The sequence below is a fragment of the Coregonus clupeaformis genome, chromosome 1 (genome assembly GCF_020615455.1).
Source record: "Coregonus clupeaformis isolate EN_2021a chromosome 1, ASM2061545v1, whole genome shotgun sequence".
In the NCBI taxonomy this organism is placed as follows: domain Eukaryota; kingdom Metazoa; phylum Chordata; class Actinopteri; order Salmoniformes; family Salmonidae; genus Coregonus; species Coregonus clupeaformis.
This window is the reverse complement of record NC_059192.1, coordinates 54,459,480-54,520,427: the sequence shown is the minus strand read 5'-3', so window position 1 is coordinate 54,520,427 and position 60,948 is coordinate 54,459,480. Positions and strand designations below refer to the sequence as shown.

The 60,948-nt window shown below is 41.4% G+C and overlaps 2 protein-coding genes across 7 annotated transcripts in view; both read left to right on the top strand.

Moving 5' to 3' along the window:
* Positions 1-2,962: 2,962 nt before the first annotated feature.
* Positions 2,963-44,176, top strand: LOC121570684 (zinc finger protein 771). Of its 5 annotated transcripts, XM_041882167.2 has the most exons (5): positions 2,963-3,505; positions 17,565-18,371; positions 34,000-34,078; positions 38,420-38,538; positions 43,849-44,176. In XM_041882167.2, the coding sequence occupies exons 1-4, from the start codon at positions 3,223-3,225 to the stop codon at positions 38,511-38,513; spliced, it is 1,263 nt and encodes a 420-aa protein (XP_041738101.2). In that variant the 5' UTR covers positions 2,963-3,222; the 3' UTR covers positions 38,514-38,538; positions 43,849-44,176. The 5 variants fall into 5 exon arrangements, 3 of the variants coding, with proteins under 3 accessions (XP_041738101.2, XP_041738093.2, XP_045077820.1); XM_041882159.2 differs by lacking the exon at positions 34,000-34,078; XR_006001513.2 differs by lacking the exons at positions 2,963-3,505; positions 17,565-18,371 and adding an exon at positions 27,257-27,327.
* Positions 44,177-55,128: 10,952 nt separating this feature from the next.
* The window catches only part of LOC121533100 (zinc finger and SCAN domain-containing protein 2-like), a 6,716-nt gene continuing 896 nt past the window's right edge, over positions 55,129-60,948 (top strand). Inside the window, exons 1-2 of one of the 2 annotated variants that reach the window (XM_041839235.2) lie at positions 55,129-55,699; positions 58,969-59,913. In XM_041839235.2, the coding sequence (XP_041695169.2) occupies positions 55,330-55,699; positions 58,969-59,831 (1,233 nt within the window). In that variant the 5' untranslated portion in view covers positions 55,129-55,329 and the 3' untranslated portion in view covers positions 59,832-59,913. Of the gene's footprint in view, positions 55,700-58,968; positions 59,914-60,948 lie in introns of those variants that run through there. The other variant, XM_045221879.1, reaches the window with a different exon arrangement.

Below are 60,948 nucleotides of genomic sequence, written 5' to 3'. Positions count from 1 at the left end.
GCCGCCCGGCCAAACTGAGCAATCAGGGGAGAAGGGCCTTGGTCAGGGAGGTGACCAAGAACCTGATGGTCACTCTGACAGAGCTCAATCAGACCTTTATGGTAGAGTGGCCAGACGGATGCCACTTCTCAGTAAAAGGTACATAACAGCCCGCTTGGAGTTTGCCAAAAGGCACCTAAAGGACTCAGACCATGAGAAACAAGATTCTCTTTTCTGATGAAACTAAGTTTGAACTCTTTGGCCTGAATGCCAAGCGTCACGTCTGGAGGAAACCTGGCACCATACCTACGGTGAAGCATGGTGGTGGAGCATCATGCTGTGGGGATATTTTTCAGCGTCTGGGAGACTAGTCAGGATCGAGGGAAAGATGGACGGAACAAAGTACAGAGAGATCCTTGATGAAAACCTGCTCCAGAGCGCTCAGCACCTCAGACTGGGGGCGAGGTTCACGTTCCAACAGGACAACGACCCTAAGCACACAGCCATGACAACGCAGGAGTGGCTTCAGGACAAGTCTCAATATCCTTGAGTGGCCCAGCCAGAACTGAAAATAGCTGTGCAGCGACGCTCCCCATCCAACCTGACAGAGCTTGAGAGGATCTGCAGAGAAGAATGGGAGAAGCTCCCCAAATACAGGTGTGCCAAGCTTGTAGCGTTATACCCAAGAAGACTCAAGGCTGTAATCGCTGCCAAAGGTGCTTCACCAAAGTACTGAGTAAAGGGTCTAAATACTTATGTAAATGTGATATTTCAGTTTTTTTTATTTTGAAAACCTGTTTTTGCTTTGTCATTATGGGGTATTGTGTGTAGATTGATGAGGGGAAAAAAACTATTTAATCAATTTTAGAATAAGGCTGTAACGTAATAAAATGTGGAAAAGGGGTCTGAATACTTTCCAAATGCACTGTATATGGCCAATACACCACGACTAAGGGCTGTTCTTATACACAACGCAACGCGGAGTGCCTGGACACAGCCCTTAGCGTGGTATATTGGCCATAGACCACAAACCCCTGAGGTGCCTTATTGCTATTATAAAGTGGTTACCAACGTAATTAGAGCAGTAAAAATAAATGTTTTGTCATACCAATGGAATACAGTCTGATATACCACGGCTGTCTGCCAATCAGTATTCAGGGCTTACAATTATAAACCTGGTTTGAGCCCTGAATGCTGATTGGCTGAAAGCCGTGGTATATCAGGCTAACAGCTGTGTCCAGGCACTCCGCGTTGCATCATGCTTAAGAACAGCGCTTAGCCATGGTATATTGGCCATATACCATACCCCCTTGTGCCTTATTGCCTAATCATAGCAGTCAAACGAGTTAAATCAACATCCGTTGATGGAAAATGATCTGGTGGGTTTAATAAGGGCAAATTATATTTTCTCTTGTGACATATAAAAATTAATTTTATGTCATAGCTCGCAATAATTATTATTTTGAGGAAAACAGAATTTTGCTTCTAACGTTGTAACAAGTTACAACGATATTCCTTCTTAATTGGCTCGATAACGTAATGGGAAAAGGGTTTATTGTATAAATATGGCAACTCTTCTCCGCCTTATTATAATAATAAATTGGGCTAGTTTTCAGGCCTCTTGGGCTGGTTTTGAGTGGTCATGGGTTTAGAAATGTTTGTTTAACCTGGCAACTCGACACTGAGGGAAAAGATGGCTGAAGTGGATTCTGAATCCAATGGCGGGAGAATCAAGGAGAATTGGAGTATTGTCCAAAAGAATGGAAAACGGAGCAAAGTAGTGTACAGTGATGAGACTGTCCCTTTGTATCTAGTAGGAGTACGGTTTGTTAATGAGGAGCAGTTGAGCAGATTACCAATCTTGAAGAAACTATTTGAGATATCCAGACTGGTGGAGAGAGTGCTGGGTAAAGTGAAGGCTGTGAGGATCACAAGAGGCGTGCTTGTTTTGATTTTTTGTGCTTCTGCGGATCAGAAGGAATGTGCGTTGCATCTCACCCGATTTGATAAGTTTGAAGTGTTGTGTGTGACTATTCGGAAAAGGGTACCCCTTAAGGGGGTTATATCTGGCATCTCGTGGGAAGTTGATTGTGAAGAGATTCAAAACATTCCTGGATTGATTGATGCACATCGGATGAATCGTGTGGTGAATAGTGAAAAAGTTATATGGAGTCTCTCCCTACTCAAGTGCAGTTGGGGTATATAAACTACAGAGAGAGCATTTATCCCAAGACCAATGCAGTGTGATCATTGTAAAGCTTTTGGTCATGTTTCAAGTGTTTGCAGAAGGGAGAAGCCGAGATGTCCAAGTTGTGGAAAAGATCATATCATGTGTTTTAAAAGTGAGGAAAATGTGACATGTTGCAATTGTGGTGGGAACCATGAAGCTACATCTTTCGATTGCCCGACAAGGGTGAAAGAGAATGAGGTGGCCAAAGTCAGGGCTGTCCAGAGCATTTCATATGCAGCAGCTGTTACAAGGGTTGAAGGTTTGAATGGTGCTCCTGAAGAGTCCATGGTGGTGGAAAGGCCTTCACTGCAGGCTGCAGGAGTTGCCTTTCACCAGCAGGACCCTGACATTTTCAAGGTTAAGAAGGTGGACTTTGTGGCCTTTATAGCTATGGTGATTAATGGCACTGCCAAGGTGGAGAGAAGGTCCAGGAAGATAGATATCATTGTGGATGCGGCAGAGTGGTTCCTGGGACTGAAAGAGTTACATGGAGTATTGGCACAAGCCGTACCAACCTCTCAGGCCCTAGAGCCTGAGAAGGGAGATATTGAGATTTGAAAGAAGGAAGAAGTGGGAGTTTTGTTTTGTTTTTGTCAATGTACTATTTTTATTTGGGTGGATTAAGTTCGTTTCCCTGTCACATGGATTTTCTTTTTACCTTGTTTTGGTTTTCAACCCGTCCAGTTGGTGGCGGCAATACACTTATTGGGGTTGTAGTCCACCATAAAACCCACAGAAGAAGAAGAGGAAGAACCTGGCAACCCTGGTCACGAGACGCTTCTTCAACAACAAAGCTACTCGTTCAGCTGTATCGATAGCTTGCAAGCCATCATGAAATCGAAACATTTACGCTTCTTTTTTTGACCATTTTTGTGTAGCGACATGAATCAGTGTTTTTTTAAGTATCTAGCTTACTAGTTGATTCAAACGTAATTAGCTTGTTACATTTGCTATTTTGTTAAGAATGATAGTGAGCGTAACAATAGGCTAATTGCTAATGCTAATCCCTGACGATGAGCTCACAAAGTTTATCCCCCCCTGCTAAAGAAGAGGAGGTCTGCTGGACAGAGAAAGAGGCTTTGTTGCTGAACATTGTCGTAAAAGAGGAGGAGGAAGAAGCTTTCAGAATTAAAAAGGAGAAAGAGGACGCTATCACATTGAAAGAAGAAGAAGATAATGTTATAGTGAAAGAAGAGGAAAAACCTTTTAGAGTGAAAGAGGAAGAGGAGCCTATCTCAATAAAAGAGAAAGACGTTTTGGGAGTGGAGGAGGAGACTGAAGATCTGATAAACACAAGTGAGTACTGTCTTAAAAACAGCAATTCTACTGGAGTTCTACACTAAGCTAAATATGTTTTATGGGGTTCAGTACGAGAGAACTGTGTTCAAAGTTTAATTAAACGGAAACAGCACAGAATGACAAATATACATTTTGCGATTTCGAACACATGTATAATAAGAACTGGAGACTGCGTCAAAGATGTCCGCCCGTTGTTTTCAAAATAATCTACTCACGTTCGCATAGACCCACTTTGTTTACTAACATTGCCGCAGGAGGGCGATGCGCGCGCTTCATGGTGTCATAAACACCTCCCTGCTCATACGGAACCCGCTAGTTACGGATACAATAAATCTGCTTGGAGCTCAAATAGTGAGCAAAAGTTTTAGTTTTCCACAATATTTTCCGAATATTACCGTACATTAAACTCACATTATGCAATGGGCTCAGGTTGCCAGACCCATATGCACTGGCGCCCTGTCAATGGCTGGACGACCCTACAAAATGGCCTAACTTTCAGTGGCCAGACATCTTTACATATCTAATTGAAACGCCCAGTGTTTATACGAAGGAAAAACTGAACGCCTATATCGTATCTGAAGATTATGCCTTTGTTAAATGTTTTGGAGGAACAAAGAATGTTGTTTTATGATCTTAGTTCAAATGTAGCGTTGGGAGGGTGATGCCCCAGGGGAGACTGGTGATTGGCCAGAAGAGGGGAGTCACTCCTCTTTTTGCATTGTTTATAAATAGGGGGTAAACGATGAGACGGCAGAACGGCCATGGCAATCTGAGGAGCCGTTCTCCGGACACCGCGGGTCTGTACCTATGCTGTAAATCTCGTGATTTTAATAAAAGCTTTGAACACGATGCAGCATAGCGGACTCTTTGTTGACGGCAATAATTGCCACCATTCATCATATACGACATAATGGCGCCCAACGTGGGGCTGGGTTTGCGTCTCTTCTGTGTTTCAGTCAATCGCCGGGCTGACTCACTCTGAAGCGTGGGAAAAAACAAAACAAAAATGGTGAGTGTTTTCTTACCGCTTCGGAGTTTGTTAGATTGGATATGACTTGTGTACACTGGAGGGATGTTCCATTTCGACCTGGCCTCGGTGGCGTTATTGCGGTCGACTGGAGTCTGCTAAAATGTTATTTCATTGGTAACAATAGACAATGATAATTTAGAGCATTAAGATAGATTTCATTGGTAACGAGTGACAATGATACTTTAGAGCATTAAGATAGATTTCATTGGTAACGAGTGACAATGATAATTTAGAGCATTAAGATGGTCCATTGGTAACGGGTGACAATGGGAAATTCAGATATGTATACATTTTAGAGCATTGCAGGTTTAGATAAGCCCTCGTGACGAGGCGACCGCATGGTGGGCCAAAATCCTGGAAGGGCGTTAGGACTTTTCAGGTCAGTCTTGGACTGGGGTTTGGTTGAAAATTTATTGGGGATGGCTTGCTCAACTTCTGTTCGACGGGATAGTTGCATTGGGGGGGATCGCTCACTTAAATAGCCTTACCCACGGCAGAATAAATTTAGGGCAAACGAAACAGTACTCAATTAAAGGAACGCAATGCTGGGTTTTGTTACATGTTGTAGGCCGCAGTTAGCGAAAGGCTAATGCTAAAGGCTAATTGTGTTGCGTGCTACATGATAATCTCAACCTTAGAGGTCCACTGTGATGGATTCAAGCCTCTTAAACTTGTTTGTATGTGGTGGAACTGAAAGTTCTACGCAAATGTGAGCTCTGTTATGTGTAATTGTGTGAGTATAACGTATAAAATAGTGACGCTGTAGCGTAATGCTATCGGTCTATTGTGTGGTAAGCATGGGCTTAAGGGGATGTGCGCATGCGTGTGATTTTCACGGGGCTAAAACTACAACATGTGTTTATGTGCTAAGCCTACAAAGCACGGCATTATGGGTAAGGGTCATAGGTCCCATGTGGGGGGTCGGAAGGGACAATAGTCACAGAATAGAGAGATTTTGGAAAAAATCTCCTAGGTGTTAAACGGCTGTTGTTTGAATGTGAAACTATTTGGCGAGATGTAGTACATTTATAGATCAAATATATGTTGACGGAGTATAATTAATTAAATTAAGACGATTAAAATTAAATGAAAAGTTTTGGAGCGATCTATTTAATAAATGTATGGGCATGCGTTTAATTTTGCGACACTACACTACAGAAAGGGGGAGTTTATGGCACGAGATTAGGGAACGTTTTGTTGTACGGCACCACGATGGGATGCTGAAACTCAAGCATGAGCTTAAAATGATATTTGCGCATGTGTGGAATTCTGTAAAACAACACATTGGTTAAACTGCAGGGGGAGACAGAGGAACACAGACGATGGAACAAATGCGCATAAAGAGATTTTAACACGAATCTTATAAGTTTAAACGGCGGTGGGTTAAGATGAAACTTGTTTTAGGACCTATTGAATTTATAAATTAAATATATGATAACGGATTATAATAGATTGAATTAAATAATTAAATGACGGATTAAAATCAAAATGTTTGTGAGCGATCTATTTAGTTCTGAGTTTAGTCTTAGAGTGAATAATGTAGAACGAATGAATATTGAATGGTTGGAAATACTCAGTGATTGCATTAACTGCTGAAATCGTGTGTGTTTCTATGTTTTTGTGAAATATGAGAGGAACATGGAACGAGAGGAGAGAGAGAGAAGGGGCTGACGTGTGCGTCACGAACAAGGTGTGACGAGGCAGACGAGAGGATCGGATCAGGCTAGTACACAAAATCATCCTAACAGAATATGTGATGTTATGACAATTTTACATAGGCTTGGCAAATACTATTTCATTAAAAATTGTATTTTGGTGGCTCTGTGTATCACTGGGGTTTGATTACAGATGTGTTGGGAATCAAGGATGGATTGAGGATTGTTCTGTAAATTTAAGATAATTAGAGCTAATAGAGCAAGGGGTTATGGGAATTGGAGTATTGAAGGGTTGTAAGGTTAGAAGGCTTTGTTTATGGGTATTTTAGTCTGAAGATGACTAACTTGCATTTACTTGCAGTTGATGGGTTGTGGTAAGATAGCTAACACTAATTGATATTGGTGACATAGGAATAGGAATTGGGGTTAATTATTCAGGATTGTTAATGGATTTGTTTAGGTTATATTAAGAATTACAGGGGGGAAGCCTATATAACTTATATAGTCTAAAATAGGATAGTTCACAATAAAGGAATAGAAAGGCTTGTTACAATGGGGAAAAAGATATCAGGACTATGAAGGTCATTACACGGGTTGAAATAGTGGTAATCCTTTAATTAAAGTGTTGCTAGGGTATCCGGCAAGTGAAACAAAAGTTGCCCTTCATTCTCAAACAGAAATTGATAAAATATGTCAGTGATAAGATAGGTTTAAAAAGTAGAGCTTAGGGATGTTTATTCTCAGCTTACAATGATCATCTAGGAGTGATTATTGCATCAGAAATTAAGATGAACAAATAATAGATAGGGTATCAGCAGAAACAACGATGAAGATGAATCCAGAAGACGGAAGAAAATGAGAGGTCTGGAACGTGAAGGAGAAGAGGATGATGAAGATGAGAGTGATTGAGAGAGGTCATGGGTGGATATGACTCTGTGATCAGAAGGAAGTTGGCAAGAGAGAAACGAAGAAGGGTACACGAGATTTGATCTCTGATGGAAGTTGAAGATGAAGAAAGCGATGAAGATTTGGAGATTAAAGGTGCTTTATTTTCAAGAGGAGTTTGTCCTACAAGGACTGGCACAGAAGAAAAGTAAGAAGATGATGGAAGATGATATTTCGAGGACAGAACTTAGAACTAAGGTTGAAGAATACTGATATGTCAACGACGAGAAGGAACAGGACTAAGAAAACTGCTGAGAGGATTCCAAGAATTGGAGAAGAAGAAACTCTGAAAACTCAATCATACAACGGGTGGAGAAGATAAGTTTTGGTTATGAAGAATCAGAGTGAACCAAATCAACAATCACTGTTACAGCTTCAACTGAACAATATTGATAATGCAATTGTACCAGCCAAGGGGGTACCAGTTGATTCATATCCAAAGCCAGTTTCTGGACAGACACATAATGGCACCTGTTAGTGTCTAGAAGATCCGAAAGGGGGGTGCATTGCTGAGAGCCTCGATTAGAGGAGAAGAGAAAATAGCTAACAGTTGAAACAACCGGCCATTAGAAGTGATAGTGAATAGGGGAAAAACTTATTTGGGTTTAGGCCTAAAGAGGTTAAACATCTCACTATGTAAAATTAATTAGGGTAGGATAGGGGTTTGATGTAGTAAAACAGTTTAATTACTCTTAGGGAATCAATTGAGCTCTGCTATAAAAGTCAAAGAGGAAGTAAAAGAGACATACTAATATTAGGACAATATACCTATGGCATTGTTGGGAAAGAGATGCATGGTGTAAATTGAAGCGTACAATAAGATGTACACTAGACGACTGACTGTCTGGTAGAATATTTTAAAAAGTAGGGTTTTTGGGAATCATTTGCTTAAAAAGATAATATCATAGGAAGGATGATAATCTATTAGATTGCCTATTAGACAATCTGTCTGGGAAAATAAACTTAATAGGGTGACTGTTATTCTGGGTTACATTCTTACATTAAGGGATTTCAGGCTAGGCTAAAAGGTGGTTAGTCGTTTTGCCAAGTCTGTGTGTAATGAGTCAGAAGCAGGTGGGGAACTTTCCCAATCACATAGTCTAAACATTTGGTGGTAGGGGATTTTGTGAAAATCAGGGGAAAAGGTTTTAAATGTTATGAGAGAAAAGCTTAGATTAAAATAAGTTAGGAGTAGATTAGGGTTGAAGGAACTCTGAGACAGTAAGCTAAGTTTTAACGTTAGTAGTAAGAGAGAGAGAGAACAGTAATGAATGAAACTTTAGAATAGGAAGATCAAGGTAATTGTGGGTACCTTTTGTTATAATCAGAAGGTTTAAAGTTTAGAGGTAGAACTGAAAGGGGGAAAAAGTGACACTAGTGGTGATGGATGGAAGTACAAGTAAAGAGTTCAGAGCTTTGGGAAAACTAGGTTGTTTATAGGGGTTCAGCATCAATTATAGGGGGAAAATACTGTTATTAGGGTTAGGAGAATAATAATTATAATATGCCATTTAGGATGATGACGTTTCTTTCACAGAGAGAGAGAGAGAGATAATTAGGGAGAATATGTGTACTTATCTAGTGAAAGCATTAAAATTTGTTTTGGTTAAGAATTATTGGTTAAAGGGCTATGTAATTTGTAAGGTGACGCTTATAATGGAAGATTTGAAGTCTGTAGAAGTTTCCACAGTCACAGAGGGAGTTAAGGATAAGTTTATTACAGTAGTCACTCCAACAGTGAATAATACACATGGGATATGGGTAGCTTTTCCACTAGAAGGAATTAAGGGTTTTAATTCATCAACTAAATCAACGACGGTAATGGTAACTTTGGAAAGAAATTAATGACTCAGGAGTTTATGTTACGGATGGAGAGGGCTGTCAATGATAGTACGAATAGGATTAAAATAGGAGAGCAGATAGAAACAATATAGATTAATCTGAAATGGAGAATATAGATTCATCATGGAAGCTGCAGGATGGGGTCTTTTGATTTTGATGACAGAGGGGGGGGGTATCTGATCAGTACTGCTCGTTCCTCTGTTGTGGAAATTAGAGATAGATTAACTCATTCTGTAAGGTCAGTGAGGAATCTTGAGGGTTGATGTCTGTTGGGGATGCCAGCCCAAGACGTGTTAGACGGTCGCGCGGCCTCTATCAGGTGTGGGTAAGTCTTATGCTTTGTCATGACTGTGGTATCGGCAACAGTCATTGACAGATAAAATAATGTAGTTGTCAGAACAGTAGGGTTTAAGTGTTCTTGGGTAAATGGATTACCCTATGAGAATTGTTAGATGGAAAGTAAAGTCAGGTAACAGTGGAAACCTGAAGTATTCAGGTGAACCAGTGAGGATAAAAGTTGTTGTTGTTCTAATAAAACATATGAGGTAAGGGGTATGTTTATGGGAATATCAGAGTGTGATGAGTATAGGATAACCTTGGATAAGTAATGACAAATAATAGGTTACTTTTTATATATCAGGTAGTAAGAAGAGCAGGACTTTGATGGTTAAAAGATTAGCTTTTGACTGACAATGTGACTATGGGAATTTTAGAGATATTTGGTGGGTTTGTGATGATAGAGTATATTCTTACCCTATGGGGGATAGGATGTTGTTACAGGTCAACGTTTAAGCTTCCATATGAGGTTTTTACCATTAAAAGAGGAGTGGTACCAACACAGAAATCTGAAGCTAGGGTTGAAAATGGGGTGAAAAGAGACATGGCTACATGTCATAGTCTTCAAGCCTATCATTGAAGGGTAAGTCTAAGGGAGAAGGGGGGGACTTCATTCATGGTATGGTGTAACATTTGGGAAGATAATATTGATAAATATTAGTTATACTTTGAGTCCAGATAGTTCAGATAATATCACTGGGGTTATAGATGCATTATAAGGGATGTGTTTGGGAGATCTGAGAGGATGCAAGATCAATTAGGCCAGTAGGGGCAGTGATGGGTCAGATTTTAGTTTCAGCTTTGATAACACTGTGATGTTTGTAATTTGTTACTGACCTTGGAGAGAGCTATGAGATTGAGATAGGTTGGAGAGTGATGCCTGGAGACAACACTCAGATGCCGGTGTTGACTGTTCCTGATCTGGATAAAGATGGACAAGTGGAACTGATGGATAAATATCATTTTGGATTATTTGATGATTTTTCAAAGTGTTTTTTCAATATTAGTATGATTTTTAGTATGATTTATGAATCAAAGGGGGGAATGGATAATGTGATTCATGCATCATTTATGTATCATTTTTTAAATTCTTAGGTGAAATTGAGGTTTAATTTGAAAGTGGTTGTTTTGCAAAGGATACTGTTTGGTCGTTTCTTTTCTTTTCATTCCAGAAGCATTTGGGGGAACATGTGACTCAAAGACAATATGAAGGGACAATATGACTGGAGGAGATGAAACAAGGAGGGTGTGGCTGATTCCATCATTAACAAGTCCATTGGAAGTCGAGACTACGGAGGAGATGAAGTGTAGTGGACTACATTCCAGTGTCTGCAATGAAATATAGACATATTTGATGTGTAATACATAATTGTGTCATATTCTTAGGTATTGATTTTGGTAGAATGATGTTTGATGTTATTGACTACATGTAAGGATCTTAGATGTTTTTGTTTATTTCGGTGAATGTTTAGGGACAGAGAGGCTAGGAAGGGAGAGTTTCATTGTCCGGTCCTATGGGTTGACCAGCCGTACAATGGATGTTTATGGATAGGATTTTGTTTGCAGGGCCTTACATGTGTATTTAGTTGCATCATAGTTTCAAAATGCATTTACATGGTTTATGAGGTTATCTGGAGTACCGACGGTGGTTGCCTGGGGCAGAGGGACCGTGAGAGAATTTTACTGTCTTGATTGATATGGATGGATGGCTGCCAGACAGTTTTTCGCTCTTACACTCCATAGAGATTTCTTCATATTTCATAGTAATGTATTCACACTTCATATTTCATAGTAATGTATTCACACTTCATATGTCATAGTAATGTATTCACACTTCATAAACAGGTATTTCATAGAAAGGTATTTACACTCTAGAGGAGAATGTGTTTGGTTTAATGTTAAAGATACTCAATAAGATAAATGGTTAATAGTCAATCTTATTCTGTTTGTTTTCGAGATGTTTATTTCGTCTCGAAAGGGGGGAATATCGTATCTGAAGATTATGCCTTTGTTAAATGTTTTGGAGGAACAAAGAATGTTGTTTTATGATCTTAGTTCAAATGTAGCGTTGGGAGGGTGATGCCCCAGGGGAGACTGGTGATTGGCCAGAAGAGGGGAGTCACTCCTCTTTTTGCATTGTTTATAAATAGGGGGTAAACGATGAGACGGCAGAACGGCCATGGCAATCTGAGGAGCCGTTCTCCGGACACCGCGGGTCTGTACCTATGCTGTAAATCTCGTGATTTTAATAAAAGCTTTGAACACGATGCAGCATAGCGGACTCTTTGTTGACGGCAATAATTGCCACCATTCATCATATACGACACCTACAAATCCCTTGATGCATATAATTGTGTGTTGTGTAGGATATTACGTTTCATGATTTTCAAGTGGACAATATTTGTCGAATGAAAACCGAGATGCTGCCTAGCCAACGACAAGGGCAGAAGAGAGCTTTACAAGACCTGGGCTGTATCCTGACAGTATCCTGAATGGCTGGGTATGTACCACTAATGTTAGGCTACCTTCCTAAAATAATTACCTCAATGCAGTGAGTCATTTTAGCTGTCCATTTAATCTAATAACAACTACATTTCATATTATGATAGTCCTTCAGTGATGTAGCATAGGGTAAATTCAGTTTTTCCAAATTTTGCCGCTGTTTAAACCTATAGGGTTTACTTAACTAGTGTTTTTACCATACATCCCTAATTGACTTGCTGGGTGGCCATGTAGTAGCACAATTTAATTAAATGCAGATGTAGTCATATCTAATAACTGCAAGTTAGGGTATGCTGCAGCCATGCAGATGCACTACTGTTAAAAGTTGAACTGTATGTCAGGATTTGAAGAACAGAGAAGGCTTGTACTTCAGGAGCATTTACGTGGAACACCTCCAGGAGAGAGGTGAACCCAGCCCCACTGAGGCAGATCAGCTTGAGAAAGCCTAAGAGGACATGCCGCCAACTCCAGGCAGCCACAGAAAAACGTACAAAGCCCAATGTCTGAGGCATGTAATAGCACACTTGGAAATCATTACACTCACTAAGACAGTACTCTATGAAAGTGAATTACATCATAATTGCAAAATGTAAACCATCACAGTTACCATAAACACACGTGATAGTTACATTGTGCCATGGAACCAGTTGATAAGACGTGGAACCAGTTTTGTTTACAATTTTCAATTCATAGAGTATTAACAAAATGAGTTGTCTAACTTATCTTTTTATTGTTATGTTATCAGAGCTGACAGATGAAGACATAGCAGAGCTGAAAGCCCTGGAACCCAAAGCAGCTGTGCTCACCAACATGGACCGGGGAACTTGTAGCTCTGTATGATGCCAATCTAAGAGCCCTCTCACCACATGAAATACAGGAGAGGAGTGAATAGACTTTCCACAAACTGAGGCGAAAACTAACTCATGAGCAGTGTGTCAACTTTGAGCTTACCTCTAAAGAACAGGCAAAATGCCAGGCTTGCCACACACACAGAATCGGACGAATAACAAGCACCACCTTCCATCGTGTATGCACAGTAGAAAAAGAGACAGCGATTAAAAACTTAATCAAACAGGTAATACACTACAATGACAAATACTTGAATGTCCCAGCAGTGCTTTGGGGAAGAGAGATGAAGGACACAGACAGAAAAAAACTACACTGAAGAATTTACAAAAGGTCATGAAAACTTCAATGTGAAACTCTGGTCTTGTTGTGCAGCACGACAGACCACATCTTGGGGCATCGTCGGATGGAATGGTAAACGGTTCCTGTTGTGGGAAAGGAACTCTTGAGATTAAGTGTCCGTACAAATACAATGAGTACATACAATACAATAAATATGTACATCTTGTATTTGAAATGTTCATACAGTATTTGACATGTATGTTGCCGTTTGAGTTATTTGTTTGTAATACACATTCATTTGATCTTCTAGGGACAACACTTCTACATAGGTTTGTTTATGCTCTACACACCATCACCATATAATTCAATCGGTCAACCTGGGAGTGTTATGATTTAACTGGATAAGAACCCAAATGCAGACAAGTACACGAAGCCATAGAAGTTTTAACAGGTTTATTTACAATGTTCAAAGTCCAGGTTCCCAAATATATGGGAAGAGCAAGTCCAGGTTACAGGGAGGGTAACAGATCCAGATCAGGGCAGGTGTGGTACCGTAATGTCCTAGTGTCCGTGATGAGTCCAAAAGAGAGGTCCGGTATTGGAGAGCAGGATGGTGGTGGCAGGAGTGAAGCGGAGGCAGGAGTCAGGTTCCAAATATCTGTGGCACAGGAGAAAAAGTAAATAGAACAGACCAAAAACACAAAGAGCAAAAATAACCAGGTTGAGTCGGCAGCGAGACTAACATGGTCGTCTTGACTATGATCTGACGATGAGTGGTAAGTTTGACCGGGTCTTAAAGGCTGAGGTGATTATGGTGAATGAGCTGCAGCTGGAACCCTGACTCCCGCACACCAGACTTCACTCCTGCAATCAAGGACAGACAGAGGGGAGGGAGAGAGCAGAGAGAGCTACCTAGCAGCAGTAGGCCTAACAGGGAGATTGGAAGAACAGTTGTTAACCTTGAAATTCTTTCATCTACTTAGACTCTTTCATTATGTATTCTCACAATTGACAGATGTCTTGATGTGTTCACTTCTTGGGCAGAAAGCTGCTTTCTTACTTTTGTGAAATAAGGGATTCGAAGGGTGGTATGGTATGCTGCAAGTTCATCTCTGATTGTCCGCGATCAGCTAGTATCTCATCTATCAGTTGTAAAAATACAGATTCTGCTGTTATCTGCTTATCTGAAACACACCCACCCCAGCCTTGGGACAGAAAGGAAATGGCTCCTGCAGGTGACATTCCAACCAAATACTTGACAGTTATGGTGTTTATAATTAGATGATGTCTGGGATCAAGAGATGAGAGTCATAGGTCTGTCAATGAAAATCTCTGTGTAGTCAGTAATGCACCTGCACCGTTTTGAATTTCGGTTTGAAATATTTAGGCATGTTCTTTAAAACTGCATTCTTGCTCGGCCACATGATGAGCGGTTTCAATTTACATTTAAGCTCTTATCCAGAGCGACTTACAGTTAGTGAATACATATTTTTTTTATACTGGCCCCCCGTGGGAAAAGAACCCACAACCCTGGCGTTGCAAACGCCATGCTCTATCAACTGAGCTACATCCCTGCCGGCCATTCCCTCCCCTACCCTGGACGACGCTGGGCCAATTGTGCGCCGCCCATGAGTCTCCCGGTCGCGGCCGGCTGCGACAGAGCCTGGATTCGAACCAGGATCTCTAGTGGCACAGTTAGCGCTGCGATGCAGTGCCTTAGACCACTGCGCCACTCAGGAGTCATTCAATGCCTGTGACATCACAGGGAGCCAATTTCTCAACATTTTTGAGAGTACGCATTCAGTTATATTACACCTGAATGCAATTTCCCCGTTGCTGAGACCTAGTCTGAGTTTCATTAGGACAACCAATAAATGATTCTCCATGCTCATACAGCCATGCACAAACTCCACAAGTTTTTGGACCACTAAAAAATGAAAGCGGTTAGACCGGTGAAAAATAGAAACTACAGTGCTTTTTGTTTGATATAGAGCTAGAGGAACAGTGGGTATTTTTGAGTGTTTCTTTTAGTTGCTCATTCTCGACTTTGAGTGCGCTGATGTCTGTGCGTAAGTTGAGACACACTGTAGAAAGTTGGTCATACTTGAGTTTGAGATCATCATAGATGACCTTTGGGACCGTGGCTTCTGAAAGAGAGAGAAGTGTAGTTTCGACTACTATAATGAAAATCACAAATGTTCTGTTCACACTACAGTGCCAACCCCAACCACACTAAACCCTTTTCACACTACACAACCAAGCTGAGCCAAGCTGTAATTGGATGGCCTGGTTACGCATTCAACACAGTTGCTTGAATAATGCTGGAACAATGTAGTACAGGTCAGCTCAGTTTAGTTGGCCTAGTAGTGACTATCCTACTGAAGACAGCAAGTGATCAGTACAACAGTCATTTTGCTCAGCTGACGACAGAACCAAACATGATCATTTCCCTGTGATATACTAAATCAAGTGACGTGACCATATGTTTATATTTCCTCTGAAGTTTTGCATGGGGTGTTTGGGTTTCACAAAGGTGATGACTAAAGTGTCTTTATATAGACATTTGTGACCGACTGCCTCGATTCGGTCTTATGTAGAACATTTTAAAATTGTGTTTTTTTACATTGGATAAAAGTAGAGACTCAGAGCTACAAAATTGTATATCATACACTGCAGTTGAGGAACAATGGGAAAGTAATTCTGCTTTGAAAGTTGATAAACTTCTAAACCCACTTTTGAAAAAATGGCCCTTGAATGTTTTGGTTCACCTTCAGGAGAGCTCTTCTTTGTCTACACCTATTCAGCATCGTTCACATCCTCTTAAGCCCTACCCAGCTCTTTAAGGATTCACATGTGAGGCCATATGCTAAACAGAGTGAGTAAGGTAGTGTAGTAAACAACCAAAGATATTAAGACTAAAAGTGGTGAAAGTAGTAGCCTACAATAAGGAAAAACTCCATGTAAAAATACACTTCTAGTCCTTGGCCTATATCCTAAAATTACTGTGGTGCAGGTCATGTTGTTCTTCACATTACCATCTCTGGTAAACACACACTATATCAAATAAAATCAACGTTTATTTGTCACATGCACAGGATACAGAATGTGTAAATGGTACAGTGAAATGGCTACTATTTGCATAATAGCAATATCAAAAATAGTGTCCAGATAAAAATAATTTATAAATATTTTATAATTATTAGATGATGCTTACCCAGATGGGTCATGTGAAATAAATGCTATAAACACCCCCCAGCCGCATCTAGCTAAGTGGATGGGTCACTATTGTCTAGACATGTACCCATGCTTGTGAAACACAATATATAGCTGTAATCACCCCCAGACACACCTGGCTAACTTGATGGGTCATGTAATCCCAATCCATATCTACAGTACAAATGGATTGTCATAGCTAGCCACCATGCATGAAATGCTGTAGTATGAATCTGTAGGTAGGTAAAGCTAACCAACTAGGTTCAATGTTAGCTAGCTAGCTGGCCCCGTGTAGCTCAGTTGGTAGAGCATGGCGCTTGCAACGCCAGGGTTGTGGGTTCGATTCCCACGGGGGGCCAGTATGAAAAAAACACACACAAAAAAACATGTATGCACTCACTGTAAGTCGCTCTGGATAAGAGTGTCTGCTAAATGACTAAAACATTTAAAAAATAAATAAATAATTTAGCTAACATTAGTCTATAACAAGCAATGCAAATAGATTTCTGAGATACAAATAATATTACTACACAGATCATACACGTAACGTTAGCTAGCGAGCCAGCAAGTTAACGTTCGCTAGGTAGCTAACAGTATGCTTTAACTTGCAATGAAAATGACTTTCTGACAAAATTAGAAATGTATAATATCTGAAAAATAAAACTCTTACCCGTATACATCGATGTGGCGTTACATTAAATATAGTTTAGAATAAAGACTGACGTTTTCTTTTTGATGCACCCGTAGCAAAGATTTGTATAACTAGTTCCTTGTTCTATCTGTGGTCATAATGTACAGCAGCTGCCATTACTGCAGCAGCAAAAAAAGTAGTTCCCAGAAAGTCCCCATGCAATTAAATTAATTATATAGATGCCTAGCCATTAATTCTTGCAGAATACCCTATCAGAACCCAAAATATAAGCTTGTTTGTAAACAAGGTAAAATTGACTTATAGACTCATTTTTCAAAACTATTGTTTTGATCTCATTCATGGTTGGTCCTTGCATCCATAGATCTGTCTGTGAATTTGACCGTGGTTACATTTCTCCAACCACATCCCTCAGCTTTATACCAAAACAGTGGCAGGGTCCCACTTTGTTGTTGTTTGAACTGCAGATTGTCCCTTTAAGTCTAGTAGCCTACAGTACCAAGCAATAATGTACACTTAAAATGCATCCTATCCTGACTAGGCTATTTATCCATTAGGTTTATTAAATGCATAACAACAGTCATGTTCAATATAGTTTTTATTAGCCTCCAAAACACACAGCCACTCTGTGATGACACACTGTGCTCTGTTATTGAGGGATCTAGTCTAGATAAAACTTTATAGAAAGAGTTTTATCTTGTGGGTGTTTCATTCAGGTTTCTCTTTTTAACCAAATACTCTGTTTGCCTTTGGCAGGAGAGAGACCAGACTCAGAAGAACCAGCGCAAGAGACATCCAAACATGCAAGACCACACCAATGCTCTCAGTGTGGAAAGAGACATCTGAAAAAGTTAGGACATCTGAAAAAACATGAGAGGACACACACACGAGACAATTCTGACAACTGCTCTAAATGTGGAAAGAGATTTAGCCGGTTATGGAGCCTGAAAGAACATAAAAGAGTACACATGGTGGGAAAGCCTTACCCGTGCTCCCAGTGTGAAAAGGGTTTTGGACAGTTAGGGCAACTAAAAGTGCATGAAAGAACACACACTGGAGAGAAACCCTACCAGTGCTTCCAGTGTGAAAAGAGATTTACCCAGTTAGGGAATCTGAAATGGCATGAGACAACACACAGAGGAGAAAAAACATTTCAATGCATTTTAGAGCCTGTGGTATCTGTTGTTGGCCAAAATAGGAAACTTTCTAAACAAGCTCATCAAAGGGAGAGAGCCAAGATCCAGCGCCACTCAGGTGAAGGGAAAAAACCTAATATCAGCTGCAGACATACGGAGGCCGTAAACAGCGGCCTGTGTCACTCCGACAAACTCACGCCTGCAGACATTGCACTAAACTACCAAAAAGTGTACTCCAATCCCTACAAAGTGAAACAAGACGAGTTTATTCTGCGTCAGATGACCATTAACAAGACGAAGAGGAAAAGAGTATCGGGAGCAGATAGGAAGAAGGCTCGTGATACTACCATAAAGTACAGCCTCCTCTCCGGTGATGCCCCTTATCGAAGTGTCCCAGTCTGCAAAGCGACATTTATCAACATCTTGGGTGAGTCAATGTTTCCATCCTTGATCATTTTACTGTCCGTATGGTAGGCTACTGCAACATTAAAAGGGACATTTTACAGCTGCTTTATTTCACTATGAAACAGTGCATTCGGAAAGTATTCAGACCCCTTGACTTTTTCCACATTTTGTTACATTACAGCCTTATTCTAAAATGGATTAATTTGTTATTTTTCCTCATCAATCTACACACAATACCCCATAATGACAAAGTAAAAAACAGTTTAGAAATGTTTGTAAATGTATAAAAATCAAAAACGAATCACATTTACACAAGTATTCAGACCCTTTACACAGTACTTTGTTGAAGCACCTTTGGCAGCGATTACAGCCTCGAGTCTTATTGGGTATGACGCTACAAGCTTGGCACACCTGTATTTGGGGAGTTTCTCCCATTCCTCTCTGCAGATCCTCTCAAGCTCTGTCAGGTTGGATGGGGAGCGTTGCAGCACAGCTATTTTCAGTTCTCTCCAGAGATGTTCGATCAGGTTCAAGTCCGGGCTCTGACTGGGCGACTCTAGGACATTGAGACTTGTCCCGAAACCACTCCTGCGTTTTACTGGCTGTGTGCTTAGGGTCGTTGTCCTGTTGGAATGTGAACCTTCGCCCCAGTCTGAGGTCCTTAGAGCTCTGGAGCAGGTTTTCATCAAGGATCTCTCTGTACTTTGCTCTGTTCATCTTTGTCTCAATCCTGACTAGTCTCCCAGTCCCTGCCGCTGAAAAACATCCCAACAGAATGTTGCTGCCACCACGCTTCACCGTAGGGATGGTGCCAGGTTTGGTGGAGTGCTGCAGAGATTGTCCTGGGAGGTTCTCCCATCTCCACAGAGGAACTCTGGAGCTCTGTCAGAGTGACCATCGGGTTCTTGGTCACCTGCCTGACCAAGGCCCTTCTCCTTCGATTGCTCAGTTTGTCTGGGCGGCCAGCTCTAGGAAGAGTGTTGGTGGTTCCAAACTTCTTCCATTTAATAATGATGGGGCCACTGTGTTCTTGGGGACCTTCAATTCTGCAGAAATGTTTTGGTACCCTTCCCCAGATCCCCCAATCGATGTAATTTACCACAGGTGGACTCCAATCATGTTGTAGAAACATCTCAAGGATGATCAATGGAAACAGGATGCACCTGAGCTCAATTTCGAGTCTCATAGCAAAGGGTCTGAATACTTATGTAAATAAGGTATCTGTTTTTTATTTGCAAACATTTCGCTTCGTCATTATGAGGTATTGTGTGTAGATGAGGAAAAATATTAATTTAATACATTTTAGAATAAGGGTGTAACATAACAAAATGTGGAAAAAGTCAAGGGGTCTGAAAACTTTCCAAATACACTGTATGTAATGGTGTTTTATATAATATTTTATACAAGTGTACTGGAAAGTGACTAAATGATCCCAGCTGCATCAGAAACCAATACAATATTGACTTCAACTTCTGGATCAATTCATTGTGATATTCATTAAATGCATTTGGATAAACTAGCTTCAATCTTACTGCTAAAACAAATGATGGAGGGAGTTGGTGTATCATTTAAACTTTAATTTGTTGGTTAGTCTGTCAATATAGCAAATAAGTAGACATAGCTTGTATTCAAGACAAAGTGTATATGCTCTGGAGACCGAGGTGAGTTTACAAAGCAGTATGCAGGAACAGTTATGTTAATGTATGACATATATACAGTAAAATAAAAATATACAACTAATACTACAGTTCTACTGCATATGGTGTGTTTGGGTGGTGCAGTGTGGTGTTCGGAGTCACTTTGATACAAGGGGAGATTGTTGTTTTGGGACCTTTCACATTTCCTCGAGTCATCAACTTCTTTGTATCCAAGCGGTATTGTCAGTGAGAGAAAGACAAAGGCTATTAGACATTCATGAGCAATCGTTGTGTCTGTATTCCTACTGTAGCAGAATGGTGTAGAATATGAGACATCCCACAGACACACATTTTACATTTTAGTCATTTAGCAGACGCTCTTATCCAGAGCAATTAGGGTTAAGTGCCTTGCTCAAGGGCACATCGACAGATGTTTCAAGGGCACATCGACATCGATGTTTCACCTAGTCGGCTCGGGGATTAGAACCAGCGACCTTTCGGTTACTGGCACAACGCTCTTAACCACTAAGCTACCTGCCGCCCCACACACGTTAGCTAGCTAGAACACAGTCATAGTTACTCCAAGACATATGAGTCATAATGCCAAAGTCATTCCTTTACTCTATGCCATCAGCATCAACATTTCTCCAGTTTTGATCCTAATGAGAGGCACTGAGGCTAGTTAGCTAACAAGCTATAATGTTAGACTACAGTACATTTTATGCATAGCAAACACAGCTAGCTAAACTTGGCTAATAATGGTACTAGCAAGCCCTGTTAAGGCCGAATAAATCACCAAATTGTACTGCACTGAACAACACTGCCTCATGTAAAAAGAGAGGTTATATTGCTAGCCAGCTACCGACAGCAAAACGACTTACTCGTTTGTCATTTGCCCTCCTGAGTCCTGGTCCAGCTGGTCTAGGCTGCCGCCTCTGCTTACTGGTCTTGCATATATCCTTTTCTCGCAGTCTCAACTCCATTTCAGTGTATTCCAGTTTAAATAAATAGGGCTGTATGTTCCTATGTAAAAGAACATTTAAAAAAATGTCGTCCAGTTCTTCTTTGAAAGAGGAATTGTCAGAAGCAGGCATTGTAGCAAATTATTTAACAATCTTAGATAGACAGTGCACAGTAACATAGCTCCAGTGAACCTGTAAAGCAGTACCGCCCCGGTTTTGAAAAGCCTGCCTTCGATGGTGGGAACAAGGAAATTTGGCTCCCGCCAGGCTGTAGTCTTTACAAAGCCAGGGAAAATGAGTCAACCAAGTATAACCCTCCCGTTGTCCTAGGGTCAAAATGACCCGCCACTGTGTTGAACCAACTTTATTTAATTGTTATATTTTTGGGATCATTTGTGAGAAGGAGGCAGTGAGACTTTAAAGAAAGTATCACTGCCTCCTTCTCACAAATGATCCCAAAAATATAACAATTAAATAAAGTTGGTTCAACACAGTGGCGGGTCATTTTGACCCTAGGACAACAGGAGGGTTAATGTTTTTTTGTCTTATTTCTTGTTTATTTCACACCCAAAAAATATTTTGCATCTTCAAAGTAGTAGGCATGTTGTGTAAATCAAATGAAACAACCCCCCCAAAAATCCATTTTAATTCCAGGTTGTAAGGCAACAAAATAGGAAAAATGCCAAGGTGGGTGAAGTCAATGATGCTATTCCCAGCGCTAATCCACAAGGAGCGAGACAAACAAAGGGTCTTCTTAGGATCAAATGTATTGATTTCAATTTTAAATAACATAGATAATCCTTAATCCTCGGCTGCCTAAATCTAGTTTGTTTCGTTAATTTAAATGACGTTGTTTTTTCCTGATTCTCCATTAATCTCTTACCTATTCCACGGGGCACACAGGCCCCCTTCATGGGATAGTTGGAGATTTTGGCAATGAAGCACTTTATCTACTTCCCCAAAGTCAAGTGAACTCATGGATACCATTTTTATGTTGTTTTGCAAGCCAACTAGCATGCATCTGATTAAGTGAGTAACTCTGTGTGTATGTGTGTCAGGGTTTCCATTAGGAAAATGTGGCGCCGGACAACGTGACCGTGAAGATTTTAATTTACCGGTCATTTGAGAAATCTACCGGAACCATATGCATTGGGTGCATAATCATTAGGGTGTCCCACCCACGGTGCTCAGAATGACAGAAATCACATTTAGATTATGGTAATGCATCTTAACAGAACATGCAACTCATGTAATGAAGCAGCCAATAAAATGTCATTTTCAAACATTTGTCAAAATGTAAGTTGTGGGAAAACATCATTCTAAACAGTGCATCTGGGAAAACACCATTGTACACAGCGCACCTGATAGTGGTTCCATGTGTGACAGAGATGAAAATCTCTGTTAGAAACTTAGAAAGAGGGGGAATCTAAAGATGCAACAACTAGGATGGTTTGCTAATATGTCTAGGGTTGTGCCTTTGGCTTCTGGACAACGAACGAAAGTTGATATGAAAACCAATAGCACAGGAGATAAATGGCATAGCGGTGGGTCCAATAGGGAAGTAAATGGAAATAAATGTGGCAAAATTATATAATTACTCCTGTCTATACAGAAATAAATAAATAATTCAAAATACTTCACCAGAATGCATGACTAAGCCACAGAGGAATCGATGATCATTAGCTTCTTAAAAAAAATAGCTGTGGATTGTTTCAAATCACAAGCTCGTAGGTCTATGCCTATTTGGGAAGCTCACAATTTGGACAGCGCGCGTGGCAATAGGCCTAGCTGATTATTGAGTTGCGGCTGTCATTGAAAAAAGCATCAAAAATATGTGTGAAGAAAATATGTCTTGAGTATAATTTAAAATGTTGAGACAAGAAGAAGGGGAGGGGTGTGTGGCGAAGATATAGGCGAGTTTCTCGCCACAATGGCTCAGCTATCTCCCGCCAATTCCTGCACATTCATTGTTTAATTGTGTGAATTCTTTGCCTTTGATTTTTTGTATTATTCTCCATTACATCTGTCATCAGTAGTAAATGTACTTTGGTTACATTATTTTCTGTTAAGACCCATGGGGCGGCGCACAATTGGCCCAGCGTCGTCCAGGGTAGGGGAGGGAATGGCTGGCAGGGATGTAGCTCAGTTGGTAGAGCATGGCGTTTGCAACGCCAGGGTTGTGGGTTCATTTCCCACGGGGGGCCAGTATGAATTTTTTTTATAATAATAATAATGTATGTACTCACTAACTGTAAGTCGCTCTGGATAAGAGCGTCTGCTAAATGACGTAAATGTAATGTATTCATTACAGTCATTTACCGTTCTCATTATCAGAGTGGAAACGTTGTTTGCAGAGTTCACAACCTGCTACAGTTGTGAGAAACAAGTTTTGGTTTATTTCATAATCATAATTTACGAGATTTGTCAAATTTGTTATTGTCTTTTGTTTGGAGTGCTCCATGTGAGCAATGAGCATGTCTGGTTTCTCTGTCCTGATAATGTTGAGGGAGCGCGCACGTCCCTGAGCACGCAAACAAGTACCTGGCCTGCTGAGCGGAAATGTAGGAAAGTGTTTTTTTTTTACATCCATTGCGAATGATAATATATTTAAACTATAGTTCCTCACAGTAAGCTATTTGAAAAATATTTTCAACAATCTCCCCCTCGATAATCACCAATCCTCGGTGTGAAAGAGCAATGGAAGTTATAGGCCTACTGCTGCATTGGCCTATAGGCTGTGAAGTCAGTATAAAATAATTCCCTCCACGTTTCCATGGTTGGATTTTGTCTATAGGCTACTTTTTAAGCAATGTAAGACATGCCTAATAATATGAAGAAGAAAAAAACACATTCGGGTTTCAAAATGCTTACTGCCTCCAGCTCACATTTTAAAGTGTTGGGTGACGTGCTGATAGCCTATTGCCTGCACTTGAATGATGAATGGGAGGCGCGCTTCAATTACCAGTTGAGAAATAAAAATAGTTGCTCTTTTTAATCATGCACCAAAACAGTTTTTAACACACAATTGCATTTAGAATTGTTGCGCAATGAATGAGTTTATAAAAGCACATGTTTTAATCCAGCAGCAACCAGCTGAGGACCTGCAGGAGAAATCCTGCTCAAAATAGGCTCTGTATGCTGTGCGCTTTTGATTGTTGTGTTGGATAAATAAGATACATGATGACTAATGAAAATACACACAGGCCAATTTAATTCCACGAAATTATGCAAATTAACCTATAGACCGATAAACATGATGGTCAAATGTATTTCCATCAATGAATTAAAAGCATTATTTTGCAATGGGACTTTTTTCTCCAGGTCATTTTGGCAACAGTTTTATTTATCCGTTTTTCTTTTATCGGCCAAAATACAGCAATTGCCAGCTAAGGGAAACCCTGGTGTGTGTGTGGTGAAGTAATATTAATCATATATTATATACAGTACCAGTCAAAAGTTTGGACACACCTACTCATTCAAGGGTTTTTCTTTATTTTTACTATTTTCTACATTGTAGAATAATAGTGAAGACATCAAAACTATGAAATAACACATATGGAATCATTTAGTAACCAAAAAAGTGTTAAACAAATCAAAATATATGTAATCTTTTATATTCTTCAAAGTAGCCACCCTTTGCCTTGATGACAGCGTTGCACGCTCTTGGCATTCTCTCAACCAGCTTCATGAGGAATGCTTTTCCAACAGTTTTAAAGGAGTTCCCACATATGCTGAGCACTTGTTAGCTGCTTTTCCTTCACTCCGCGGTCCAACTCATCCCAAACCATCTCAGTTGGGTTGAGGTCGGGTGATTGTGGAGGCCAGGTCATCTGATGCAGCACTCCATCACTCTCCTTGGTCAAATAGCCCTTACACAGCCTGGAGATGTGTTTTGGGTCATTGTTCTGTTGAAAAACAAATGATAGTCCCACTAAGGGCAAACCAGATGAGATGGCGTATCGCTGCAGAATGCTGTGGTAGCCATGCTGGTTAAGTGTGCCTTTAAGTCTAAATAAATCACAGACAGTGTCACCAGCAAAGCACCATCACACCTCCTCCTCCATGCTTCACGGTGGGAACCACACATGCAGAGATTATCCGTTCACCTACTCTGCGTCTCACAAAGACACAGCGGTTGGAACCAAAAATCTCAAATCTGGACTCATCAGACCAAAGGACAGATTTCCACCGGTCTAATGTCCATTGCCCCTGTTTCTTGGCCCAAGCAAGTCTCTTATTATTATTTGTGTCCTTTAGTAGTGGTTTCTTTGCAGTAATTCGACCATGAAGGCCTGATTCACGCAGTCTCCTCTGTACAGTTGATGTTGAGATGTGTCTGTTACTTGAACTCTGTGAAGCATTTATTTGGGCTGCAATCTGAGGCTGGTAACTCTAATGAATTGATCCTCTGCAGCAGAGGTAGCTCTAGGTCTCTTTCCAGTGGCGGTCCTCATGAGAGCCAGTTTCATCATAGCGCTTGATGATTTTTACGACTGCACTTGAAGAAACGTTCAAAGTTCTTGAAATTTTCAGGATTGACTGACCTTCATGTCTTAAAGTAATGATGGACTGTCGTTTCTCTTTGCTTATTTGAACTGTTCTTGCCATAATATGGACTTGATCTTTTACCAAATAGGACTATCTTCTGGATACCACCCCTACCTTGTCACAACACAACTGATTAGCTCAAATTCACTTTTAAGAAGGCACACCTGTTAATTGAAATTCATTCCAGGTGACTACCTCATGAAGCTGGTTGAGAGAATGCCAAGATTGTGCAACGCTGTCATCAAGGCAAAGGGTGGCTACTTTGAAGAATATAAAATATATTTTGATTTGTTTAACACTTTTTTGGTTACTACATGATTCCATATGTGCTATTTCATATGTTGATGTCTTCACTATTGTTCTACAATGTAGAAAATAGTAAAAATAAAGAAAAACCCTGGAATGAGTAGGTGTGTCCAAACATTTGACTGGTACTGTACCTCACATGCGACCTGTGATAAGACAATGTAATGAATATGACAAAGTCATATGTTTATCTGACTCCATGAAGATGATTTAGCAATATGCAAGAAACTATAGTTGAGTTACAGTAACAGAAACGTCAAGAAAGGTATGAGAGTTGTCTATCAAAGGCAAATAGATTTAATTACATTGTAAAATGAACGATACATTATACAAGGCATAAACCTTAAGTTACAAGACAATACAGACATTAAAGAAAACATTAAATGCCCACACCAGCAAAAATCCACTTTTTTTTAGCTGGAAGACAATGCCCAGAGCTTACCCATGATGTTGCACAACAATTTAAGTCAATAAATTATCGTTTTAGTGAAGGTATGATATATTGGGTCTTGAAGTGTGTCGTAGTAAATATTAAAATGTTATAGCTTGGTCTGACTAAAATCTTGTGCATGACCCATTTTAATGTTAGGAGCTTGTTTTCAATCAATGCTGTTCCTATGCAAGAACAATGGACAGAGCCAATATCTTCTCAAGGACAACTCCCACGCCACAGGCCACAATCTGGTTGCTCCCCACGAGACTTTCCTTTGAGAACATACACACATTCACACACACATCTCCATGCATACGCACACTCATCCTCATGCCTCACGAGTTACGCACACACACACACTGCACTTCCTTCTACTGGTCAGAATGGGGCTTCTACTCTGGACAGAGCAGACCCGCCTCCTACGCATCGGGAACCAATCAAGGGACTAGAAGAAGGACCCCTTCCTTTGTGTTGCATTGTATAAAGTAATGCTGAAAACTCTGTTTTTGATCCCTTTCAACTGTCTCGATAAGAGGCAACTGAATGGGTCCATGCATGTAGCTTGAGCAGTACCAGCTATCTCTGTTGTTTAATAAACTGCCTTTTGCTTAAACATATTCCTCTCCGTCTAGCGTCGTTGGTTCTGTACTTCCTCTCCTGTAGGCCTATGGTTTCACCAACAAGTGGGAAATCCAAAGTGGGAAATTTGTGGAAATCCCTGTCATTGATGTGTAATTTCTTTCTGACTTATGTGTCAGTTATAGGGTTGGCTTGAGTTAACTTGGAACCACCTATCTACAAACATGTTAGCGCTAACACGTGTGGGCTCCTAACTTCCATTTCACAGCCTGTTGTTACTGGGGAGTATTCATTACGAAAACCGTTTACCGTTTAAGAACTAAATGGAAGCAAACAGAGCAAAACGAGAGTTTCTATTGGACAAATTCAGGTAGGTCCCCCCAGTTCCGTTTGCTTCTACTTAAGAAAAGCTTTGCAAGAGAATTGGCGTAATGAATACGCCCCAGGCTTACTGCGGTCTGCAATGCACTTTGACTGTTGGGAGATGTTGGATGGGCTGACGCGGGAGAAATGGTGAGTAAGAAAAAAGCTATATTATTCTGATGAGTGGATAAGTTAAATGTCAACACAGCTGGGACACGTCGTAGTTTCTGGAGATATGTGCATGATGGTGCTACACCAAGAGCGTAGCTAGCTAAGTAGCAGTAACTATACCGTTACAAGTTTGGCTGGCTAGCATAGCTAACTGTGCGGTGAAGTCCCTTACGAAAAAAGATTGCAGTCAGAGTGCAGTTTAACTGCAATCACTGTGTCCAAAATACCACAGTTGACTGCAGTTACTGCACTTTTACTGCAGTTTCAAAAATGCAATCTTTTTTGTAAGGGGTAAATCCATATGAAGTAAATTAGTATATATTGCTCTGTGAGTAAATCACTACTTTACCAGTATTAACACTATCGCATCGCCTTAGTTATGTTACCAAACTGCAAGGTGTCTCTAAAGTAATAAACCTAGCTGTTAAAGGGGATGTGCATGCTGACCAATGTGATACAAAATGCAGCAAAGTAATATCACAACGTGCAAATTAAAATTCAGGGGAAGTTGTAAGGACAAAACATTATGATGTTTTAATTCGCTAGCTAGCTTGCTTTCAAGGTTGAGAGATTGGGTGTTTGTAACTAGTGAAATTGGTTCATCCCTCAATTTTGCACTTTTGTGTTTAGCAGAGTAACTAGGGATATGCATCTTTCCCTTTCAAGATGATTGAATATGTCTCTAGATACATGGGCTCCAATACGATACAGAAACGATACGTTTTAGTTTGAAACGATTCGGTACGATTTGGTTTGATTAGGGGGGAGGCAGGCTAGAGGCGGCTCTAGATGCACTAACATATGTTGCATAAACAAATTCATTTTCCATTGTAAATTAAAATCTGCTGTGATAGAGCTCATGAGCTGGGCCTCTCTGAGCTGGATCTGTCTGAGCTGACCTGTGTGTGTGTAAATTATGTACAGTGGGGAAATAAAGTATTTAGTCAGCCACCAATTGTGCAAGTTCTCCCCCATAAAAAGATGAGAGAGGCCTGTAATTTTCATCATAGGTACACGTCAACTATGACAGACAAATTGAGAAAAAAAATCCAGAAAATCACATTGTAGGATTTTTTATGAATTTATTTGCAAATTATGGTGGAAAATAAGTATTTGGTCACCTACAAACAAGCAAGATTTCTGGCTCTCACAGACCTGTAACTTCTTCTCTAAGAGGCTCCTCTGTCCTCCACTCGTAACCTGTATTAATGGCACCTGTTTGAACTTGTTATCAGTATAAAAGACACCTGTCCACAACCTCAAACAGTCACACTCCAAACTCCACTATGGCCAAGACCAAAGAGCTGTCAAAGGACACCAGAAACAAAATTGTAGACCTGCACCAGGCTGGGAAGACTGAATCTGCAATAGGTAAGCAGCTTGGTTTGAAGAAATCAACTGTGGGAGCAATTATTAGGAAATGGAAGACATACAAGACCACTGATAATCTCCCTCGATCTGGGGCTCCACGCAAGATCTCACCCCGTGGGGTCAAAATGATCACAAGAATGGTGAGCAAAAATCCCAGAAACACACGGGGGGACCTAGTGAATGACCTGCAGAGAGCTGGGACCAAAGTAACAAAGCCTACCATCAGTAACACACTACGCCGCCAGGGACTCAAATCCTGCAGTGCAAGACGTGTGCCCCTGCTTAAGCCAGTACATGTCCAGGCCCGTCTGAAGTTTGCTAGAGTGCATTTGGATGATCCAGAAGAGGATTGGGAGAATGGCATATGGTCAGATGAAACCAAAATAGAACTTTTTGGTAAAAACTCAACTCGTCGTGTTTGGAGGACAAAGAATGCTGAGTTGCATCCAAAGAACACCATACCTACTGTGAAGCATGGGGGTGGAAACATCATGCTTTGGGGCTGTTTTTCTGCAAAGGGACCAGGACGACTGATCCGTGTAAAGGAAAGAATGAATGGCGCCATGTATTGTGAGATTTTGAGTGAAAACCTCCTTCCATCAGCAAGGGCATTGAAGATGAAACGTGGATGGGTCTTTCAGCATGACAATGATCCCAAACACACCGCCCGGGCAACGAAGGGGGGGGGGGCAGTGTAGTGTAGCCTATGTTTTTTGTCCCCCCACTTTGGTTCTGAAATCACCATCACCCACTAATTGGTTAGATGATAGGCTTTCTTTTAACAAAACATGGTACTGAATTGGGAAAAAAGCTCAAATTCAAGATAGGGTTCCTTTACAGAAACAGGGCTTGTCTGTCCTCCATAAATAGAAAACAATTTGTGCAGGTTACTTTTATGTCAGTTTTAGATTATGGTGATATTATCTATATGCATGCATCGGCAAACACATTAAAACCACTGGATGCTATTTACCATTGTGCTCTCAGGTTTATCACGGGTGATAGTTACAAAACTCATCACTGTATCCTATATCAACATGTGGGTTGGGCCACTCTATCTGTGAGGCGAGAGCAACATGCTCTCTTGTTTATTTATAAAGCACTTCTTTTAAAACTACCTCCATATATACAGTGAGGGAAAAAAGTATTTGATCCCCTGCTGATTTTGTACGTTTGCCCACTGACAAAGACATGATCAGTCTATAATTGTAATGGTAGGTTTATTTGAACAGTGAGAGACAGAATAACAACAAAAAAATCAAAATAAACGCATGTCAAAAATGTTATAAATTGATTTGCATTTTAATGAGGGAAATAAGTATTTGACCCCTCTGCAAAACATGACTTAGTACTTGGTGGCAAAACCCTTGTTGGCAATCACAGAGGTCAGACGTTTCTTGTAGTTGGCCACCAGGTTTGCACACATCTCAGGAGGGATTTTGTTCCACTCCTCTTTGCAGATCTTCTCCAAGTCATTAACGTTTCGAGGCTGACGTTTGGCAACTCGAACCTTCAGCTCCCTCCACAGATTTTCTATGGGATTAAGGTCTGGAGACGGGCTAGGCCACTCCAGGACCTTAATGTGCTTCTTCTTGAGCCACTCCTTTGTTGCCTTGGCCGTGTGTTTTGGGTCATTGTCATGCTGGAATACCCATCCACGACCCATTTTCAATGCCCTGGCTGAGGGAAGGAGGTTCTCACCCAAGATTTGACGGCACATGGCCCCGTCCATCGTCCCTTTGATGCGGTGAAGATGTCCTGTCCCCTTAGCAGAAAAACACCCCCAAAGCATAATGTTTCCACCTCCATGTTTGACGGTGGGGATGGTGTTCTTGGTGTCATAGGCAGCATTCCTCCTCCTCCAAACACGGTGAGTTGAGTTGATGCCAAAGAGCTCGATTTCGGTCTCATCTGACCACAACACTTTCACCCAGTTATCCTCTGAATCATTCAGATGTTCATTGGCAAACTTCAGACGGGCCTGTATATGTGCTTTCTTGAGCAGGGGGACCTTGCGGGCGCTGCAGGATTTCAGTCCTTCGCGGCGTAGTGTGTTACCAATTGTTTTTTTGGTGACTATGGTCCCAGCTGCCTTGAGATCATTGACAAGATCCTCCCGTGTAGTTCTGGGCTGATTCCTCACCGTTCTCATGATCATTGCAACTCCATGAGGTGAGATCTTGCATGGAGCCCCAGGCTGAGGGAGATTGACAGTTCTTTTGTGATTCTTCCATTTGCGAATAATCGCACCAACTGTTGTCACCTTCTCACCAAGCTGCTTGGCGATGGTCTTGTAGCCCAATCCAGCCTTGTGTAGGTCTACAATCTTGTCCCTGACATCCTTGGAGAGCTCTTTGGTCTTGGCCATGGTGGAGAGTTTGGAATCTGATTGCTTAATTGCTTCTGTGGACAGGTTTCTTTTATACAGGTAACAAGCTGAGATTAGGAGCACTCCCTTTAAGAGTGTGCTCCTAATCTCAGCTCGTTACCTGTATAAAAGACACCTGGGAGCCGGAAATCTTTCTGATTGAGAGGGGGTCAAATACTTATTTCCCTCATTAAAATGGAAATCAATTTATAACATTTTTGACATGCGTTTTTCTGGATTATTTTGTTGATATTCTGTCTCTCACTGTTCAAATAAACTTACCATTAAAATTATAGACTGATCATTTCTTTGTCAGTGGGCAAACGTACAAAATCAGCAGGGGATCAAATACTTTTTCCCCTCACTGTATCATCATTCATTTCCACTAGATATACTAATTTTAAAACCAGTTCACAGATGTGGATTACATTAGAGACTTCTGTGGTCTCCACAGAGTTGGGTAGGACTGCCTTCAGTTCCTTTGCACCTTATTTATGGAACAAACTGCAGATCCAACTTAAGTTAGACACTCTGGTGTCCCTTGCCCATTTTAAACATGTTATGGAGGATCAATATGATGTTGTCTGTGATTGTTTCTGTTGAATTGTGTTTTTTGTTTTGTATGTTTGAAATGTCTAAAACTGTACATGTCAACATGTTTACACAGGGCACAGCCGTAAAAGAGATCCAGGTCTCAGTCTGTTTTTCCCTGTTAAAATAAAGATGTAAAAAAAAAAAAAATAATTAACTTGTCATTTTTGCAGATTAAGTGTTTGAGCTAGTTAATGTATCAATATTTATCATTTTCAAATTAGCTATGACATAGCCAATGAATATATAGCAGAACTATGGATTCCACCCCACATCTCAAAATTGAATGGTTTTGACCATTTGGAAGTTTTTATGGAGTGATCTTCTCTTCTCCTCATGCTTCGGCCATGCAGTGCGCCTCGCAGAAGTAATTGCTGTCCTCGTTTGAAATTATCAACTTTACCCTGTATATCTAAAAATGACCATATACACTGACTGTTTAAAGCAAACTACCAAACTATTGCTGATGTTGAACCCTAAAATCTATTGTAAGCCCTGTTCAGCAGTTATAGCCAGATGAGTTGTGTCTCCGGTAGCTTACTTTTATTCCGGTAACACAATTTTCAACAGCGCATAGATAACAATAACCTAGGAAATTACATAAGTTGTCACTCACCTAATAAAGCCTAATATCATGCAAGCCATTTTAGCATTTGAATGCTGAAGGTGCTGGGCAGTTGTGCAAGATCAGGAACAGGCCGCCTACCTCCTGTTGGTCAGTACGTGAAGCTGGGCACAGTGCACAGTTTGACTAGGCTACTGATATTGCCTGGGGTTGTTCAGGATGCAAAATGACTTGTAGATCAATGGCTTGTATCTTAAAGGGATACTTCTGGATTTTGTCAATGAGGCCCTTTATCGACTTCCCCAGAGTAAGATGAACTTGTGGATACCATTTTTGTGTGTCTGCCTGCAGTTTGAAGGAAGTTGCTAACTAGCACCAGCGCAATTGCTGACTTCCAGTCATTGTGCTAACACTAGTTAGCATTGGCTTGAGAAACTACCTCTAACTTCCTTCATACTGGACACTGAGACATAAAAATGGTATCCACGACTTCATCTGACTCCGGGGAAGTAGATAAAGGGCCTCAATGCCAAAATCCTGAAGTATCCCTTTAAACATTTTAATCGGGACCGATTGCGTGTCGTTGAATCGTTACATCCCTAAGAGTTACATTCTGTCCTATTCAACAGGCACCAAATATGAGAACTAATATTGTAGTTGCCTATATGCCATTTTATCTTAGGCTAACCATCCCAGCCCCCCTCTGCTCTGCATGGCCACATAAGTGAAACCAGAAGTGACATATTTCCTTCCACAAAGAATGTTTGAGGGCCTACCGAGTGGCGCAGCGGTCTAAGGCACTGCATTGCAGTGTTGTGGCGTCACTACAGCCTGGGGTTCGATCCCAGGTTGTGTCATTACTGACCGGGAGTCCCATAGGGCAGCGCACAATTGGCCCAGCATCGTCCGGGTTAGGGGAGGGTTTGGCCAGGGGGGCTTTACTTGGCTCATCGCGCTAATGACTCCTTGTGGTGGCCCGGGCGCCTGCAGGCTGACTTCGGTTGAACAGTGTTTCCTCTGACACATTGGTGCAGCTGGCTTCTGGGTTAAGCGGGCAGGTGTTAAGAAGTGTGGTTTGGCAGGTCATGTTTCGGAGGACGCATGACTCCACCTTCACCTCTCCCGAGCCCGTTGCAGTGATGAGACAAGATTGTAGTCATGAAAAAGGGGGGTAAAAATAAAAATTAATAATCTTTGAGTATTTCATTGTATGTGACTCATTGTCAAGTTCATAGAATTTAGGCTACACATTTATCCATGACAGACAGAGCATGTGACTATTCACTAACCTTTGTGTCTGTGTTTCTGGAGTCAACAGATAACAACAATTCAGCCTCACTGAAGTTTGTCCAGAAATATGCAGTGTACACATTCATTTGAGTAGCTTATTGTGAAGGTAGGCCTATGTCACTGTACATAACATCATAACTCTCACACGCCCAGAAAACTAAGAAAGAGAGGATTCTCTCTCTCCCCCAAAAATGCAAATCAAGTCACCGTCCATGATTGTCCAACCCTGCTAAAATCCCTACACCACTTAGGTGAAGTAGAGTTAAGTCAGGACTACAAGAAGGCTGGACAATCATGGGTGGCTTGACCCGGGTGTTGATGTACACAGTGGGTAGGATAATCTCTGCCTGATTCTCAGTTCTCTAGGCTAAACTGAGAACAGCAAAATGGGAATGTATGGACCGGATCCATGACAGACCAAAAAAAAAATTCAACAACCTACCTATGTGTTTCATGTGTCTTACAGGACTGAGGACTCACAGGCTCTGTGATGCAGACCAAGGACAAAGGCTGAGCAAGCAGCACTATTGTATGACAATATTAAAGTGAGGATGTGGATGATTATTTTTATTTTATTTTTTATCACAGAATGGGTCAATTTTTTGTTCTGTTTATCATTCAATGCCTGTTCTGATAATGTTTACATAACCAACTACAATTACAAGCTGAGCAAACAGTGGAATGGAATGGAAAATCCATTATTGCCATGTACAGAAAGCCCAGATGTTCAATATATTCTACTCCTGCGCTCATTGACTACTGAGGGTTCCCGATGTTGCAATATGTTTGAGGGGGGCCACATTTCAATTGTTATGGGGGTCCTCATGGGCACCACTGAAATTAGAACCATGTCTGTGCTCTAACAAGCCACCACTTCCTCCTCTCTTGGCTATAACCTATATTACAGTATACACATTCTGTTACAGGAACATTGGCAGACCTGCCAACCTGCATGCACATTTTGCATACCATGCTTGCAATTTGAGGTCGAAATATGCTGGAACCAAAAACTAGCCTAAAACAAAAACGCGAAAATAGGCTTCTAGTTGGCACATTGTGGTTTTGACTCAACCTTCTGCAGTTGAAGCTGGGCAAATCAGAGTACTTGGGTGAGGAGAAAAAATCTCTAGCTCACCGCTCTTTTCCTTCTTCGAGCTGGATGGCAGCTCTCCACTTGGACCATTGATACCACTGATGTGAGAGGAAAAAGGGTCGGGAAAATTGATAGCTTTCCAAAATGTTATGTGTTAGTCAAGCACATAACCACTATTATTTCCTAGGTAGCTCCTTAGCGAAGGCGTCATGCCTATAGCTGCATGTCAAAAATAGGCTGCTAATGATGTGATAATAGTTATTTCAGCAATGACAACAAGGTATGTTGAATGAATGGTAGCCTAGTAGTTAGACCTAACTTGTTTGATTAGAGAGTAATAGTCACATGTACACGGTTGCAGATGTAATTACAGGGTACAGTGAAATTATTGAGCTCCGAGCGCCAACAATGCAGGGCAAAATTAATTAAAACAATACAAATATAATAAAAATACATAAATATAATATTTTATATATAGTGCATTCGGAAAGGATTCAGACCCCTGACTTTTTCCACATTTTGCTACGTTACAGCCTTATTCTAAAATGTATTCATTCTTTTATTTTTTTCATCAATCTACACACAATACTCCATAATGACGATGCAAAAACAGGTTTGTAGACGTTTTTGCAAATGTATAAAAAAAACGGAAATATGACATTTACATAAGTATTAAGACCCTGTACTCAGTACTTAGTTGAAGCAGCTTTGGCAGCGATTACAGCCTCGAGTCTTCTTGGGTATGACGCTTCAAGCTTGGCACACCTGTATTTGGGGAGTTTCTCCCATTCTTCTCTGCAGATCCTCTAAAGCGCTGTCAGGTTGGATGGGGAGCGTCGCTACACAGCTATTTTCAGGTCTCTCCAGAGATGTTCGATCGGGTTCTGGCTGGGCCACTCAAGGACATTCAGAGACTTGTCCCGAAGCCACTCCAGTGTTGTCATGGCTGTGTGCTTAGGGTCGTTGTCCTGTTGGAAGTTGAAACTTCGCCCCAGTCTGAGGTCCTGAGCGCTCTGGAGCAGGTTTTCATCAAGGATCTCTCTGTACTTTGTTTCGTTCATCTTTCCCTCACCCCTGACTAGTCTCTCAGTCCCTGCCGCTGAAAAACATCCCTACAGCATGATGCTGCCACCACCATGCTTCACCGTATGGATGGTGCCAGGTTTCCTCCAGATTTTCAATCTTGGTTTCATCAGACCAGAGAATGTTTCTTATGTTCTGAGAGTATTTAGATGCCTTTTAGCAAACTCCAGGCGGGCTGTCATGTGCCTTTTACTGAGGAGTGGCTGCCGTCTGGCCACTCTACCATAAAGGCCTGATTAGTCGAGTGCTGCAGAGATGTTTGTCCTTCAGGAAGTTTCTCCCATCTCCACAGAGGAACTCTGGAGCTCTGTCAGAGTGACCATGGGTTCTTAGTCACCTCCCTGACCAAGGCCCTTCTCCCCTGATTGCTAAATTTGGCCGGGCGGCCAGCTCTAGGAAGAGTCTTGGTGGTTCCAAACTTCTTCCATTTAAGAATGATGGAGGCCAGTGTGTTCTTGGGGACCTTCAATGCAACAGAAATGTTTTGGTAACCTTCCCCAGTTCTGTGCCTTGACACAATCCTGTCTCGGAGCGCTAAGGACAATTACTTCGACCTCATGGCTTTTGCTCTGACATGCACTGTCAACTGTGGGACCTTATATAGACAGGTGTGTGCTTTCCCAAATAATGTCCAATCAATTGAATTTACCACAGGTGGACTCCAATCAAGTTGTAGAAACATATCAAGGATGATTAATGGAAACAGGATGCACCTGAGCTCAATTTCGAGTCTCAAAGCAAAGGGTCTGAATACTTATGTAAAATAAGTTATTTCTGTTTTTTATTTCTAATAAATTCCTGTTTTCTCTGTCATTATGGGGGGGGATGTCCATAGGGGGAGCAGCAGGGGGGAGGGAGGGGGTAGGAAGACCAGGGGAGTGGGGGGGACAGGGGGAGAAGGTAGCTGACTAGTGGTGGCTATTCGGCATGATAAATGTCCATTGGGGCAGGGGCAAGGTTAAAATCACGCTTCACCATCTGGCAGTCCGAATTACGAATCTGGGTTTGGCGGATGCCAGGAGAACGCTACCTGCCTGAATGCATAGTGCCAACTGTAAAGTTTGGTGGAGGTGGAATAATGGTCTGGGGCTGTTTTTCATGATTCGGGCTAGGCCCCTTAGTTCCAGTGAAGGGAAATCTTAACGCTACAGCATAGAATGACATTCTAGATGATTCTGTGCTTCCAACTTTGTGGCAACAGTTTGGGGAAGGCCCTTTCCTGTTTCAGTATGACAATGCCCCCGTGCACAAAGTGAGGTCAATACAGACATGGTTTATTGAGATTGGTGTGGAAGCACTTGACTGGCCTGCACAGAGCCCTGACCTCAACCATATCGAACACCTTTGGGATGAATTGGAACACCGGCTGTGGGCCTAATCGGCCAACATCAGTGCCAGACCTCTAATGCTCTTGTGGCTGAATGGAAGCAAGTCCCCGCAGCAATGTTCCAACATCTAGTGGAAAGCCTTCCCAGAAGAGTGGAGGCTGTTATAGCAGCAACTCCATATTAATGCCCATGATTTTGGAATGAAATGTTCGACGAGCAGGTGACCACATACTTTTGGTCATGTATTGTACTTTCACTTTCTTGGGCACGGGGATGATAGTTGACATGTTTAAGCAGGTGGGGATAGTGGCCTGAGCTAGAGAGATCGAAAACCCAACAGCCAGCTGGTCTGCACTTGCTCTGAGGGCGTGGATAGGGATGCTGTCGGGGCCGGCAACCTTCTGAGAGTTAAAACATAGGAAAGACTTACATACGTCCACCGTGGAGACCATAAGTACGTAGCCTTCTTTGTCCTCGGGCTCTCCTCGGCCGCTCAGCCTTATTGTTGTGGAAAAAGGTGTTTAGCTCGTCCTGTAGGGCGGAGTTCGTCTTCGCAACGTATCTGGCTTTCTTTTTGTAATCCGGGATCGCTAGGAGTCCATGCCATATACTCCTCGTGTCTGACCTGCTGAATTGCTCCTCCACTTTGTCCCTATACTTGTTTCGCCATCTTGATTGATCTGTGTAGGTCATATTTTGTATTGTTTAACCATACTATTGTACCCGGTCACCTTGCACACAGAGGAAGGTGGATATGTGCATGCCCGATTAATCAATATTTATAAGGAGCCATACGTTGGTGTTCGGAGGGTGGAACTAAACCAGCATTTCCGCACTGGGACAGGAATTAAGTGGAAATAGTGGCGGCAACTTCATCTGGATGGGTCCTTTTAAGTATCTAAGCATGATCAGAGAGGGAGAGAGCGAGACAAAGAAAACCATGGCTTATGCCATGCCCCATAACTCTTGGGAGAGAGCGAGATGGAGAAAGACAGTGTATATCTCACCACAGCAGGTCAGGAACAAAGAGAAAGAGACAATGAATGAGTCCCTTTTATAACATCTGAATTGTTTGGATTTAAAATCAGAGTTTTTGACCAATAGCATTACTGTTGAGTTAACCTCCAATCAGATAGTCGACTTACAGGATGTAAAGACATTAGCACCTACTGCGTCACAAAGGTGTGACAGAATGGGGGATGTGGAGAGCAACACAGAGAAGGTTGAATTCCTAAGACAATACAACCTTACGCATAGTGTTTACAAAAGAGAGGTCAGGGTTTGGGCCGGCCTGTGTGTGAGTGCGAGATAGACTGCAATGTATTTAACTTTTGTTATAACGGGTCATGTTTTTACATTGTTCTTTTTTTCTGTCTTTGTAGGTGTCAGCAAAGACCGTGTGTCCCGCATAGCGAAATACTTTGCACAGCATGGCGAACCCAGACCAGAAAGAAGAGGGGGAGCACGGAAAGTTGAGGAGTATCAAGAGAGGAGGGAGCAGGTAGTACAGCATGTGTCATCGTTCATGTGCAGGGAAGTCACTATGTGCGGATACTAGGGGTGTGAATGTTAAAACGTTCAAACGAAATTGGGATCGTTAACATTAACAAAAAATCTTTAACAGAAAAACGATGTTTTTTCTTCACAAAATTCTAATCCCAGTGCAGTTATCACAAAACTACCACTAACAGGTCCCTATCATCAACATGAAGTGCGTGCTTCTGCGAATGACGAGGGGAGCAGGGGGGTGAGAGATGTCGACTGGTGCTGGTAGACTAATGTATTATTATTCATCATCTCATCAGATTGCATACTACCTGTCTTGACTGCATCAAACCCGAGAGAAGCTAGTTAAGCTATCCAGTGGCGATTTTAGCATGTAAATCTTGGTGGGGCAAACAAAACAAAGAAATGTGTGATGCATGCAAGCAAAGCCACAACACAACACTAAACAATACATGAATTGCACTATAACGGTGACAAACGGTGCCCACAAACTATTAGGGCCTACATAAAGCTGTCCCAACAGCAGAGTCCCAACAGCAGTCCCAACATCTTACCACTGCTACACCTGGCTATCAGCGGAGCCTTGTCTGGCAGCAAAACAGTTCATTCAGCCTCATTTACTGCCTTTAAAAAAAACATAGCTGATATGGCTGACTTGCTTAAACAAATGTGGTTTCTACTGACAATTGAGATGTACAAACTATGGCATAAGGGGACGACAAGCTGATAAGAGGCAATCCGTAATTTAGATTAAGACATTAATAAGCGAGCTAGGACGGACGTAGTAAATGTAACTATTTGTTTAGCACTTTTGAAATGTACAGCGACAGAATTCAGAACATGGGCTGTTCTTAGTGTTCTCCCTGTACACCAAGTCAGAACCGTAGGATAAATGAAGGCGGCATATAAGCAGACAATGAAAGCTCTTACAATATTCAATGATTACATTTCTCTAAAACAGGTTATTTTGTCATCAAACTTTGTCATCAAAGTCTGGCATTCTCTGAATTTATGGTGCTTTCAAGACAACTGGGAACTCGGAAAAAAACAAGGTAGAATCTTGATGACGTCAGTGATCTTCAGGTCGTAGCTCTAGAAAGAGTCCTGATTTCCCAGTTGTCTTGAATTCACTGAAGTCAGATTTCCCAGTTCCGAGTTAACAGTTGTTTTGAGCGCAGCAGAAATCATGCTGGATTGACAGCATGGCCAATGTTGAATGTTTATCATTTTAAGCTTGGAAAAGATAACCTTAAATCGAGAATTGGGACCACACAGCCACTCCACTAAATAGCAGGCTAGTGATTGCTTTGCAATGCTTGCAGTTAGCCACTGATTCCTTCCAAACCAGTCGTTGTTGAATTTGCGATTTCCAACTTGTTGTGTAATGTTTATGTCCAATGGCCGATGAGCACCGATACGTTTTATCTATAATTTCTCTTCATATGACAAGGATTAAAAAGGATTTGCCAGTAGATTGTCGACTTGATTCATGATGATGGCTGCTAGCTAAGATTTGGAAAGTATGATGTTGACATGATAAGTCCAATCAAAGCTACTGTAGGTATAACGTGATTTGACGTCATTTTATCTGTGGCCAATGACCTTGAGCCTACTTGGATGGGCACTTCTAATGTAACTCCATGGCAGCACCCAAGGGGCTTGAATTTTCTAGCTCTACCCTTAGATTTGGCAGTGATGTAGTGTCCCCATGAGTGACAGAAAACTGAACCAATCACGGTGCAGCTAGAGAACATTACCAACCCCTATGGTACAAAGAAAGCACTGAGCTAAACTGAAACACTTGCATTTTGGAGCTGCCTTACTCAAGAAAGCAAAAAAGACACCAAGTTTGTATGGGGGCTTTATTAACTCAATGATATTATTATATATATTTTTTGTACATTGTTTGCAAACTGATATGTGACACTTATTAATGCCAAAATAACATGCAAAACAGGCAACCCAATGTGGGGCTCATAACAGGCTCTGCCCCACCTGCCCTGAATGACGGGTCACCACTGTTTAGTATACAGTTGAAGTGGGAAGTTTACATACACTTAGGTTGGAGTCATTAAAACTCGTTTTTCAACCACTCCACAAATTTCTTGTTAACAAACTATCGTTTTGGCAAGTCGGTTAGGACATCTACTTTTTGCATGACACAAGTATTTTATCCAACAATTGTTTACAGACTATTTCACTTATAATTCACTGTATCACAATTCCAGTGGGTCAGAAGTTTACATACACTAAGTTGACTGTGCCTTTAAAAAGCTTGGAAAATTCCAGAAAATGATGTCATGGCTTTAGAAGCTTCTGATAGGCTAATTGACATAATTTGAGTCAATTGGAGGTGTACCTGTGGATGTATTTCAAGGCCTACCTTCAAACTCAGTGCCTCTTTGCTTGACATCATGGGGAAATCAAAATAAATCAGCGAAGACCTCAGATAAAAAATGGTAGACCTCCACAAGTCTGGTTCATCCTTGGGAGAAAATTCCAAATGTCTGAAGGTACCACGTTCATCTGTAGAAACAATAGTACGCAAGTATAAACACCATGGGACCACTCAGCCGTCATACCGCTCAGGAAGGAGATGCGTTCTGTCTCCTAGAGATGAACGTACTTTGGTGCAAAAAGTGCAAATCAATCCCAGAACAACAGCAAAGGACTTTGTGAAGATGCTGGAGGAAACGGGTACAAAAGTATCTATATCCACAGTAAAACGAATCCTATATCGACATAACCTGAAAGGCAGCTCAGCAAGGAAGAAGCCACTGCTCCAAAACCGCCATAAAAAAGATAGACTATGGTTTGCAACTGCACATGGGGACAAAGATTGTACTTTTTGGAGAAATGTCCTCTGGTCTGATGAAACAAAAATAGAACTGTTTGGCCATAATGACCATCGTTATGTTTGGAGGAAAAAGGGGGAAGCTTGCAAGCCGAAGAACACCATCCCAACCGTGAAGCACGGGGGTGGCAGCATCATGCTGTGGGGGTGCTTTGCTGAAGGAGGGACTGGTGCACTTCACAAAATAGATGGCATCATGAGGAAGGAAAATTATGTGGATATATTGAAGCAACATCTCAAGACATCAGTCAGGAAGTTAAAGCTTGGTCGCAAATGGGTCTTCCAAACGGACAATGACCCCAAGCATACTTCCACAGTTGTGGCAAAATGGCTTAAGGACAACAACGTCAAGGTGTTGGAGTGGCCATCACAAAGCCATGACCTCAATCCTATAGAACATTTGTGGGCAGAACTGAAAAAGCATGTGCGAGCAAGGAGGCATACAAACCTGACTCAGTTACACCAGCTCTGTCAGGAGGAATGGGCCAAAATTCACCCAACTTATTGTGGGAAGCTTGTGGAAGGCTACCCGAAACGTTTGACCCAAGTTAAACAATTTAAAGGCAATGCTACCAAATACTAATTGAGTGTATGTAAACTTCTGACTCAATGGGAATGTAATGAAATAAATAAAAGCTTAAATAAATAATTATCTCCACTATTATTCTGACGTTTCACATTCTTAAAATAAAGTGGTGATCCTAACTGACCTAAAACAGGGAATTTTTACTAGGATTAAATGTCAGGAGTTGTGAAAAACTGAGTTTAAATGTATTTGGCTAAGGTGTATGTAAACTTCCGACTTCAACTGTGTGTATATATATATATATATATATATATATATATATATATATATATATATATATATATATATACTGTGTGTGTGTATGTATGTGTATATATATATATATATATATATATATATATATATATATATATATATATATATATATATATATATATATATTGTGTGTGTATGTATATATGTGTATATATATATATATATATATATATATATATATATATATATATATATATATATATATATATATATATATATATATATATATATATATATATATATATATATATATATATATATATATATATATACACACACACACACACACACACACACACACACACACACACACACACACACACACACACACACACAGTGGGGAGAACAAGTATTTGATACACTGCCGTTTTCCTACTTACAAAGCATGTAGAGGTCTGTAATAACACTGTGTGTATATAAAGTGCATTTGGAAAGTATTCCGATCCCTTAACCTTTTCCACATTTTGTTACGTTACAGCCTTATTCTAAAATTGATAAATTGATAAAATAATTGTTTTTCCTCATCAATCTACACACAATACCCCATAATGACAAATCGAAAAAAGTTTTTTTATAAATGTTTGAACATTTATTCAAAAATAAAAAACAGAAATACCTTATTTACATAAGTATTCAGACATTTTGCTATGAGACTCGAAATTGAGCTCAGGTGCATCCTGTTTCCATTGATCATCCTTGAGATGTTTCAACAACTTGATTGGAGTCCACCTGTGGTAAATTCAATTGATTGGACATGATTTGGAAAGGCACACACCTGTCTATATAAGGTCCCACAGTTGACAGTGCATGTCAGAGCAAAAACCAAGTCTTGAAGTCGAAGGAATTGTCCGTAGAGCTCCGAGACAGGATTGTGTCGAGGCACAGATCTGGGGAAGGGTACCAAAACATTTCTGCAGCATTGAAGGTCCCCAAGAACACAGTGGCCTCCATCATTCTTAAATGGAAAAAGTTTGGAACCACCAAGACTCTTCCTAGAGCTGGCTGCCCGGCCAAACTGAACTATCGGGGGAGAAGGGCCTTGGTCAGGGAAGTGACCAAGAACCCGATGGTCACTCTGACAGAGCTCTAGAGTTCTTCTGTGGAGATGGGAGAACCTTCCAGAAGGACAACCATCACTGCAGCACTCCACCAATCAGGCCTTTATGGTAGAGTGGCCAGACGGAAGCCAGTCCTCAGTAAAAAGCACATGACAGCCCGCTTGGAGTTTGCCAAAAGGCACCTAAAGGACTCTCAAACCATGAGAAACAAGATTCTCTGGTCTGGTGAGGGGGAAAATAAGGCTGTAACGTAACAAAATGTGGAAAAAGTCAAGGGGTCTGAATACCTTCCTTAAGGTAAGACTGATCTGATTGAAATATCTATGATACTACATCATATAGCTTATTATTACAACCAACTCATGTCTAATTTCATGACATTTTGGTGAATCCTGCCTTTTAGTTTATTTTCAATCGATGAAGAGAATCAAGACAACAAAGGATAATTTTGATTAAAATTAATAGGAAGACAGTTTTATTATGATGTGGAGGTTTCATTCAGGTCTCTCTGTTTAACTAAATACTGTTTGTCTTTGGTCTCTTTCCTGCCAGACTTTCACTCTTACAGCAGGAAGAGTCCTTCAGGGGAACCAGACCCAGAGAAGCCCAAACCAGCAAGACCACATCACTGCTCCCAGTGTGGAAAGAGATTTTTCCAGTTAGGGCACCTGAAGGAACACAAGAGAACACACACACAGGGGAGAAGCCACCTCGGCCTTATCACTGCTCCCAGTGTAGAAAAGGTTTTCTTCAGTTAAGGGACCTGAAAATGCATGAAAGGACATACAGGGGAAAACACGCACAGTGCTCCCATTGTCTTATGTTTGACTGAGAATGTGCTTTTGTTCATGCCACATTAAATCGAATTGTACAAAGTGTACTCAAAAATGTCTTATTTTTTATTTTTTTTACAGGAATTTAATATGGAGTTTGTCCATTTTTAATATATAGTATGTCAGTATAGTGCCCTCAAACTCAACTCTGGACCTCGAAGCCAGTTCCACTGCGTTTTTTCATTGTTCCCCTCTAATCAGGGACTGATTTGGTGGGTGCAATTAATTATCAGGTAGAACAGAAAACCAGCAGACTCCAGACCTCCTAGGGTAAGCGTTGAATACCTCTGGTATAGACTGTCAACTGAGGGACCCACTCCAGTCAGCAGATGGCGATGTGAGTATTTCAGGTGGTGCTTCTTGCGTGACGTATAATCTAATGGATGGGACAGGAAGCTTTCTTCAACAGCATGGCTAGTGATTCAAACACATCGGTAGCTTGCTAGCAAACAGGGCACCTAAAAGAACATAAGAGAACGCACACAGGTGAGAAGCCTTATCACTGTTCCCAGTTTTGGACACTCAGGGTATCTAAAAGTGCATGAAAGAACACACACACTGGAGAGAAGCCATATCAATGCTCCCAGTGTGAAAATGAATTTACTTGTCATCAATGAAATCACATGAGAGAACACACTTAGTCGAGAGGCCTTTCAAATGCTCTCAGTGTGGAAAGAAATGTATTCAGTCATCACATCTGAAAGATCATAAGAGAATACATACAGGAGAACAACGATTCCAATGCTCTGTGTGAAAAGGGTTTTACCTGGTTAGGGAGCCTGAAAATGCATGAGATGACAAACAGGAAATAAGCATTTTCAATGCTCGCAGTAGCTATGTTTCCATCCAATTGATGACAGATGTCGATCAAACAATATGCACATTTTCCCATCCGTGATGTGTTTCCATCAAACTGACTTTTTTCAACTGCCTGAGGTTGTAGAGGCGCTATTGCACGTTCTTCACCACAGTGTCGGTGTGGTGAGACCATTCCAGGTCCTCAGTGATGTGCACGCTGAGGCACTTGAAGTTTTTGACCCTATCCACTGCGGCCCATTCTATGAGGAAGGGGGCAGCTCCCTCTTCTTTCTCCTGTACTCCATGATCAGCTCCTTCATTTTGATGACATTGAGGGAGAGATTATTTTCTTGGCATCACTCCGCCAGGGCTATGACCGCCTTCTTGTACACTCTTAGAGAAAGAGGTGCTAAGTAGAACCATACAGGGTTTTTCGGTTTGTCCTCATTGGGGAACCCTTTTTGGTGCTGGGTAGAACCCCATGTACAGTGCCTTCGTAAAGTCTTCAGACCCCTTGACTTTTTCCACATTTTGTGACGTTACAGCCTTATTCTAAAATTGATTAAAGTTGAAATAATACATTTACATAAGTACTCAGACCCTTTACTAAATACTTTGTTGAAGCACCTTTGGCAGCGATTACAGCCTCAAGTCTTCTTGGGTATGACGCTACAAGCTTGGCACACCTGTATTTGGGGAGTTTCTCCCATTCTTCTCTGCAGATCCTCTCAAGCTCTGTCAGGTTGGATGGGGAGCGTTGCTGCACAGCTATTTTCAGGTCTCTCCAGAGATGTTCGATCAGGTTTAAGTCCGGGCTCTGGCTGGAGAAGGACATTTAGAGATTTGTCCCAAAGCCACTCCTTTGTTGTCTTGGCTGTGTGCTTACTGTCATTGTCCTGTTGGAAGGTGACCCTACACCCCAGTCTGAGGTCCTGAGCGCTCTGGAGCAGGTTTTCATCAAGGATCTCTCTGTACTTTGCTCCGTTCATCTTTCCCTCAATCATGACTAGTCTCCCAGTCCCTGCCGCTGAAAAACATCCCCACAGCTTGATTCTGCCACCACCATGCTTCACCGTAGGGATGGTGCCAGGTTTCCTCCAGACGTGACGCTTGGCATTCAGGCCAAACAGTTCAATCTTGGTTTCATCAGACCAGAGAATCTTGTTTCTCATATTCTAAGAGTCTTTAGGTGCCTTTTGGCAAACTCCAAGCGGGCTGTCATGTGCCTTTTACTGAGGAGTGGCTTCCGTCTGGCCACTCTACCATAAAGGCCTGATTGGTGGAGTGCTACAGATATGGTTGTCCTTCTGAAAGCTTCTCCCATCTCCACAGAGGAACTCTAGAGCTCTGTCAGAGTGACCATTGGGTTCTTGGTCACCTCCCTGACCAAGGCCCTTCTCCCCCGATAGTTCAGTTTGGCCGGGCAGCCAGCTCTAGGAAGAGTCTTGGTGGATCCAAACTTCTTCCATTTAAGAATGATGGAGGCCAGTGTGTTCTTGGGGACCTTCAATGCTGCAGAAATGTTTTGGTACCCTTCCCTAGATCTGTGCCTCGACACAATCCTGTCTCTGAGCTCTACGGACAATTCCTTCGACCTCATGGCTTGGTTTTTGCTCTGACATGCACTGTCAACTGTGGGACCTTTCCAAATCATGTACAATCAATTGAATTTACCACAGGTGGACTCCAATCAAGTTGTATAAACATCTCAAGGATGATCAATGGAAACAGGATGCACCGGAGCTCAATTTCGAGTCTCATAGCAAACAGTATGAATACTTATGTAAATAAGGTATATCCGTTTTTTATTTTTAATAAAATAAAAATTTATAAAAACCTGTTTTCGCTTTGTCATTATGGGTTATTGTGTGTGGTTTGCTGAGGATTTTAAAAAAAATGTAATCAATCTTATTATAAGGCTGTAACGTAACAAAGTGTGGAAAAAGTCAAGGGGTCTGAATACTTTCCGAAGTCACTGTATATGGTTCTACCTAGAGCCCTCTATGAAGGGTTCTACCAAGAACCTTTTATGAAGGGTTCTACCAAGAACAATTTTATCATCTCAAGGTTATTCCTATGAACAGTTCCACCTGCCTTATTAGCCTTTAAAATGTTATTACATACAGTACCAGTCAAAAGTTTGGACACACCTACTCATTCCAGGGTCTTTCTTTATTTTTACTATTTTCTACATTGTAGAATAATAGTGAAGTCATCAAAACAATGAAATAACACATATGGAATCATGTAGTAACCAAAAAAGTGTTAAACAAATCAAAATATATTTTATATTTGAGATTCTTCAAATAGCCACCCTTTGCCTTGATGACAGCTTTGCACACTCTTGGCATTCTCTCAACCAGCTTCATGAGGTAGTCACCTGGAATGCATTTCAATTAACATGTGTGCCTTGTTAAAAGTTAATTTGTGGAATTTCTTTCCTTCTTAATGCGTTTGAGCCAATCAGTTGTGTTGTGACAATGTAGGGGGGTATACAGAAGAAAGCCCAATTTGGTAGAAGACCAAGTCCATTTTATGGCAAGAATGGCAGCCAAACATCGGTCATCATAAGACCCTTGATATTTATTGGAAAGGAGCATTAAGCTCATCAAAATGCATTTTCACCACGCTGTGAAGTTCATCATAACTTTTTAATCTGTAGCCTAATTAACTGCATGCTTTCCCGAGTCATAGTGGGAAGACCACACAACATATCATCGTGTGACTCCAAGTTTACTTCGATATGATGATGGTTATTATATCAATATTTGCGCATAAAGCCATTTCCACCGCCATTTCTAGTTTCATTTTTTAATAAACACTTTAAAAAATGTTATTATAACATTTGTAAAAGACAGCAATTACACAGGTACTATGCCAGTCACACTGTCAGTCAGCGTTAGTTAGACCAGGGATATACAAACATATTCCTAGAGAGCTACCCTCATGTAGGTTTTCACTCCAACAGGTGTGCTTGATTAGGGTTGTGTTGGATTGAAAACCTATTGGACGGTAGCTCTCTAGGTACAAGGTTTGAGAACCGTGGGGTCATAGAAATAGAATGGGCGGATTAGATAATGCTGAGCCAGGGGCACCTGTCTATGGCCCATGATGTGAATGGGCAAAAGCAAAGAGGGAGGAGCGGTCACGTAGTCAACTAGGCAGCGCCACTCTGTCATTTTGTCAACAAGGCAGCAGGGTGCATCGTCCAGAAGCATACAGCATCTTTTCCATCAAATATATATTTTTATTTTCAAAATAGTTTTCACTGGGAAGCTTTTTATCAAAAGCAATCACTTTTACATGTGAAACACAGAGAAGATCCCAATTGCATACTCCTCGTGTCCTCTCTCAAATCATATTGGATGATGAAGTCAGAGGAACTCTGCTTCTCAAAACACATTGGATTATAAAGCCAGAGGACCTCTGCTTCTCAAAACACATTGGATGATAAAGCCAGAGGACCTCTGGCTTTCTCATCCAATGTGTTTTGAGACGCAGACGAGGAGATGGGAGAGAGGACGCGAGGAGTATGCAATTGAGATCTTTCCACAGAATCCTACTCATTACTCCATGTGCTTAATTACGTCTCTTTTGTATTGAGCAGACTTCACCGTGGCCTTTGAACGGGGCACCTGGCTCACGCCCAGGAGGCAGCCCGGTTCCAAAAAGAATGCAAACACCTTTCACTCGGTGCAAAACACGCCTACTGGGCGCTCGGGCCAGATTAATCGAATCCCCTCATTGAATATAACAGGTGTTCCGATTCAAGACAATGATGGCATAATGGGTGGACTGACCGCCATTGCAAGTGTACCCATAGGAGCAAAAAAGGATGTAAAAGCATAAAGTAAAAGCAGGAAGTAAGCCCATCAATCTGTGCTGGGATTTGTTGAATCAACTCAACTGACATTACATGAGCTAAATCAGTTAGCATAATTTGAATGTTCATTCTACATTACCATAGAAATTATTGTATCCCAATACCAGGCAGTGTACCCATGGGTTTACCAGTCAAATTGCCAGGGTTAGAGGTTCCAAAGCTATTCTGATTTCTATGCCCACGAGTTTACCGGAATGAATACATCTGAGAGAGAATGGTGCTGTTCCAGGTGGTCTACATAGCAGACACACTGCACACAGCCACCAATGATTACATGTCATGTTATTGATGGCATTCCACAACATCACACTGCCACCGCCATCATTAGGCTGAAAAATTACGTTGCGTAAACCTGGTCAGCCGTTTTGCCACCAGCTCCTCGGTTGGTTTTTCAACCGGGGTGATGTTGGGAGATAGGTCTGGTGTGTCAACTTTGAAGTCTGGGAATTTGTATGTGATCTGTTTATCTTCCCGCCGCTTGACAGCCTGCTGGACCAATCCTGTTCTGAAGTTAAAGGTTTTCTCTTCAGACACTCTTCTCTGTTTGGAATACTCCACACGGCTTCTCGGATCTCATGAAAGATGTGTAACAGAATAACAAAACAAAAACTACTCTAATTACTTCCTTGGATCCTCCTGAAAAATTATTGGAGGAGGCATGAGTGGAGGAACCTTGGGTCCCTTCTGTGAAAAGGATACAAAGATAGAAGATGTGAGAAAGTGAACAAAGATAAAATCTGAGACAGTATGGTTCATTGTCCTATCCTCATGTCTGTTCCACCACCCCTCTCCTTCTTGCATTCCCTCCCAGGCAGGTATAAACAGAAACAGAGTGAAGTGCACAAGCAGGATGTCATCAATCTGCTATTATTTTGAACCGAATCAAACTTTTACAAAAAGTGGGAATAGGGGCTGGCTCGAGAGTAAGAAAAAACAGATGATTACAGGTGATAAGAGGGAAGTAGATGGGAGGAGAGGTGAGAAGGGGGAGGATTCATCTGTTCATAAGAGGCATTAAACCAGACAATCTGTGGTGAAATGTGATGTGTTCTATATCTATGCAGCTGTAGTGGCTTGTGCACGTCCCACATTTTCGTTGTGATCCAGGATGGCAAGGCGGGTCCTTGCCTCCATAATTGGATACTTAAAGTGAAGTCTTTTGGGAGTGTACTTGAGCAAAGCATTGTGGAACACCTCCAGTTCTCCTGTAATAATGTTTTACTATCAACATCAACATTTGGACTTTGCATGTTTGTAAAAATACCTGTGTGTTTGAATCTGGACATATGAGAGAGGTCTCGTGTAGCTCAGTTGGTAGAGCATGGCGCTTGCAACACCAGGGTTGTGGGTTCGATTCCCACGGGGGACCAGTATGAAAAAGTATGCACTCACTAACTGTAAGTCGCTCTGGATACGAGCGTCTGCTAAATGACTGTAATGTAAAATGTCTCTCATGAGTCTCTTGTCCAGGGCAATTGCACAGAGAACCTTGTAGGCCTCTGAGTCCTTTGACAACCACCGCTTCCGGAGGTCCTCATTCTCTGTGAGTTGTTCATGGTAACACCACCGTTCCATACAGTCTTCGGTCCATGAGTGGACTCCTTGTACATGATACAGGTGGGACTTTCATCTCCTCTTCAGCTCCTAAGAAAAAGAGTAGTGATCATCTCCTTACCAGATATTAAACTATGGTAGGTCTACAACAAACTAAATTACCAATAAAGTAACATTTATAAAAAAGTCGCAAAATTACATTACCAACTGGAGTGCATGCACGGACACAGTATAATGGTGGGAAAACACTGAATAGAAAGTACTTAATGCCAATACCTCAACATCCCCACATGATTAGTAGGCGACCCACAAGTGTTTCGAGATCAACTTCACCCATGGAAGAATTTCCAATTCCACCAATTTCTTTTTCAGACCTGTAATCAAATAGATTAGAATGAATTTTATATTACATTACATAACCCAGTCAGCAGTCACCCAAGTCATAGACTGTTCTCTCTGCTACCGCACGCCAAGCTTCTCCTTAACAGCTTCTACCTCCAAGCCATAAGACTGCTGAACTATTTGCATTGACCCCTCCTCCCTTTTTGTTTTTACACTGCTGCTACTCGCTGTTTATTATCTATGCATAGTCACTTTACAGCTACCTACATGTACAAATTACCTAAATTACCTTGACTAACCTATACCCCCGCACATTGACTCGGTACTGGTACCCCCTGTATATAGCCTCGTTATTATTATTTTATTGTGTTACTTTTTTTTTACTTTAGTTTATTTAGTAAATATTTTCTTAACTCTATTTTCTTAAAACTGCATTGTTGGTTAAGGGCTTGTAAGTAAGCATTTCACGGTAAGGTCTACACCTGTTGTATTCGGCACATGTGACAAATACAATTTGATTTGATTTGAATAACAGGTTTCAAGCATGATGGTTAGAATTGCAAGAATAACATAGACATTATTAAAACTCACCCTTTGAAGTGTGCCAGGTATCAAACTCATGGAGAATGTTGATGTATTCCTCCGACATCGTGTTCCTGACTGAAGGGGATCGGTCAGTGGGGAAGCACTCGAGTTTGACAACACAGTCCAACAACTTTTCCATGCCATTCTTGAACCCAAGCACCTCCATGGCGACTGAACTGGATGTTTGACTGACCTAAGAGAAAAAATATATAATAATTGTAATGCCCCAACATAGTATACAGCACATATAAAAATATCATAACAAATGTAAATCCATCTTAAATGGTGAGCTGTAGTGAGTGAGAAAAATATATTTCATGCTGTGGAAAGTGAACTTTATCAAGGTCAGTGGAATTTACAGGTTGCAGACCTTCCTCCTCTTCATCATTAGTGTCCTCTTCTTCACCCAACACCCTAACATGGGCAAGAATGGCTTACCAAGAAAACATTTCAATAGGACTAATTTGAGGTAGAAATATGGGCATTTGGTTAACAGGTTTCCTGAACTAATCACTGGCTGTTTATTCCTGGGGTGCATCTCAATAGTCTGAATTGGCTTCCTCTTCCCGTCTTTGCATCCATAACTCTGGACTGATTAACACATGCTTCACTTTGTACGTTTCCAAATAACACTATTATTTAATGAAATACAGTGCCCTGCAAAAGTATTCATCCCCCTTGGCGTTTTTCCTATTTTGTTGCATTACAACCTGTAATTTAAATTGATTTTTATTTGGATTTCATGTAATGGACATACACAAAATAGTCCAAATTGGTGAAGTGAATAAAATTACTTGTTTAAAACAATTCAAAAAAAGTAATAACGGAAAAGTGGTGCGTGCATATGTATTCACCCCCTTTGCTATGAAGCCCCTAAATAAGATCTGGTGCAACCAATTACCTTCAGAAGTCACATAATTAGTTAAATAAAGTCCACCTGTGTGCAATATAAGTGTCACATGATCTGTCACATGATCTTAGTATATATGCACCTGTTCTGAAAGGACCAAACACCACTAAGCAAGGGGCACAACCAAGCAAGAGGCACCATGAAGACCAAGGAGCTCTCCAAACAGGTCAGGGACAAAGTTGTGGAGAAGTACAGATCAGGGTTGGGTTATAAAAAAATATCAGAAACTTTTAACATCCCACGGAGCACCATTAAATCCATTATTTAACAAAATTGAAAGAATATGGCACCACAACAAACCTGCCAAGAGAGGGCCACCCACCAAAACTCATGGACCAGGCAAGGAGGGTATTAATCAGAGAGGCGACAAAGACACCAAAGATAATCCTGAAGAAGCTGCACAGCTCCACAGCGGAGATTGGAGTATCTGTCCATAGGACCACTTTAAGCCGTACACTCCACAGAGCTGGACTTTACGGAAGAGTGGCCAGAAAAAAGCCATAGCTTAAAGAAAAAAATAAGCTAACACGTTTGGTGTTCGCTAAAAGCCATCTGGGAGACTCCCCAAACATATGGAAGAAGGTACTCTGGTTTGAGACTAAAATTGAGCTTTTTGCCTATCAACGAAAACCCAACACCTCTCATCACCCCGAGAACACAATCCCCACAGTGAAGCATGGTGGTGGCAGCATCATGCTGTGGGGATGTTTTTCATCGGCAGGGACTGGGAAACTGGTCAGAATTGAAGGAATGATGGATGCCGCTAAATACAGGGAAATTCTTGAGGGAAACCTGTTTCAGTCTTCCAGAGATTTGAGACTGGGACGGAGGTTCACCTTCCAGCAGGACAATGACCCTAAACATACTGCTAAAGCAACACTTGAGTGGTTTAATGGGAAACATTTAAATGTCTTGGAATGGCCTAGTCAAAGCCCAGACCTCAATCCAATTGAGAATCTGTGGTATGACTTAAAGATTGCTGTACACCAGCGGAACCCATCCAACTTGAAGGAGCTGGAGCAGTTTTGCCTTGAAGAATGGGCAAAAATCCCAGTGGCTAGATGTACCAAGCTTATAGAGACATACCCCAAGAGACTTGCAGCCGTAATTGTCGCAAAAGGTGGCTCTACAAAGTATTGACTTTGGGGGGGTGAATAGTTATGCACGCTCAAGTTCTGTTTTTTTGACTAGCAGGCGATGCTGCTAGTCTGATGTATAATCTAGTAGACGGGACCATTCTTCAACAAGAGTGAAGCAAGGACGATGGATTGATTGGGCCATATTGATGCGCGTCACATGAAAACAAACATGTCTGACTTCAGAGGGTCTAACGAAGAAATCAGTATAATGTATCGTATTGGACGTTGGGGAAATTGGAAGAGTAGGGGGAGTCGGAGGAGAAATGTCATCCCTAGACAAGGCAAGAACTAGATGTATATCAGGAGAAGTCCAGTACTATCATAAGGAGAGTTATACTTGGAATACGGAGGAGGAATGGAGGGGAAAAGAGAGGCAGAGGAGGTCTAAGAGAGAGAAGGAAGAGGGTGAGCTTGAGTCAGTTAAAAATGTTGGGAAAAAGGGAGATGGTTTGTAAAAGAAGAATGGTAGAAAGTGTAAACAGAGTGAGCTGATGACAGGAGGAGAAATGTAAGTGAATGAGGGCAAAGTATCGGAGGTGGTAGGTGTGGTGAAGTTCTCGGAGCCCGAGGTTTGCACCAAGGGTCAGGAGAAAGATGAGTCTGTGACAGTAGGAGTAGAAGTTTTTTGAAAAAGTGGACCCTTGCCTTTTGGCTGATCCATTGTGGTTTCAGGGTGGGTGAAAACAGAGTTGGGTGCTGTGAAATCGGTGAGGGTAACCAGAAGTGATCTAGTGATAATTGTTTGTGTTTCTGCTGGTCAGAGGGAGCAGGTGCTCCGTCTTAAACGAATGGGGGCAAGGAATGTGAATTGTTTTGCTCTCAAGAAAAGGGCACCATTGAAAGGCGTGATTACTGGGGTAGCGGTAAATGTGAAAGCTGACCAGCTGAAGGGGAAGATTCCCGGTGTTTGTGATGCTCGTCGTTTGGTGCGACGCGGACAGGGTGGCATGAGTGGAGAGACAAGAGTCATTGTCTGTTCTTTTGAGTTTTGATGTTGAGTCTTTGCCCGACAAGGTGATGTTAGGATATATAAGTTATCCGGTACGAGCTTTTGTGCCGAATACATTACGTTGTTACAGGTGTCAAGCTTATGGGCATGTGGCAGCAGTGTGTAGGAGGGAGGTTCCTAAGTGTGAGAAGTGTGCAGAAGAGCATGAGACAAAGGAATATGTATCATTGGTGAAAGTAGTGGTATGTGTTAATTCTAGGGATGCCCATTGGGCTGGGGCTCCGAAATGTCCCGTGCGAGAGAGGCAAGTTGAGGTTTCCAGGGTTAGAGTAGTGCAGAAGTTGTCATATGCTGAGGCAGTGAAGAAAGTAGAGGAAGATGGGTCAAGGGGGAGGAATCCTGAGAGGAATGGTGTGAGTAGTAGAGATGTACCAGTACAGAGGGATAAACCAACAAGTGATTTATGTTTCAGTAAGATTGGATTTTTGGCATTTATAGCAATGGCTATCAACTGTACTGCAGGGGTGGAACGTAAATTGCAGAAAATAGAGGTTGTGGTGGCAGCTGCAGAGAGGTATTTGGGTGTGCAAGACTTGACATCAGAAGAGTTACAGTGTGTGTTAAGTGGTGGTGTCCCATCCCTTCAGGCTGTAAATAGTGGAGTATGGTAGTTATAATTATTATAAATATTTAGTTTTTTGTGAGTGTAGTATTAGATGGTAGGGTATTTTTTTATTTTTAAAGCGAAGTATAAGGGAGTTATACTCCAGTGTAGTAGGTGGCGGTAATGCAACATTTACTGGATACCAACCGCCCTTAAACCTAATCAAAGAAGATTATTCAACAACAATGAAATCTTGTCAACCACCTCTGTAGCTTGCTAGCCAATATATCTGAAACATTGGAGCTCTTTAGACGCTTATACATTTCCGTTGTATCTACTAGTTACCCCATTTCATTGCTAATAGTTGTTGTTAGTCAGCTAACTGTCTGGATAAAGTAACACTAGGCTAGTCGCTAGCTAGCTAACATCCTCGACCATGAGCTCACTAAGCTACTCCCCCCCTGCTAAAGAAGAGGTCTGCTGGACGGAGAAAGAAACTCTCGTGAAAGTGGAGAATGAAGAAGAGGCCGTCACCGTAAAAAAAGAGGTAGAGGGTGAATCTGTCGCAGTGAAAGAAGAAGAGAAAGAAGTTACAGTGAAAGAAGAGGAAGGAGCTTTCAGAGTGAAAGAGGAGGACGTTACTGTGAAAGAAGACGAGGAGGAAAATAAAAATGAGGATGCTTTTTTTGGAGTGAAAGAGGAGGAGATGACTGTCGCAGTGAAGGGAGAGGGATACGTTTTTGGAGTGAAGGAGGGGGAGATTACTGTCACATTGGAGGAGGAGACTGGCGATCTGATTAGCACCAGTAAGTACTGTCTCAAAAACAGGGGCAAAAACTCTGCAGTTGTTGAATGTGTGGTTTAAAAGGGGCATTCTATTACGTTTTACTGTACTATTTAGTTAAAGCTACAAAGAGTGGGGACCACCAACAAAACATAACAATGTATCAAATACATACAAAATAGCACTTTATGCTTTCTATGATAAAGGTAGCTAGTTTATTTTAATTCCTGCACACGGTATGAATATAATAGTTGTTTATTCACACTAGTTTAATTTCTATCTACCAAAACAAGGGTAGTGGTCTTAGAATATTACAGATGCTATGTGTTAGTATAACACAAATACCAGACGTGGCTTTTATCAGCTTGTCTTTGTGATAAACTTGGCCTCAGGTTATTGAGGGATCTGATTTGGATTAAACCTCACAGGAAGACAGTTGTATCATGTGGATGTTTCATTCAGGGTCATATTCATTAGTGCACTTCTTCTTAAATGAGGTTTAACGGCGGTTGGCATCCAACATGTTGCATTACCGCCACATACTAGACTGGAGTACAACTCCCTTATATTTTGCTTGGAAAATAAAATAAAGAAATTCCTACCATCTAACACTACACTCACAACCTTTGTTTATTTTTTAAACAAAATAAACCATTTAACACCACCCTACTCCACTATTTAAATCTATGTATTCCTACCTCATGCCCTCAACCTGAAAGGATGGGACATCACCACTTAACATGAGAAGAATTACAGGGTGTGTTAAGTCTGCATCTGCCACCACAACCTACATTTTCTTAGACGTATGTTCCATCCCTGCAGTACAATCAATACCCATTACTATAAATGCTAAAAATCCAATCTTACTGAAACATATATCACTTGTTGGCCTTTCCCTCTGTACTGGTACATATCTCCTACTCTCACCACTCCTCCCCCTTGACCCATCTTCCTCTACTTTCTTCACTGCCTCAGCACATGACAACTTCTTCACTACTCTTACCCTGGAAACCTCAACCTGCCTCTCTCGCACGCGACATACCACTACTTTCCCCAATGATACATATTCCTTTGTCTCATGCCCTTCTGCACACTTCTCACACCTTGGAACCTCCCTCCTACACACTGCTGCCAGATGCCCATAAGTTTGACACCTGAAACATCATAATATATTCGGCACATAAGCCCGTACAGGATAACTCACTTCACTTTGTCGGGCAAAGACTCAACTTCAAAACTCAAAAGAACAGACAATGACTCTTCTGTTTCCCCACTCTCGCCACCCTGTTTGCGTCGCACCAAACGACGAGCATCACAAACACTGGTAATCTTCCCCTTCAGTTGGTCAACTTTTACATTTACTGATACCCCAGTACTGACTCCTTTCAATGGCGCCCTTTTCTTGAGAGCAAAACAATTCACATTTCTTGCCCCCATTTGTTTAACTCCGAGCGCCTTCTCCCTCTGACCAACAGAAACACAAACAATTATCACTAAACCACTTCTGGTTACCCTCACCGATTCCACTATACCCAACTCTTTTTTTCACCCACCCTGAAACCACAAATGGATCAGCCAAAAGGCAAGGGTCAACTTTTTCCAAAAACTTAACTCCTACTGTCACAGACTCATCTTTCTCCTGACCCTCGGTGTAAGCCTCGGGCTCCGAGTACTTCACCACACCTACCACCTCCGATACTTCACCCTCATTCACTTCCATTTCTCCTCCTGTCTTCAGCTCACTCTGCTTACATTTTCTACCATTCTTCTTTAACAAACCTTCTCCCTTTTTCCCGTCATTTGTAACCGACTCAAGCTCACAATCTTCCTCCCTCTCTCTCTTAGACCTCCTCTGCCTCTCTTTTTCACTCCATTCCTCCTCCTTAATCCAAGTATATCTCTCCTTATGATAATACTGCACTTCTCCTAACGTACATCTTGTTCTTGCTTTCTCAAGGGACGCCATTTATGAGGCTCTCCAACCAAATCTTTGTCTAACGTTACTTCCACCGTACTCCTGGTTTGCAGCAGGGGACTCTGGCATCCCTACGACGTTTCTCGAGATGTTTTCCCTTTTTGCAGTCCCAAAAACGTATTCCGTCGTTTATTTTCTCGACCACCCAATGAATCACTTCCGAAGCACGTACTCCTTCAGTGGACCTCAACCTCACCGCCTTCTTCACCAGTGGAGTTGTCTAAATAACCAGCGGTTACATGTCTCCATCTAGTGGACTGGAATGGGAAGTACAGCTTCATTAGTGCACGCCCGTAGCAAAACGTTTTTGCAACTCAAAACGAAAGCAAGCATTTCTTATTGGACAAGATCAGGTAGTCCGTCCATCCCCCCGCCACATTTCGGCCTGTTTGCTTCCGTTTATACAACCCTAGTCTCTCTGGAGTCATTCCAAAGCACAATAAAGAGGATTGAGGATTTCGACCCCCACCATCTGAAATAATTCCTGTAGTTAGAAACAGACAAGATTAGCATTCCTGAAACATTATATTTTGTTGAAATATAATATGATCTCTGAGAAATTAAGCTAATTGATTGCACCCAATTTGGCCATTTTAATTTATGGGATTCATATAATCTTATATAAATATAGTACATTTACATTTTACATTTTACATTTACATTACATTTTAGTAATTTAGCAGACGCTCTTATCCAGAGCGACTTACAGTTAGTGAGTGCATACATTTTTTTTCATACCTAACATCCGATTTGGACAATGAGTAAGACATGAGGAATCCAATAAATGATCAATAGCCACCCACAGACCCCCCCCCCCTCCCCCTAACAACCAGTATACAGTATCAGTTCTTTATGTCTGACAAGTAGTATGGCGCTGCTGCTTGGAGTATTGCTTCTTCAACCTTTTTAATGTATCCCCTGTGAATCTGGTGCTGTTTTTTTCCCCCCTGTTCAGAGAAATTAGCCATTGCTTGCATTATTTAACATACATTTATGTGAAAGTACCACTTTTTGCCCACTAGAGGCCGCTACTGCTACTGCCACCACACCCTTTTATCCATTTTGCTGGTCTCTTGTGTTTATTAAATGGGTCACAACATTTTATTTACAACTTTGGGTAGAAAACCAATAGCTTTTGCTAATTTCTCAGAGATCAAATTATATTTCAACAAAATAATGTTTCAAGAATGCAAATATTATATGTTTCTAACTAAAGAAACAATTTCAGAACAACCTTTGATGGTGGGTGTCATGGCTTGCTGAAATGACATGGAATGACCCTCTGTTTAACTAAATACTTTGTTTTTCTTTGGCAGGAGAGAGACCAGACTCTCACTCTGAAAGCGGGACGAGTCCCTCAGAGGAACCAGACCCAGAAACGTCCAAACCAGCAAGACCACATCACTGCTCTCAGTGTGGAAAGAGATTTATCCAGTTAGGGCACCTGAAAGAACATGAGAGAATACACACAGGAGAGAAGCCTTACCACTGCTCCCAATGTGAAAATAGATTTTCCTCATCAGGGTCCCTGAAATCACACGAGAGAACGCACTCAGGAGAGAAGCCTTTCCAATGCTCCCAGTGTGGAAAGAGTTTTACCCGGTTAGGGAGCCTGAAAAAACATGAGAGAATACACACAGGAGAGAAGCCCTATCAATGCTCTGAGTGTGTAAAGAGTTTTAGCTGGTTAGATCATCTGAAAGAACATAAAAGAATACACTCAGGAGAGAAGCCCTACCACTGCTCTCAGTGTGGCAAGAGTTTTACCCGGTTAGGGAGCCTGAAAAAACATGAGAGAATACACTCAGGAGAGAAGCCCTACCAATGCTCCCAGTGTGGAAAGAGTTTTACCCAGTTAGGGAACCTGAAAGATCATAAGAGAATACACACAGGAGAGAAGCCTTTCCAATGCTCTCAGTGTGGAAAGAGTTTTGCCCAATCAGGGTACCTGAAGTCACATAAGAGGACACACACAGGAGAAAAGCCTTACCATTGCTCCCAGTGTGGAAATAATTTCTCCACGTCAAGTAACCTAAAAAAACATGAAAGAATACACTCAGTAGAGAAGCCTTTCCACTGTTTTCATTGTGAAAAGAGTTTTAAGAAGTTAGGGAAACTGAAACGGCATGAGCAAAGACACACAAGCGAGAAACCTTTTTCAACTACTCCTGTGGATTGAAATTTACTTGGGTAAAGCAACTGAAATCACATGAAATAATCCACACCAGAGAGAAACTTTATCAATGCTCCCAGTAGCTAGGTTTCCATCCAATTTGCGACAGATTTCAATGCAAATATTCAAAAATATGCATGAAAAATATTCAAATTTTCCCACCAGAGGTGTGTTTCCATCAAAGTGACTTGTTGCAGATAAAAAGCAGTGGGTGATGACATAGTGCACATAAAAAGCACTAAGTCGTATAACTTTTCATTTAGGCCTACCAAATAAAACAAGTATATGTTTCCATCTCTTTTTATCTCTGTCGATGATTTGGCACAAAATGTCTGGCACAATCCAGACTCTGTCAGAGCCGGCCGCGACCGGGAGACCCATGGGGCGGCGCATAATTAGCCAGCGTCGTCCAGGGTAGGGGAGGGAATGGCCGGCAGGGATGTAGCTCAGTTGGTAGAGCATGGCGTTTGCAACGCCAGGGTTGTGGGTTCGATTCCCACGGGGGGCCAGTATGAAAATGTATGCACTCACTTAACTGTAAGTCGCTCTGGATAAGAGTGTCTGCTAAATGATTAAATGTAAATGTTAATGTCTGCAATAAACAGCAAATGTGCCCACTCTGGTCTTGGCACGTGCGCTCTAGCCAACAGCTCGCAGATACAGTGCGGAGGGTAGCCTACATGATGAGATTGTGGATAAGAGCAAAATCATTTTTATTTGTCAATTGGCAGCCAAGCACCGATCATCATGTCGCCAGCATACAAATGAAGACCCTGGATATTTATTGGAAAGGAGCATCAATCTCATCACCGTGCACTTTCACCACCCTGTGAAGTTCATCCTAACTTATTTAATCTGTAGCCAAATAAACTGCATGGTTATTTAAGTTGCGGTGGGAGGACCACACAACATATCAATGTGACTGCAAGTTTACTTCGACATGATGGTTATTCTATCAATATTTGTGCATGAAAGCGTTTTCACCGGAATTGTCGCATAGTTAATTTTACAGACACAAAAATATCCCACCATGTCGAACGAACAAGTTGTCTGTCGACATTTATGAAATTGTACCAACATTCCCTGTTTCTATCACACCTGTCGTGATTTGTTTTTACTCGCA

Bases quoted from the DNA above. Each gene is read 5' to 3' on its own strand.
- LOC121570684 (XM_041882159.2), top strand. From the start codon at position 3,223: ATGAGCTCACAAAGTTTATCCCCCCCTGCTAAAGAAGAGGAGGTCTGC. The intron at 18,372-38,419 runs GTGAGTCAATGT...CTGTCTTTGTAG, and splicing joins GACATTTATCAACATCTTGG to GTGTCAGCAAAGACCGTGTG. The intron at 38,539-43,848 runs GTAGTACAGCAT...CTTTCCTGCCAG, and splicing joins ATCAAGAGAGGAGGGAGCAG to ACTTTCACTCTTACAGCAGG.